Here is a 72,089-nt window from a genome sequence, read left to right as displayed (position 1 = left end):
ACATGAGTCATTTACTACAGAGAAGAAATCAAAACAGAAATAAACAAGAGCTTTTAAAATCTACTTAAAATAAGTGAATTGTAGTGATCTGTTACCCTCTCAAGAACTCTTACGCTTATTGATAGGGTACAGTAATTAAAATTCAAACAAAATGCTGCTTACCCAAGAGTATATTTTATTCATATTTACCTTGAAAAAAATCTCATGTGTGTGTTATATAACTTAATCTGGCACAGAATACTGCTGGATTAAGCAGATTCATTAAGAAGTCCCACTGCCAGTCTGCTGAACTCTTCCTACTATCTTTCTTCCCACCCAGTTTAATCTTACATTTGTTTTCTTGTCTCCTTTCTTCTCTCAGAGGGAGAGGGAGAGAAAGAAGACAAAGGAAAGCGAGAGAGGGAGGGCTAGGGCTAACTCTACATCTTTAAAGTGATATAATAAATAATTTCACATGTTCTTTAATATATTACAAAATATAACTAAAAGCTAAGTAAGGCCATGGATATTCTCACAGGAAAACAAAGATGAATAAACCTGATAGATTCAGATCAAATCTTTCCTTTACATCGTGTCTTTGCAATAAACCAACCAGACAATGAAAGCAGCATATGGAAAACAAAATGCCATCTCTTTTAAAATATACTTAAAATGACTGGTGCGTGGGAAGAATATCCAAACTTTTGTTCTTCCAGAAGGACAAAACATTGCAAAAATACAGAAATAAAAAATACAATATCTTCTTCTTTGAAATCCTTTTTAAAATCATACATTTAAAACGTAAAATAATTAAGCCAAAGATTCTGGTATTTTTTTCCTCAGTATTTCAAAATTCGATTTCAAGGTATGGTCATCTTCAACCATTGATTTTTATAGACGTTATAATAGATGTGTATTTAAACTGACATTTCAATTCAGCATTTTCTTAAGTATTTATTTATTTCCTTAAGTATTTCCCTAAGCATCTAGTTATTTAAGCATTTGCATATTTAATATTATTTATATTTATACTCTACATTATATCAGAAAGAATTTTAGGCAGTTTAATAAAAGCAGCTATAATATTATAGTAAAATATAAACAAAAATAAAGATCAAGAAAGATATGTATTACAATTAAAAGTCGAGAAAATGTTTAAAAAGAGACACGTATATATGGGATGTACAATTGTTACAGGTCAAATTGTAGTTTTTTAGCCCCTTTTCAGAGTGAATGCTTCCACACTGGGGAAGCAGAACAATTCAGAGTGCCACAGAGCAAGGCCCCACCCTCCACAAGGATAGCTCCTTTGTTGGGGACCTCAGCCTATGTTATCTCTTCATCTTTTTGCTGATTTGCATCCTTCAATATCATTTTATAATAAATGAGTAATCTATGGAGTAAATGGGTTTTTCTAGGTTCTGTGAGTCCTTCTTTCAAGTTAATCAAATTTGAAGTGTAGCCATGGGAACCTCTGAGTTTATAGTTTATGGTTTTACAGGTTATAGTTGTAACTTTGACTTGCAATTGTCTCCAATTGGAAGGAGTTCTCGGAATTCCCAGTTAGTAGCAGGTTGGTCAGAAGCACAGGTTAACTGCTAGGCTTCCAGCTGGTGTCTGCAATGATCGATGGCCTTTTGGGACTGAGCCCTTTACGTGTGGAATCTGAATCTACCTCCCTTCAGACAGACAGTGTCCAAATTGAGTTGAATTCTCTGATACCTGCTAGTGTCCAGAAATTGCTTGGTGATGTGGGGAAGCCTACACACACACACACACACACACACACACGTTCGGTGGAACTGGGTCCAGGAACCCTGTTTAGTATGTAAGACGGTTGCTTTATTAGAGAATATTGACAGAGACAGCTTTAACTTCCCCTCCGCTTGACTGCATTTTACACAGGTTTCTACCTGATTATAGGATCTTGAATTCCCTTTTCTTAGAGCATCTACACTAGAAAACTTGTCATCGTAAATTCTTCTTTGAGATGTAAATTTTCCCCTGGTCTCTTGCCAATGTTATTACCTAAGATTGCCTTTCTCAATGCCCAGGTGGCCATCCCCTTGAAATGTAATAGTCTAGAAAGATAGAGCCCCTATTTCCTGGTCTCTGTGGGAAGATAGGCACCTGCCTTCATAAGAGCCAATGAGCAAACACAGATGGGCCAATCACAATGACCATCCTCCCCCCAACAGTTCCAGGACTCTTTCAATAGCTCACTCACTCCAGTGTTTAAAATTCCCCTGCTTTTTATTTCTGGAGAGTTGAGTTTAATCTCTATTCCCTTTTGCAATAGTCTTAAATAAATCCTTCCTTGCCTGTTTAATTAGTCTAGTGCAATTTTTCTTGGACAAGATACATGCAACACATATGCACATAATTAACTCATTTAAATACATATATTTTCATATATCCTAAGGGAAAAGGACTAAGTTAAAAGAAAACCAGAAATTCATGATTCCAGAGCACATTTCCTGACTATAAAATTTATAAACAAATTGAGAGAAATATGAAAATATAACAATTTAATTTTCATAGCAGGTCAGGAGAGCAGTGGGAAGTATCTCTTACTCTGCTCTGAGAGGCCATGATGGTATTGCCATAGGAGGTCTTGCCTGAATGGAAAATTTAAAAATGGATGTAACTTGTACAGATGGTCAAACTAAAGAAAAGCATTTTCAGCTTTTCTGTCAAGAAATGCATTGGAGGTGATCTTATAAACCGAGACAAAGAAGGTGTAGGAGAATGACTAAGAAAAAAGAAGGAAGAGTATGAATAGAACAGAATACATAAAGGTCAGTTTTAGTGGGGCAATCTCTTCTTAAATGTATAGAGAACACAAGTCAAGATTATCTTCTTTGGATCTAATTTGGACCATAGTTAAGTGCATAATTATTGACAATAATAAATGTTAATTGTTTTTTTTAAATTACAAAAAAAAATCAATAAAATAACAAGTAAGAAGCTTACATTACATAGATTAGCTGACTGTGCTCAAATTAAATAATTATTCTCAATCTTTTTTTAGGAAACAGAATTAATAGTAACTCCTAAGTGTGAATTATTTTTATTATTCAATGTGTAAAGTAAATATTTTTGTCCAAATCATGTCCTAAAAAAATAATGATGCCTTCAGTTTATATTGGTCGACAGAGCTTATTTCCTCTCACTCCTCAGGCTTAATTATAACAGCCATAAAGGGAAAAGTTGATTTAAAAAAACATAATAATGAGGAGAATGAAGAGGAAGCAGGAGAGGCAGGGATTTCAACACATTCATTGAAGAGATGGAATGATTCGGGAAGTCAGGACCTAGAGAATATGCAAAGGGTTACAGCAGAGGAAGTTTCTGCAAAACAGAAAGGTTCCTAGACACAGAAAGACAAATACTGCATGATTCTATGTGGAAACTGAAAAAGTCAAAATTCCAGAACCCAAGAGTAGAAGGATGTCTATCAGAAGTTGGAAGCTGGGGTAAATGGGGAGATGTTGGTCAAAGGATATAAACTTTCAGTGACAAGATGATTAAGTTCATCAGATCAAATATACAGCATGGTGATCATAGTTAAAAACTTTGTACTGTATACTTGAGATTTTCTAAGAGAGTAGTAGATCCTTCAGTGTTATCAACACACACACACCAAAAAAGGTACTACATGAGGTGAGGTCGTGGAAGTGCTAATTAATTTGATGTAGTAACCATTTCCAGTGTATGAGTGTATTAAATAGTTATGTTGCACACTGTAAAACCTAAAGGTGTACTCTTTTACTGGTCAGTCATACATCAATAAAGCTGGAAAACAGACAAAACAGAAAAGTTCTTGAATCAGAGGTAACAGTTATAAGGAAAGGTGGAAGGAAATGGTCCTTCTAAGAAAGGCATTAATTGAAAGTGAATGACTGGAACCTCCTCTCTTCTCACCTCAAATATCCAGGAGCCTAACTCTGACTTCAAAGGAATAAAAAGATGGTTAGGTGGTTGAGAAGAGATGGGACGGGGGCGTCACAAAATATATTAAAAGAAATGCTTGTCAAGACAAAAGGTAGCTACTGTGTGTTAAGCATTTTCTGGCATTTGGAAAGACTCCCAAGGATATGAAGAATTTCTGATCCAACAACACAATGAAGTTGGCAGGAGACAATTCTCACCAGCTAAGGGTTAGTGTTTGTGTGGCTTGATGCTTAAATGTGAAGAGACAACAAAAAATGAATAGAGACTTGAGAAAATCTGCAATATGAAATAAAAACACAAAAACAAAGATTAAAAAATCTAATACCCAAAAGATAAAAACTAAGGAAACTGAAGAGAAATTTAAAATCTCTTATTTTAAATTACTTAGAAAAATCGTTAAAACAGATCATGTAATTAAGATGTCAACGTCTTGAAAAGAAGAAAGGAATGGAAAGCATGGGGATGCTTATTTTGTTATTTCAGAAAATGGTGACTGGAAACCTTTTTTTTTTTTTTCCATGAGAGAAGGAAGGGAGAGGTGTAACTTAGTTAAACCTTCCTCCCTATCATAGGAAATTAATGGGCAACATGGAAAGTGATAGAAATATTCTTTAAGGAAATGGTATTTACTAACAAAAAGACAAAAGAGAAGTCACTCCTTGCTTGCTTGTTTGTCTCTGACAGCTTAAGTGCTGCCTTTAACCCCCTTCTTTCTTTTCCTCTGCTTCTTACCACTCCCTTCTCACACCCTTGAAAGTCCTAAAGTTCTGAGTACTAGGAAACTGGCTATAGATTTGTTGTTCAAATAAAAATAAATAGGTTATTCTTCTAGGCCTGATAGTGAAACTGGCAGATAAGTAACTTTATCCCATAAAACAACTCAAAGGTCATAGGAACCACCGGCTAGCCTGTATAAGGACTCCAATAAAATGGTAATGGAATAACAAAAGAGAACACAACAGCAGAGTAAAACTGTTGATTCCACTGTATTTTATTCCAAGAATATATATCAGAAAAAGGCCAAACTACATATATTTTCAATTCAAAATTATATAAACCATTTTGGAATAGTGCTGCAAATCCTTTTATTTTAGTCAAAAAAAAAATAAACTAAGAAACAAACACCCATAAAGAGAGGCATTTGGTGATGCCGGGTTTTATCTGTGTTTAATTGTTTGTAATATTCAACATGGATACATTTCCATGTTTTCCTCTCAGTACTTCTGCACATTTTAACAGTATGGAAGTTGAGACAGCTGTGCCTGCAATCACAAGGAAACATGTAAGACAAGCTAGACCAATATTTGCCCCTGGTATCTTGTTACTTGATTTGGCAATGGTGTTGTCAAATGTAATTGACCTTCAGTTACATAACATCTCTAGGTTATGAGTTAAAACAGCTTTCGTATGTTTATATATTGTATCATATATGACTCAATTCATACGTTTTTAAGCCTCAAACAAACATTTGTTTTGGTTTTCTTTTTTTTCTGAAGTAATGCCCTTTAGTCTTGCATTAAATATATCCTATGAGATGTAACTCAGAAAGCTGTACTTTTTGTGATAATTTACATGGCTGAATATGTCTTTAAATGGGCAAAGTTATCTTTAAGATTACCTCAGTCTTCTCTATTTATATAGACTTAATTGGAATATGTTTTCTTCCCAACCACCATGTGATTAATGAAATGTTGAAACAAAAACAGTAACAGCAAAAATGATATTGCAAATTTAAAATTATCTGAGAGGAACAGAAAAAACAATCAATTCCTCCAAAAATAAAGAGATTGACAAAAGGATGTGTTATGCTGCAAAGGCCAAGTTTTGTGTTATTTTCCTTCTAAAGATTTTACATTAGAGTGTTTTCAGAAACTGTTGATTTCTATGTCTTGTATAACATTCTGGATTTTCTAAGAGTCAGAAAATTGCTTTCTTTAGTCTTAAACAGTGAAGTGAATTGCATGCTTCCTGGAGCAGAATGCTGTTTTGTGAATAACTCATAGTCTTCTACCTGGTACCCAGATGGGGAGGCTACTTCCTATTCTGCTGAGGTAAGAGACATAAAAGATGGTAACACTATATTTTTACTGTTTGTCACATCTCAAGTCATTCCTCTGCATTTAAAAATGAAGAAAACATCAAATTGAGAAAAAGTTGTTTACTTACAATTTTTAGGCAGTTTTGGTTAAAAAACAAAGGTTTTGAACAATGCCATTTGTCAATATTTTTATAACCTTCTGAACTTCAAAGTGACTTCAGTCAAAGCTGTCATATTTGGAGACATTCAATGTTCACATAGAATGGAAATGTATTATAATTGGGTTAAGTTGCATAATAGTTATAGGTATCTTAAAAAACAACCATTCTGGCAAGAAAACGTGTTCTCCTTACACACACAGGCACAATTCCTATTATTCAAATATCCCATTTCCCCTTCATCACGTAAGTGGGGAATATTCTAACCTAATAAGCAATTGCAGTTATAATTTAATTTGAATTAAATTATACATATTTATGTATATGTATATTATGTATATTTAAAACGAATTCTGATTAAAGACAAAGCTATATCTCTAAAAAGACAATTAATCTGTGATTTTTTTTAACTTCAGGGAGTTGGAAATATTTCTTTATCCTATTTGTTATCCTGGTGGGGATATCACATTATAAGTGAGGGTTTCAAGAATATGAAGGCTATCTAATACATACAGGCAAAAATTCACTTTCAACTTTGAGTTAAGTGAGTTATATAGAAAGAGAAGAGTGGCAATTTTTGCCAAAGGGAACCAAAGTCAAGAGGGAGCTAAATAGAATCTACAACGCAGAATCTCTAAATTACATAGAGAGTGCAGACTTTCAAGTTGGCCGTCTAACAAGTATTGCGTTAGAATCACATCTGTGTGAGTTTTCTACAATAAGAACTGGCCCTGATTCACTTTAATCCCATTATATACTATCATGAATGATACATATTAAATATATATTAAATAGAAACACCTTTGGATAAATGAAAACATGAATAGATTAATCTTCCTATTACAGAGAAATAAGGAAAAACAGTGTTCTAAAATTCAAATCATAAGATAGACTACACAGTGTAAAAAAGACATTCTTATCATTGCAACCTAAATGTACATAAGAGATAACAATGCAAAAACTAAATTTTTAGGAATAAAAAAATAAAGCTCCATTTATTGACGTGAATGTGACAAAATAGAAAACAAAATGAAATTGACATGGCCAGTCTCTCCTAATAACCAATGAAATAAATACACAGATTTTCAAAAGGGGGAACCTGTATCAGCAAAGAAGGTGAAAGGCTGACAACCTTCTGGCAGCTGGAAACTGGGAGGGATTGACATTTCTTTTTTCATGAAAGTAACAGGCAGAGAAAAACAAATCAGAATATAGAGATCAAAGGGAACCATTCCTACTTTCTCAACAGAGGAAGATAAGCCAGTTATGCAGCCCTTCTTTGATGAATGAACAGTCAAAGAACACCAGAAAAATGCCAAGATATACAAATCAAAAACTTGATCCTAGAGGAAAAAGAGATAACAGAGGAAACAGAAGATGAGTATTTCTTTAATCCATCGTGTTAAAAGATATTTGAGAAGAAATCTCATAAATGGAATAATGGCCTCTTGGATGTTAAAATGCAAGTTTTTAAAACAATAAAAGGAAAAACTAAAGTCAAAGACTCCTCCTAGATGGCACTGCCAAAGAACAGAGGTGTCTGGGGGACGGGTTTGTGAGAGTGGGCTGCTAGAGAAGGAAGTGCATCCCTTCACTTCCCTGCATCTAAAACTGAACTATTCAAAACCCGAAGAAGCAAAGTTCTGTGACCATGTGCATTGTTTTTCACTGTTTAAAGTACATTTTTGGTCAAAGTAAAATTAGAATTTTAGGGTTGCTACCTGGATTCTAAAAGTTATTCCCATTGACATTATAAAAATAAAAGTATAATTGGCAAAAATTTAAAGGAAAAAAAATGGGGATAAGGTCAAGGAGTTAATGCCCTTAACTTAACAAATCTAAAGGCTTTTAAAAATCATCAAAAGTTCACTAAACAACAAAAATATATTCACACACACACATTTTTATAGTTATAAAGATTACCAATAGGACTGATATAAATACCAAAACTGGGTTGAATAAATCAAGAGATAGGTAGAAGAAATTAAATCTTTATTTTTTTCATATATAAGGTTAACTGATATTGTTGGATAGTCATTAAAAAGGAAATATAGGTATGTACATATATTCAAAAGTTACAAAAGTAATCACTAGTGGATGTTTAAAAATTGTGAAAATGAGAATGAACTCTTTATATATTTATTGTATTGTTTATTAACTCATTTACTTTAATGATGAATTGTAAGACTTAATATAAGAAATATAAGAAAAATACTTCAAGAGTTAGCTCCAAAATGTAAATGATAAGCTTTCACTTGTTGCCCAAACCATACAATTTTTCTTTGCTTTGGAAAAGAAAATGAAGAAAGAAATTTCAGATAAAAAGTGGCCTTGTTCTGTGCAAAACCCTCTTCTAGGGAGTTGCACATGCTTTATCACTCAAAGTGTGACTGATACCCTGTAAGGATTTGCATATGCTGTGTCACTCAAGACGTGACATTTCCCTGATTCATTACATCAGAATTGACAATAGCCAGGGCACAGCCAGGCTAGAAGAAGGTTGTGATCTACAGAGGTTGGTGTGGTCTTGCACTTTTCTGTACACTGCTTCAATATCTTTGGTGACCAGAAACTAACATTCTTTGTTAATTTAGATGCATTCTAACTTACATTTCATTTTTCAAGATACAAAAACAACAACAATCATCTATGAAGAATCAAGTATGAATGGAGCTTAAAAAATTCAAAATGCACCAGAAAAGGGTGAGGTCTTGGATCTGGGTTACCACAGATGACTGTTTTGAAAATTCTGTTATTTTAATACAAGTCATTAGCCTCTATGGCTTCATTTTTCCTATTTCTAAACTGAGTGAGTTGGATTAATGTTTGAAGTATGTTCCAGCTCCCAAAGAGGAAAACAGAGGAATGACAGCATGTAAAAAGAAAACACAAAAGAATAGACTGTACGACCAGATCACCAGGTAAACCTATTAACGGAACACTCGAAGAATTTGTGCAAGTTGCTCTGTGTCTTTTAACGAGTTACTCTGTAACAAAAATGTGGCTGTGATTGTTATTAACAAAAAATGAGGCTTCCCAGGATCAATTTTTTTTCTCCCTTTTTGTCATCTATTAACCTGCAAAATGAACGGGTTAGTGTCCAGAATCCAAGTTTCGCTTAGTGCATGAGAGATTTGCACATGTCAAATTATTTAGGAAAAGTGACTCAGGAGTTTAGACCCAAGGCTACCAAAACAAAACAATATTAAAAAACACTTCTGAATAATATGTTTCTGTGACTTTCTACTCTGCATTGTTGTTGCTATTTTTTGTGTTTTAATAACACACTTGATAGAACAGTGTGTACAGAACATCTGACTATGTACTCTACTTTGTTAAGGCTGTTTTGTGAGTAAGAGAGGCTTCTGGACAGACTCCCTTTAACTCTGCCCATTTCCCCCTCAGCAATTTTCGGACACACAAATAAACCATGTCACGATAAATGAGGATGACAAAGGAACTAATTAAGGAGGCTGTAAAGGCACTAACCCACACCATAAATATGGTGTCTATGACCTAACTGTATTTTTAAAATATAATTTCTGATATTTTAATATACTTGCTATAATATTGAAGAATAATTATTTTCAAGTTAACTATAACAGCTATGTATCAAAATAATGACTCAAAGATGCCTCAGTTAGCATCATTTTCACAGGGTTTTGAGTTGGCCATGCCATCTGAGATTCACTTTACCATTTTCCAGAATATACACTAAAGAGGCACCGTTTTATGCAACTCACAATTAACCGGAAGGTCCAATTTGAAAATCCTAAAACTGGAAATACCCTCTTAGATTTTCAAAGCAATGTTGTTTGCTCTAAGGAAGGCAGATTGGTATGGTCACCTGTTTCTTATCAGGGCTCATTTCCCAATGTCAGGGGACAAGGGGACCCGTTACATTTAATCAGTAACTCTCAATTTTCTCGTATCTTTTCAGAACCACATATAGTTTAGGGCAATTTTTAAATGCATTCTCAAAAAAATTATCAAAGCCTGGAAAATTATTTGACCAAGTGATACTTTATGGAGAAACGAAATTTTTCTGCTACAATTCATTCTCCTTAGTTATAATAATCAAAGACAAACTAAACTGGAGTAAGACAAAGCTTTTTTTTATTTCTTTCACGCCTAGCTTCCCTCCCCTCTTTTATTTATTTTTCTTTAAGTGCAGAGACAGAATGTGACAAAGTTTGATTTGGTAAATATTGATTGAGCCCATCCTATTTGCCAAAATGTAGATTCAGTGTTAATTGGCGATTGTAAGTTGGTAAATGTTTTCAAATAGATACAGGTGTAGCACCAGCATACGGTATGTAATTTTAAGCACGATTCTTGATTCTCTTCCTGTCATCAAATCCACTATGTACCTGTGCTAACCTTACATTAACAATAATTCCCCTATTCCTCAGCACAGATAAACTATCACTGCTTAACCTCTTCAATGTCTACAACAAATTGTTTTGCAAGACACTTTATTTCTATCTAGTTTTATAGATAATGTTATGATAACATTTCAATGTATAAGGCTTTAATGTACCAATAAGGCATTGGGAAAAAAAAAATAAGTGGCTTGTACTGTAGTTTCTAGTTGTACTTGGAAACCTACATAAATCCTTTTAGAACTTAAGACACCTACACACTCATGCTGATGAGTGTTTATTGTCATAGTGTCAACATAAGATTGAAAAATTACAATAAAAATGCTTTTCATTTTAATTTTCCTTTTATGAACTGTTCACTTTCTTTGAACTTATTAAGTTTGAGACCCAAGCTAAGTGCTTGTAAGAGTTATAAAATTGATACAACATTGTAAACTGATTATAATTCAATTAAAAAAATTATACGATTCTTAAAATACTTGGATCTCTAATAATTTCAAGATGACTCATCTCTCAGAGGAACTAATTCAGGGAAATTATGTATGGTATCTGATCATGCCCTGCAATTCTAACTTACTGAACAAATCAAGCTGCTGAAAGATACTGGTACATATGATAAAATAAAATATCTTTTTCTTCCTTAACATTTAATGCTAAAACAACTTTGATGGGACAATACTTCTTCCTTGAAAATTTATTTGACAGAGACATACTAGTATTAAGCAATTAAATCAAAGGGACTGTCCCTCCTAATACTTAAATACAAGAAAACCCCGTACTTATTTTATTCCTCTCACAAAAGCATTTGGTGGAACGTAATTTTGCATGCAGGGTTCCTTCTTTCTTTAATTCCTTTTCCCCAGGGATTAATTTTTTTTCCTTCAGATGTAACAAGGTTTTCCAGTCCTTACTCTAAACTCATTTTAAAATGGCATAAAAAGCAAGGCTTGTTATATTGGATTTGTAGAAGTCTCAGGTTAACATTAATTCCATTTATATATTAATATAGAAAGAGAAAGATACACTTTTTTAAATTGAATATGAGGCTTAAAACTCAGAATTTCCTTCTTCTCATCTGATTTCTAAGTAAATTCTTCACCTCACTTGTTCTGGAAGAATAAAGTAAATTTAAGAAATAGTATTACATTTTTATTGGGTGCTCTATTAAAAGGACCTTTACACAAATCCAGAAACAGATCTAAATGTTATCCTCATTCATCTCTTTGAGAAACAGCAGGTGAAACAACTGTTTTACATCCTCAGCACTGTCAGCCAGCATCAATCTCTTCTATTCCACCCTCAAGTGGTTCCATGGAGTTTTGAGAACTGAAATCTTTGTATTTTAAAAATTGAGTAATGAAAATAGAGAATACAAAATTGTGATGTTCATTCTGCTCAATGCAAAACGTCCCTCCCCAAGATTCATGAAATGTCTTATTTTGCTGATATAAGAAATTCTTTAAATTCACGGTACTGGTAGAACTTGTGCTAACAAGAGGTAGACAGTCCTAAAGGAGCCACTAAAAATTGTTTTATTGCTCCTCTAATACAAAACCTGGAGTTGGTATCAGAATATTATTTGAGAAATTTTTGTAATATTCTCCTTTCATTAATTAGAGCATTTATGTAGCTAAAGATGGATATGTATATATCTTTATATTTTACATGAATTTTATGTATTTCTAATTTTTTTAAAAAGAGTTTCCAGGTCGCAAAGACTTCCTGGGAATTTTAAGGTAAAAGTTCAGTTTTCAAGGAGATTTCTTCCAAATGAACACATTAATTACATTAAAGTTTATCGGATGACATTTAGACATAGATCACTGCTTGAGTGAAAAAAAATGGTGCAATAAACATTTAAAATAGAAAGAAAGAAAGAAAGGAAAAAAAAAAAACAGAGAATAACAACCAGAATAATTTTTGACTGGTATGTACGAATGTAATAGGAAAAACAAATCTGACTTCATTTTGGCTGTTTCTTTTACTTTAACCTTTGTATTCTATTGCTTTTGCTACAAATAAATAACTAAAAGAATGTTGCCTATAGTCTGAAATGCACATGATGCCCCATTCTCGAGGATCTGACCTTTAAAGGTATAACACTCTTCCATTCGTATAGAGAGAAGTTCCAGAACAGAGAATAACCTTTGTCTTGTTGGAGGTTTTTAGGAATACTGTGATCAGACCTCCGTGGACAGGTGCAAAAACAAAGGATTCCAGCACCAAGAAGTTTGCAACAACTAACCACACTTCCTCTCCTTTGACTATAAAAGAAGCCTGAAGTTAGAACTCAAGCAAGATGGTTCTTTGGGATGCTGGTTTACCATCTTCTCAGTCTGCAGGCTTTCCGAATATAGCCGTTATGCCTTGCTCCAACAACTGGTCTCTCCATTCATTGGTCTGTCCTGCTGTGAGCCGTATGAGTTTGGACTAAGTGATGTCAGATCTAACTGACTTTCTGCAAAGAAGACATCGCTTTCAAACATTAAAATGTTGGTGTCAATCATCCAGGTCCATTTCAGTGGTAAATAGTTTGATCGTATTTGAATAGACTATTTAGCACTCTATGCTCTATACATTATGGTATCTATTTTTTCTTCAAATGTCCATATTTACTCCTTCAGATCTGTGATGAACAAAATGTCAGATAAGTTCTTTGAATCTGGGGATTATGTCTCACCTCCCAGAAACCCACAGTATAAACTTGCTATACTGGGCTGTGGATCAATTCATTCTGTAAGATATACAGTATGCTCCCTCTAAGCTGCTGAAATCAAATTTCCATTCTGAAGAAACCAGCGCCCAGTGAAGTGGCACTCTGAATTCTACTCAGCACCACTGACTCCCCTTGAAATGCATACGACTTTTTCACTGGGGTCTCTTTCATAATGTTTGATAAAAGACTTAGAGGCTCTACCTTTAATTTTCCCTCTGGTTACCTACCTCCTTACACCAAAATTGGAAGTAGGGAGAAGCTTGAAGACTGAGTGTGCCCCTAACAGTCCCCCCTCACAGAGGCAAGACAAAGTGAAGAAGAGATAACACTAATTATGATCATTGGTATTAGCTCTTTCTGTATGGGCTACTATAAAATATAGCACATATGGTGGGTTAAGGATATTTGGAGGATTTTTGCTTTCTTAAATATTTTTGAGGGGGACATTTACTATGCATTTATTTTTGAGTGGACTACATGGAAATTTAAACAACATTTGAAACATTACTTCTTCAATATGATCCATCTTTTGCCATTTTATGAACTGAACTGCATTTAACTTGAGGACTTACTGATATGTTACTCAGTATAAACCTGTTTATAATTTTCCATGGTAGGAAACCGCAAATCATTTCTTGTCTGTCTCTACAGAGATGATCACAGATACAAGTTTTTGGATATTTGGATGATTTATGTCAAATACACTTGGACACACACATGGTTTGCTTATAATACAAAATTGCAACGTGCTAGGCTTAGGATAAAACCGAGCTAAACACATTACAATGGCCTCCAGATGCCATGTGATGGGATTCCTTTTTTGAATTCATGTTTTCATTTCTCCCCTTGCTGGCTCTCTTCCCTAAGAACACTGGTCCTCTCCAAGGACACTCCCAGCCTACCTCGTCCACATGGGGTCTGCACTTGCTGTCTTAGTGTACTTGCTCTATTGATTGCGGTCTCTGAGATTAATGTTCCAACACCCAAGGATTCCACAACCGCCCCAGTATGTATGTGTGTTTGCAACCACAGAGATGAGTACTCAGCACAGGCTTTATTTTATACATGTTGCTTCCTTATAAAATCACACATTAATTTCTGTGTTTATAAAATTCTGAACAAGTACATATGTCCATTCATAGTGAAATACTGTCCATCTCTATTGGGGCAGAGAGTAGAAAGGAAATTGGATTTGATGCCATTGACAACAAGCCAGATTTCACATTAATGCAGGGATGCAGCAACAGACAGCTCTCCAGCCCTGCTGGTGGTTCGCTAGTGCAAGCGTGGACCTCGAGCTTGGATATATCATGCAGCCTTTTTTTCCTTTATTTCTTGAAATGTGGTAAAATATTTCCCTAGATCCCTCCCTTTCATCCTCCCTCATTCTCTTCCTTTCTTCTATCCTTCCAGACATGTGAGCAGATTGCCTTTTGTGCCCACTGAATTGAGGACATAAGCAGAGCTGATGCTCATCTGGCAGGCATCTGTGTCGCTTGGAATATGATTTCCTTCATTTTAGTAAATGATCACTGCTCAGAGACTCCCCAAAGCTCCCATCCCACTGTCTGTTCTCCTGGGACTTTCCCACATCCCCATAATATGTAAATTTAAAATGTAATGCCTGTTACAGCAAGGGTGTCTAGGACCCTGTGTCAGTGCTGAAGTCAGGAGAATTTCTGATTGCATGACAGCCATGTCCAGTCACTCATTAAAATTTCCCACCAGCTGCCTTCAGGGCGTCATCACTGCTCTTTCCCTGTACTTCAGAGCCAAGCCATGCACACTCCCAAACCTCACCCTGTCCTGCGAGGCTTAGAACCATGAAGGGAAGAGAAAGCAACCTTCATGCTGGTGTCCGTTTCCCGAATGCCTGTCCTAAACAGATGGTAGACATTTCAAATAACACATTAGGAAGCAGGAGGAATAGGAGATAATCTAATGCCCTTACGTGAGCAGAGAGACACACATGTTAAAATGCAGTTGCTGCACTGTTCTGTTCAATAGGGTTTTGCATAGTAGGCAGAATCCTTAACCCAGCCTTGGCAGTTAAAGAAGCAATTATCAGAGGAAATGCCTGTTAAGGAAAGTCCTGAAGGAGGCGAGCCAAGGTTGGGTGTGGGTGGAGCGGATAGAGAGGGCATCCTGCGTGGAGGCTCAGGGGACCTGGTCCTGCATTTGAGGGGAGCAAAACAGTTCAACGTGGCGAGTACTGAAATTAGACAGAGAGGATGGGGTGGAAGTGAGAATCAGGGGTATAGAAATTGTAAAGATCACGTGTGCAAGGGAAAGGTGTTTCTCAATCTTTATCTCCACACCCCAGCAGAGCTGGTTTTCTGAAGCTGGAATCTGACCAAGTCCCCTAACTTCTTACAAATTGTTTCAGTCACTCCTCATTTCCCAAAGGAAAAATATCCAAGCCTTCATTTGTAGTTCATTAGAATTATATTTACAAAATGGTACTGATATATACATTTATTAATATATGTATGTATATATATAAATATGTATGTGCACATATACATATATATACACACACATATATTTTAATGTGGAAGGATTATTCTTCTTTCTACATATCGTAACATTTAAAAGGCCATGTATAGAACACTGACCCTGGAGCCAGGCCGACTGGGGAGGAGTGGGGGCTGTGGCCCTGATTAGTTCTATGACATAAAAGTTGTTATTCAACCACTCAGCCCTCATCTGCAAATCATGATAATCACAGGACAGGCAAAATGTGTAGGAGACTGGCTGACCCAGAGCAAGCACTCTGCATGTCAGTCTGATTTTCCTTAAATTATAGAACTGATTCAATGGAAATAGTCACAAACACAAGAGAAAGCCGTAACATTTTTTTTCCCTGAATAACTATGTGATCACAAAATAACATCTTGTTTCAGGTATTACAAAGTGTGGACAGCCCAGAAGGCAGGAAGTTATAAGGGCTTAATGTAAAGTCATCTCGGCCAAGTAAATTAACATATTTTAATAACTTCCTACATCATAGTAAGAAGCTCGAAGCAGTTCTGGGAAGTGTAGGCTGACGTGGAGAGGCAGCCCAGAAGGAAACTAGATAAAGGGTAAACAATTCCAAAGAGTATAGGCAGTTAACGCAATAGTAAGAATAAGATTGTATCTTCAATTTAAGAGGACACCACAGCTAATTTAAGCAAATTAGTTAGCAACTATGTCCGGGTAATAGATAACATTGAAATATGTATATTATTCAGGGTTTTTTTCTTTCTTTCACAATCAACTATACAATAATCTTAAGGGTAAGTAGCTAGCTGCAGTATAATTTGTGACAATAACTAAAATTTCTTTTACTGCAGAGAAAATCTGATTGCCTTATGGCTTAAAAGGAACCACCAACCTAAATTACAGCTGGAAAACTGCTTCCCTATGTAGTCCCAAATTAACCTCTGTAAACACTTTAGTGTGCTCCAGAATCACAAGGGACGTCACTGTAAACTCATTTAAATGTATTAGCATTTATAACAACCCAGCTAGTGGATGGAAGTGTGTATTGTTTGGCCTGGTAGTTAAAGCTGAAAAGTATATCACGTTTTCTCATCGTTCTTATTTTTCAGTTTCTTTACATGTTTCTCTTTAAATAGATGCTTTCTGTCCGTTTCTTTTTTACCTCTAATAAAGGAAAACCATGCAAAAAATTTAAGTATTAATAAGGAAAAGTTTCCATAGCCATAGTACCAATGCTTTCCCTCAAGATTATTTTTCATGCATTTTTATCTTAAAATTGCTCACGTTCCAGAAGGGTTATGCAAATTGCACATTTCACATCTGTATTACCTTTTTCTAAAGTCCTGCTATGACCTGTTAATGTTTTTTCTTTAATGAAACTGGGTGGGTGGGATGTTCTCAGGATATTAGTACAAGCTAGTAATGGAGCCAGTGGTCTGCTTTTATGTTGTGCAATTTAGAATGTGTGTGAGTGCTCATAAAACAAGTCTCACTCTTTTATAGAATATGCTTTCAGACTATAAATATGCCCAAAGGCTCAGCAAACGGTACCTGACTATAAATTTAGGAGAAATAAATAAACAAACCAGTTTCCACTGCTTTTCCAGAAAATTTAAATGTCTCTCTCTTTTTTTCTTTTTTGTATGTCCCTGGACTCATGTGCATTCAGAAGCAGACTAGACCACATTAGCTGTTACTTGTTCTTCCTCGACTCCTTTTTTTTTTTCCTCTTTTTTTTTTTTGTAGAAATCATGCTTGAATACATATTTCTCCAGAAAAGAAATTAAACTGCTCCTTACTTTGATTTGATCATTTCTGTCTGGAATTGTTCCTTCCCTTGCGTTGTTGCATTTTAGGTTCAGAATTCAATTAGCGAAATGATAGCGTTGCTCTCCTGTGGTGAGTGCCTTTTAAATAAGACGATTTAACCAAGAAACTGCTTTGTGAGTAATCGCATTTCTCTCAGCATGCATTCTGTTTCTCTCCAGTTTGGACAGTTAGAGACATAACAAAGGCCTAGGACTTCTATCCTTACTACAAACTATTACTGCTTAACATCAGTATTAACTACCCCCGCCAAACCTAATCTCCATACAGAGTGTTCTAACTCTGTACACAATGTACAGCTATGATGCCGATCTAATTTTAAAGCAGGGAGAGATGGATACTCGTTCCCTTATGCTGGTGTATATGCCTCCTAGGGTGACATTGTCTCTAGCTCAATGATAAATGAAAAAAAAAATGAAAATAAATCTATTCATGCATGTTTGACATTATGAGGTTAAGAACTGATTTTTCTTGGAAAGGGGTTCTTTTCATTCTGATTTAAGGTCCTTTCTCCTTTACAGTCTTAAAAGATTATTTCTTTTATTAAATTATGGCGATAATACTGAGCAGCTATCTCACTGACATGTATTATATTGGATATAAAGTACATAACATTTGTTTATGTTTTTCTTATTATTTATTATTTACATGTGTACCAAATTCACGCCTTTTTTATGCATTTTGCTGTTCTAAGAAAACTCATGATCTGGGAAACATGGTCTAAAGATTAAATTTAAAATATTCTGATTACATTTTAAAGTTTTCTGTCCAACTCTTCATGAAAAAAAAAAAAGAGTATTGTCTGACACATTCATATTAGAAAATAAAGGAGGGGGAAGACTTTTAGCAAGTTTCTCCTGAACTCTCCTACATCTTGAAAATATTCTTTCTGAGAGCATTGGATCATGAGTAAATTTTATGAGAACAAGCCTGGCTGGTGTCTACCCAGAAATGACTAGGAATGGGAAAATAGCCTAAATATTTAAAGAAGAGAACAGGGTGTGTTTCACATATCACTTAAGCTTGACTTTTATTCTGGGTTAACATTACACAATGCGTTATAAGAGATGCATACCATTTATAAGGCAGTGATAACTACAGGGAGCTATTCTCATGCCTAAATAAATTTTATTTCCTTTAAAAATGTATAATCTATAGTTATATAGGTAATATGTTATATATAGCTTGAAGATTGGAAAAAAAATCATGTGTCTACCATCTGGCCCCCAACAGAACACTCCAAGACCCTGGAAGCCCCCAGTGTACTCTTCTTCCATTGCTTCTGCTTACACCTGCCCCCTCCACCATTAGCTCAATTTTAAAGTTACATGTATGTATGTATTTCTAAATTTATTAACCAAAGTTATGTTTTCTCCTTAATATAAATGGCACCATATTTTATCTATTCTAGTATAACTTTCTTCTCACAAACAGCATATTCCATTATGGCAAGGCATCCACAGTGATACATGCAGCAAGGAGTTCATCCATGAACATGACAGAAAACATGCATCTATTCTTATGTTAATGGTCATTTGGGTAGTTTCTACCTTCTTTCCCCACTAAAAGTAATGCTTTGAACTTTATGTACATGTCTCCTGATGAATGTATGAGCACTTTACACGTCTATACACACAAGGCTGGAGGTGCTGAATAGCATAGAACCTACATTTTCAACTTTACCAGAAAATCCCAAATTGTTCCTATAGAAGTGTATGAGAATTTCCATTCCCCACATCATTAGTAACATTTGTTATAAAGAAACTTCTAAAATACATCCTATCTGTTAGTGGGAGATGATACTGCTAAACCACATTGTGGTTGTAATTTGCATTTCCTTAGTTATCAGTATCATTTCTTGATAAATTACTAGTATATAATGTGTTGGCCGAAAGAAATTGAGTAGATTTGTGCATCCTGCGTTCAAAAAAAGCCTCTGCAATTCTCTTCTGTTATCTTGAAAGACAGGATGGACAAAATATCATCTGAATTTTTCAGACTGCAGACATGAAAGCTGGGTTTTGTATTTTTAAATCCAGTTATTGCCTGCGGGCTGCGTGATGGAAGGCGAAGTGTATACACTCCCAGGTGTTTCCAACTCTCTCTTCCATCAGTGAGCAGCTCTCCCCCGTAGAAGGTAACAACTGGACCATCAGACGGAAACACATGTTGAAGTGAGTAGAAAGGTACACAGAGAAATAGTAACAGGAATTCCAGGACACTTGAGCAGAGCACCAAGAATATCCTCTGCCGCAGATTCAGGGCAAGTTGGTGAACAGAAAAGGGTTTCAAGTCAAAGTTCTCGACTGAGAATAGTTTCTCCGAAGCTCCCTCTGTGGACCATTCTTTGCCCAGCTGCACTCAACATTTTGCTCAATCACATCAGTGAAGACACTGAAACCATACGTATCAAATATGAAGATAACTTGAAACTGGGAAAAATAGCATAATTAAACTTGGTCAAATTGAGTCACCAAATGCTCTCAGCAGCCACATTTGACAGAAACCAAGGAAACAAATTTAAATTTTAATTGATATTTTAAAATCACAGAAAGGAGAACTGGTGTAGGAGAAATTGATGTGTTTTAAATGACCACCTGCCTAGGTGAGTCAAAACTATGGCAAATTGCTAAAACAAAATAATGAAATAATAACAGATTCCTTTAATGGAAGAAACTGTCTAAGTCAATTTAGTTCTATTGTTCTTTTATATCACATTTAGGAGGTATTTCCCTTGAGGGTGCCACAGCTTTTGAGAAATAATGTAAAACAAAAGTCACCCAGAACAAAGGGTGGCATCAGAATAGTTATGAGATATGGAAAGAGATTAGACAAAGAAAAAGAGGCACCTTGACTTTGAAGTACCTCAAAATTTGGTTCTCAGTTCTTTCCTTCTACCCATATATTCTCAATGTCTCTTTTCTATGTAACTAACATCTTAGATTATTTTTTTCTTGTCCGACGTTACCTATCATCTTTTTGATAATGACTACATAATTTAGATATTTAACTCACACCTCTCTTTTTGGTTCTAACTCCAACTATTAGCCAACTTCAGCTGGGATTTTAATAGGCATCTCAAACTGATCACGTCATTCACTAATTAAGGCACACGAACCATACTCATGTAAGATAATAATTTATGGGACACTGAAGTTGATGTATGTGAAAACCCTCTGTACTGTCTTTACAGGTTCCTGTAACTCTTATACTATTATAAGATAAAAAGGTTATTTAAGAAAATGAGATTCCTCTTTGTTGAGACATTTAAAAGTTATTTGATTTAATACGGGCAGTCAATGCAGTTACATTAGTTCTAAGGCAGCAGAGCAAACCATCTCCCTGAATATGTACCCGTTTTCTCTTTTAAATGACTAAATCTGAAGATCATGAATGTCAAAAAATAAAAGCCAAAAAAAAAGGAAGAAAATGAAAAACCTTCATACATCTGACACATCTAAGTAGGTATGCATCAGACAACGGTGCATGAAGTTACAAAGTTGAAACTGCTAAGCATTGCTTTACATAGAATATTTCCCTCAGCAAATATTTTTAGTGACTTTTTAACAAATTCAAAATAAGCAAAGGTAAAGACTAATTTTCAAAACGTATTCAGAATAGTGAAACTCCCAAAGACCTAACATATTTTCTTTATATAACAAGAATGCTTATTAAATTATGGAATTTAAAATTTGCACCTCTTTGGGGAGTGATGGAAATGTTAACTACCTTGATTGTGGTGGTGGAAGTTTCACTGATATATGCATCTATCAAAATTTGTCAAGTTGTACATCTGAAATATGTGTAGTTTATTGTACAGGAATGATACCATAATAAAGGTGTTTAAAAAGAAAAAGACTAAATGAGGGATAAACTGGGAGTTTGGGATTTGTAGATACTATCTACTCTACATAAAATAGATAAACAAGGTCCTATTGTATAGCACAGGGAATTAAACTCAGTACCTTGTAATAGCCTATAATAAAAGAATATGAAAAAGAATGTGTGTGTGTGTGTGTGCATATATATATGCACACACACACACACACACATATATATATATATATATGTATATATATATATATATATATATATATATATATATATATATAACTGAATCACTATGCTGTACACCAGAACTTAACACAACGTTGTAAACTGACTATACTTCGATAAAAGAAAAAAGAGTAAATGGGCATATGGGATCTAATTGGTGAGATGAAAATGTTCTAAAACAGGTTTACTAGAAATCATTAAATTGTACACTTGAAATGGGAGTATTAATATACTATGGAAAGTATTCCTTGATAAAGTTTTTCTTTAGGAGCAAAAAGAAAAATTATTGTCATTTAATTTTAGAAACAGTATTTTTAGATTTTTAATAGCAAGCAAACATGATTTTAATTTAATCCAGCGCCCCCATGTTTCCAATGAATTCCACTCCAGTGAGGGCCTGCTTGCAGCTCTGTTCTGTTGCATTGTCTGTATGTTTCCTCTTTTCTTTCTTCCAGTTTCAAAGAAGGCTCCCTTTGGCCTCATGCATTTCTCTTGACACTAAAACTATTTTATTCTATGGCGGCTTGTCCTGAGGATAATTGTAAAATCTGTCTTTTTCCAATTATGAGAGGTATTCTATAAATTCTTTGGGGTATATTCGTTTTGAGATGTGCACCCATAACTCCCATTAATGTTGCCCATTTAAGCTTGATCTATTGCTTTTTTCTGTCTCTAAGCAGCTCCAGCCTAGCGCTAACGCAGTGGGTTTGTAATCACTGAGCTTCTCCTTACCTACATCCAGTCTCTCCCAAATGCTTTGTATGTAAGTCGTTTATTAAATTCTATGCCACCAAGTAATATAAGACCAACCACTCTTTTTGAAAGATGAAATATGATTACTTCTTTTTTAGGTGACATTCTGCCACTGTATAAAATACAATATTAAAGCATAGTCAACTGAGGAAAAGTAATCTTGAACTAAAATAAGCTTAGCTGTAAAAATAACTTGCTTAGATTTATCAATGAAACAAAGGCCTGTAGGAATTAATATCACAGAAGTTACGTCCTAGACGATATTAAAAAATGGCATGCTTCTCATTTTACAGATGAGACTATAAACTCGCCTGTAATTCTATTTATTACCATGAAGCTGCAGTAAAACTCTTTTTTATACGTATCCTCTTGAATGCAGCCAGTCTATGAAAAGCTCCTGTTTTTGATTTCACACAATTTTCTTCAACTTTTATTTTCCAACTTCCATAATGCCTCAAAATATCCATGTTTTTAACTTACTCTATGCCCCAGTTTTCAGAACACAACTCCCTGCCATGACGATGAATTTTAGCTCTATTCCTCTTGAGTTTTCTATAGCATGCATCTCATTATAGATATTGTATAGTATTATTTATCTATAGGTACATCTTGGGCTTTATGATCAGCTAGAGTATACCGTTTTTAAGAACTGGACATCATATTACGATGACTTCATATCCCTATGATTATCCTTCTGGTTCACCCCATCCTTTGATGAAGTTGTTTTCCCAATGTATCGCCCCCTTGAGATTTCATTTCACAAGATATTTAGCTTTTTTTCTTGTGCCCAGTATATCTACCACTCCACCCCACCTGTCACCATCAGCCTTAATTTATTAGACTTTGCAGTTCACTTTCTACAATAGTCATGTGGCCAAAATAAGCCTTCAGCATCCCCAATTATTTCATTTCTCAGGTCCTACATCAGGTAGCTCAGCATTATTGAGAGGAATACTCCCAGAAAGGTTTCATTACAAATAGATGATTTCTAGCTTTTTCTGGAAACTCAGTTACTGTCACAGATTTTTTACAGAAATTTATCTGTGATCAACTCATCTAGGCCTTTTCTGTTTTCCACCATTATTGTTTTGAACCTCAAGGCTCCAGTCCCACTGGTCTTGGTCTCAGCACATCACCTAGCTGCCTCTTCACCAAAGTAAAATCAGTTATGTTTTCTTCTTTCCTCTCTTCTATCTCAAAACTGATTTCATCTTCACTTTGTCTTTCCTCCAAGCTCAGGTGAAACTGTCTCTTACTCCTTCCAAGGTTGTAATCTTCTGTCGCCTCCAGAATCATATATAAGTCACTTTACTTCTCTCCTGTGGCTTTAATCTTTTATTATCTCTCCTCCTCCACATCCTCCTCCTACTACTCCTATAAACTCTTAAAACATTTTTAAGGTTTTTTTTAATATTTCTTAAACCTTTTTCTGACATACCTTCCTGTAGGTATCACCATATATCTTGCCTTCCTTCCATTGCCAGATTTATTTTAAAAATATGCTGTGCCTTTACTGGCTTCAGTTTTTAACATCTTTTTTTTTTTCAAAATTCACTGCAATTTGATGATAGCTCTCACTATTTTACTATTCTGGAAAATAATAGTAATGACATTTTACATGCAAGATCTAGCAATCTTTTACTGACCCTCACTTTGCTTCAACCCTATTTTGGATTTTACAGAGATCTCAACCCCTTTGTATAGGGCACCCACCTCCCTTGATATCTGAGGCACTTGTATATTTGTTATCTCCAAGCATTATCTTTCTCAACTATGTCAACAAATCCTAAATCTGCATATTTGTGCCTAGAAGTTCTCCAAAGTATCAGATCTGCTTTTCTAATACTTTCTGAAATCCAACATTCATTTCAAATGGTAACCAAACTTTAAAGTTATCAAAATAAAATCACCTGTTAGCTACCCAGGAGTCTTCCCATCTTTCTTTTGATTTCCTTGCTTTAGTTAATGCCTTTAGAATAATAATTACTATTCTCTCTCTCTTACCATCACATTTAACCACCATACCCTCCCAAATTTATATCCACACTCCCTTCTTTTATTTATTCTCCATTCTTTAAGTCCTCCCATATCATATCTAGTTTAAAAAAAATTGCACTACTCTATTTTAAGTATCTCTCTTTGTAAGACGATTTTAATTAGTTACATTTATTTGAGTTGAAATTGGCAAAATCTAACTCCAATTGTTTCAAACAAACAAGAAAAGGAATTTATTGACCCAAGTGACTAAATTCAGAAGAAATTTCAGCTTCAGGTGTGACCACATCCAAGTACACAGATAACATTACCAGTCATTTGTCTGTTTCCATGCCTCAGTTTCACTTACGTCTTCATTGACTTACTCTTTCTATTTGTTCGCACAGCGACCATCTTAGATACATTCAATCAATTTAGTAATGTGGTCAATATAAAATGTTTATTATCTTATAGTTCCAAATAATTGGTGATCCATAGTCAACACATATTATCAATACTTGACTGTTTTATTACGTCTTATTAGAAAAACCAGAGGAAAGTGTGCTTGAACTGGCCAAATCTCAGACCCACGTCTGTCTTCTAAGGAGGAGTGTGTTAATATCTATTCAATCTAAAAGGGCTAGGAATAAAGAGGGTCTGACATCCAAAAAGGAAAATGCTGAGCAAGCTAAGAAGCAGATACCTATTACATTTTCAACCACACAAATCTGTTACTTGATAAGTACAGCCCAAAGCCATGAGTATGTCATTCAAAGCCCTCCATACACTGCCCAGCTGACCTTTCAACTCCCAGCACTTCCTAACTTCCAACAGCACAATCCCAGCCACACGGGGATGCTTGGATCCTTGAAATATGGACCATGAATTAATCACTTTTAAGTTTTCAGCACTGAAAATGATGCTGAGAAGAGTGCACCTGGAGGAATGCCTGGCATACACTATAAGCTTAGTAAATACTTGTTAACTGAAGTCTCAGTAAGCAGCTGAACCTACGCAGGAAGTAGCTGAAGAGAGCATTTTAATTTATTGATGCAAATGGGGAGAAAAAAGTAACCATGTTTTCATAGTAACCTAATCTTTGTAGGGACAAAAATGAATTGTTTATTGCATCTTCATATTTGAAATTCATTTCAGAGACACATTGTGAAAAAAATAAAAAATAAGAACTGGCTCTTCTCTGTTCTCTCCAAATGCTTTTGAAATTTAATGCAAAATGTACTTTTCCATCGTCCATCACTCCATTAATGAGCCATATATAGCTACCTTGAAGTTACTTCTCATTGTAATACATGGACACAGTTTTCAGCTATTCAAAACATACTAACTTCTCCCAAAACTAAATAATCCTCTACACCATATTTTGCACAGGTAGCTGTGTTACCCCCAATTTTAACTGAGACTTAAACAAACAAAAGAAGCCATTAAATTTTTAACAAAAGCCCATACAAAAGTGACCTTAAAAACTGTCACAAGATACAGTAATCTTCTTCATAAGTATAGTTAAGCACAATTATTCTTCTTTCACGAACCTATATTTTACATTGTGTTGTTTCTCTCTAATGTGGGAAATTCATTTTTCTGGTTTGATGAATGTAGGACATAGAATCAGGACTTCGCTTATGATCTCAGAAAGCACTAAGAGCATTTCTGATACATATCCACAGGTTATAGCTAAGTCAAATGCAGATACAAAGACATTTTGGCAAAAGATCTCAAGGAAAAATGTCTGGAATTGCAATAGATATTCTGTTGAAAAGTTGATATGCTAGGTCCTGATGAGCCTGAGAACAATTTAATCTTCACAGTCACTTTTAGATCATTCCTTCACTCATTCAAGAAACATCTAGATAAAGATGGGGGTGAAGCAGGAGCTGTACAAGCAAGCTTATTTCATACTCCCTGTAAATTTCTACTAGAAAATAAGCTCTTTAAGGGAAGGAACATTTCTCATCCACACATCCTGCACACTTGACCCAATGCCTAATATGTAAAAGAAGTTGATTGATTATATTTCAGGAGGAATCTCCATGGTGCACTTTCGCTGTGAATCCCCCATCCTACAAGCTGATTCATTTTTAGCAATAACAAGAAAAATATTTTACTAAAAAACCTCTGTCTCCATAGAGAACATGTTAAAATTGAAATTCATGATGTGGATGAGCAGAATGTGGTAGACACAGGAAAGAGACAATCCTATTTCATCAAATGACTCAGAAATGATTAATAATGTTAGCACTAATGGCTGATAATGAAAAGACCAAGGAAGTGTGATTCATTGCCTCAATGAAGATGAATTCTTCTTATTTGATATCATAACACATGATATTACCTATTGTGAACCTGGGGTTCAGGATTAGCAGCATGTGAAATTTACTAACTAACAGGTTAATGTTTTCAACAGTCACTCACATCTTAAAAATGCTTTTTCTTTAGTGTGTCTTCTCCTTCCTAAACTGGAGATCAGACGAGTAACCTGCAATTGATATCTTCTATAATAATTGTTACTACTCCTTCATCTGATGATAAAGCCATCTTTGGTTGTCAAATTTTCGTACAATTAAAATCACCTTAAAAATGAATAAAACAATCCAAGGACCCAAACTTGGTGTAGTGAAATAAAACCCAAGCCTACTTCTGCCAGTTTTTCTGAGTGATTCTGATCTACACCAAAGCTGGATCATGGTTGAATTAGTTATTCCATTAAATTTGAATTTAACAGAAAAAAAGAGTCCTCTATAAATTCCTTGTCCTAAAAACTTACATGATCCACAAATCAAACTCACTCTCTAGTGCTGAACAATCCTGTACAATATTTTCATATTTTCTCCCTTCTATATTGCATTTTATATTTCGTATTAACATAGTTCAAATAGCATGTATTAAAAAAAACCAAAAGCAAAAAACACCTTTTTTTTTAAGAAATCCAGTTTAAATTAGCTAAAATTTAAGCTTAATAAAACACATAATTTACAGGCAAAATAAGCTCTACTTTTCAAACTAACCAGGCTCTACAGATTGTGTGCGGAGGTAAGAAGAGTGAAATTAAGTATCTCATTTCTTTCTCCCAGGCAGTAGATGAACTGGCCTCCCAAGTCCACTGCATGCAGTAGCATCTGAATCTTTGCACCTCTGGTCCCTGTTCCTCCTCCACCAGAGCATTCCATGGCTGACTCATCCTTCTTGCCTTAGCTCAAGAGACCGACTACCTTCAGAACACTTATTACACTATGAAGTTTCCTCATGGATTTTTTCCAATTTATGTTTTACCAATCTCTTATCTCTAGAGTGTTTGTTCCCAAACACCTAAAATAGGGTCCTGTGTATAACAGAAAGTCAATACGTATTTGTCAAATAAATGAACAAATAAGGAAATAAATGACTGACAAAATAAGTAAATGAAAAATTCATCTATTAATTCATCTTTCAATAAATAATGTGGATTTCCATAATATCACAGAAATATTTTCACGTAGACTCTTTCTAGTAGGCATTTTCTGTCACACATAGGACATTATCTCTTTTATGCGAGTAAGTCTACAAAATAAAAGTATAATACAAAGGCTCCAAGAACTAGAAACTACTTGATGAGCTAATCGAACAAACTGATAAGGAATGGAGAAAGTTCTGAAGAGCTGGCTCTCCTGTCAATCAACTGACTGATTTCACACTGCGTAAATACGAGTGCTAAACTGCAGTTAGGAGACTTGAATTCTCATTGTATCAATACTCAAAATTAAATTTGTATTTTCTGTGTATTAAAAATGAAGGGGTTGGGTGATGTAATCCTGAAGTTCTACTTCAACTTTGACGTTCCATGAATGAAATGGAACTTAGGAAGAAAATAACTTTGGTGTTCCCCAGTGAACACAAAGATAAGCATGTATTCATGCCGGTGAGTTCATAAACTCCCAAGTATTTTTTGAAGCAAATAATGCTCGACAATAATCTATATTTCATGACAATTATGGTGATACCTCTTGTTTGTGTGACATTTTAGTTATAATTTACACTTTAGTTAATAATTTACAAGGTACTTTCACCTGCATTATCTTAATTGACCATCACAACCATACACATGTATACATAGCCCTGTGCATAATCAGAGAGGGTATCATCCTTCCATTTCCCCTCCCCACCTTAGCATCCCCCACAGGAAGATAACTGATGTTGAGAGAACTTAAGTGATGCATTAAAGTGTACACAGCTGGCAGTCATTGACCTTTTTTGACTAAGTCAATATTCTAACTGCTAATACCAATGCCATGTTCTTCCTTTGTGCTGAACCTGTCTGCAGCCTAGTTATGCCTTATCTGCTCTATTTGTTCTTAAAATTGGATGCAAAAACTCAGAGTCTGATGTTTCAGAATTCTTTTACAAGATTCACATCCATATATCCAAAAACGTACTGGATTGTCAGTTGGATATTTTACAGCTACCTATGGTTCAACATTTCTGAACATCTCATTCCTAAACCAATTCTTCAAGCATATCCCCTGACACAGAAAATGACATCATTCATTATTTAAGTTGCCTGAGCTGAAAACTTGATAGTTATCCTTTATACCATCTAATCAATCTAGGGTGGACAAAAGAATACTGTTAAGATTTGGTAATGTGCAAAGTTGTTAGTAGACACCAGCAAAGCACATTCTCCTAGAAGTGAGAAATGAAACAAAAGGAAGGAACTATCCCACTGTTCCTGATTTACAACTATTATCTTTGAGAAATTCTAGTCTGGGTGATTTTAGTATCACTAGGCATAAAATTAGGCATTTTTTGTAATACACCAGGAATTAGCTGTTTTATAAGAGTAACGTCACAAAATAAAAACATAGTATGGAGCATCAAAATACAAAAAATGATTTGATCAAATATTTAAGATTTGACTTCTAGCCTAGAAATGATGCTCTCTGGTTATTCCCCAGTGAATTTTCTTGGTGCATTTTAGTAAAGCACAGTAAAAATATACCTCCCTTTTTTGAAATTTGCTTACATATCTTATCGTTGGAATTTTCTGTCCTTGACTATAGAAGGCATTTTCATTTCTAACAGCTCTATAAAATAAAATTTCTTCTGGATTATTAAAATGTTATGAAAACATACCAGCTTAGAATCAAACACCATTGGGATTCTATGAAGTATTTGACAGAAGTACCTAAGAAGAAAGTTTAAAATTTGGTCAAGATGAACATTAGTTCACTGGAACATTAATAAATATACTTACATAAATATTAAATGAAATCTGTATATTATTATATTACCATCATGAGATTTATAGCGCACACTGTCTTTTGTCTTTTAACCAGTAAACAAAGAGATCTCAATAGATTTATATGTTATACGTTCTTTTCTCAACGAAGGACACTTCGAACAATGACCATTGCTATTTTAAAGATTTTGGTAGCTTCCCAAACATATTATGTTCTTGGTCCTGACTTACCCATTTTTTGAAAACTAATATAAAAATAAAAGTAACTTGAATACCATGTGGACTTCACAGTTTGTCTCAATAATGAAGAACACAATCTCTGGATCTGGAGAAAGTCCGGGTTAAATCTGGGCTCCATAAAAATAGCTGCATAACATTGGGCAGAATCTTTCACTTGCTTCATCTGCACAACGACAGATGCGACAGCGGCACCCGTTGTAGAAGGTGATTATGAGTGTTAAGTGAGTTACTCTTTGTGAAGCACTGGGAACGGTGTCTGGCACACAGTGCTATTAAACATCTGCTCTTAGCATTGACTTTGCTGTTGCATAACCTTATCTTCTAGTCTCCTGTCTCATCCACCTGCTTGCATTCCACCCGGAAGAGTGACTACTGTAATACACCTGTTTTTAATTCATCTTTATTTTTATAATTTTTGCAGATATGTGTGTATTTCTAGTTAAAACAGGTATGTATATACATTTTCTACTTTTTTAGTTCTTAAAAAATGGTGCATTATTCCATTTTTCTTGCCATTCAATAATATTGTTTCTAAGATTCTCTCTATTGTTGGTAGAAAGTGTAGTTTATTCATTTTTATATCTATGTTACACCATGTGTCACTATTATAAATTCATATTCCATTCTCTTATGAATATATGCTTGGTTTTATTGCTTCTTTTAAAATAATTGTCAACAATGCTAGCTTTCTTTTGGTAATTTTTAGAGAGGGGTAACTGATTTTTACCTTTGTATTACCTTTACATAACTGTATATTTTTGTGGACTAAGCTGGAGGTCCATTTCTGCTTGGTATATTTGGAAAACACAACCTATAATATGTAGAGTTTATATCTTCAAACATTTGGACTTTCAAATATTTCAATTCTAGTAGATTTCATAGAGATAATTATATATCTAACAGGTTCATAAAGTCTTCTCTTTACTAATATGAAACTTGTAGGACTGTTAACACATAGAACACAAAATAGTTATTTATATTTAAGATTTAAGAGTGACGCTATTCTCAGGGTAGATACAGTGACCAAAAATTTTTCACTGTGAACATACAAGAATTTTTCTGGGCAGATATTGTTAAGTTTTATGTTTCTATTGAAACATTGAACACATTCAGACCAACAATAAGAAAAAAATAAATAAAACATAAATTCAAGAGAAGGAAGACTTACTCTGTTTGGAGGTTCTGAAATGAGTGTGTAGACAGTTAATAAAAAATAGTAAACAAAGAAGGAATACAAAGTAAAAATTTAATAAAATATGAAATATTAGGTAGCTGGCATGGAAGTGATTGAACTCACCAAGCATCATGATGGCTTCACTAACTGAAAATTTTAACTCATTTTGGGGGAGCTTTTCTCTCATTTTAAAACAGAATTATTACTTTTTCTTAACCAACTATTCATAAGCCACACTGCTAGACAATTTCCTTATATGTGAGGTCTCATTTAATCTCCCAGAGACGGAGTTATTACATTCAATGGCTGTAAAAAGACAAATGAGGATAGAACCTGCAGTTTTACATTGTGAATAAGTGACTATTGAGGGACTGAGATGGGATTAAAACGCAGGTTGACTTCACTCCAAAACAGTGTTTTTACCTTTGAAAGGAGAAAACTGGATTTACTACCCTGAAGCACTGTGCCTTCTCTATTCTCTATTATTAGAAGTGTTCTCAAGAAATCAAATTACACAAAACATATATACCTAGATGGCAAATACATACACATATATGGCAACCATACAATGGACAATCAGTATGCAAGACCTCTAAGACATTCAAAGGGAAATTACAATTTATGCAAATCAACCATTAAGTAGGATTTCAAGGCATGTATTTTCTTCTTAATATTAGCATTTAAACAAGATGGGCATTTTAAAATAACTCCTAATTATTTCCAACTATTAAAGAATTCATAGGTTTACTGATTCATTTCAAAATAATTAGCTGCCAGAAAGGAAAAAAAAAATACCTTGTATTATTCTGTAAAAGAGTAAAACTTCCCTCACCTATGAACTGCTTTGATTATGTTGATACAATAAATGCCAGACAGTTCCATTCAACCAAGCATTTATGTCTCTTATAACGACCAGGATGATGGACTCAGTGTTCTGCTTAATCTTGCTATTCTTCTGAGATTAACCATGTGAAACAAAATAAGCCTGGCATGACAGAATAATTCAACAATTAAGGAAAAGTATCATTACCTTATAAATAACTAAAATGAAAACTGAACAGAAGGAAAGCAAAATGAATCCTGCCTCTTGTTTCATCACTTGCTTCAGATTCAAGGTCAACTTGTCACCTATTCATTGTCTTACCAGTGTAATAAGACATTTTGCATGGAATAAAACTATAAAATCATGCAGAAGATTCAAGAAAAGTACCAAGTGAAAGAATACTGTGAATTAAATGATCAAATAGGAGTTAACCAGAGTATTATATTTTTTCAAAATATATTGTTCCTTATGAGATGACAGGTAATACATTCTCATATCAATAACTGCACGTTACAACACATGCTAGCTAAAAGCACTTGTCACTCATGATCTACTACATTGTATCCGGCATTTTGAGATGCCAGTTTCTTTGGGATTACAAAAAAATAATACCCTCATTAATAGAGTGATAAGTATTTGAATGCTGTGCCAACATTTAACTCATGTCTGCCAATCGAAATGGGAAGATGTTCTTTATTGATTGTAGAAAGGATCTTGTTTGAAGTTAATCGACTTTGAGTCTTTCATTGACATAATACCACCTCCGGAAGAAACACATGCTCAACTTGGAAAACAAAGGTCAGACATAAGAGGATGATCACTTTCTTTTTACCCAAGCACAGCTCCTACTGACTTGAGTGAAAATTCTGTTTGCCTGTGAATCAAAGGATTATTAGATCATCTAGTCCACCTTAGAAGCACACAAAAAAAAAAAAAAAAAAAAAAAAGAAAAGAAGGAAAGAAAGAAGAAAATGTCTTCAAATAAGAAGCTTACCCAGAAGCTGGGCATAAGGAATACATCAAGCCAGTCATCCCTCATGGAAATATGGAGTGGGGATGGATGGCCAAGGGAAAAAAAAATAGCTATTTAAAAAAAGGCAAACTCAAACAACTAAGCATTTCATTACATTAAAACAATCGCTACAAAAAAGGTTGGTACAAAGAATATGTTCAGTCTTGGAAACATTAAGTTTGAGATGCCAATGAAACGTTCAATTAAAAGTGCCTAGTGGCAGAAGATAAAAGGATAAAAGATAAAAGAATCTGTTACTGGGTGTTGAGGTGGACAGTGGAAATAAACACACACACCACACACACAACCACAAAACGGAGGAAGCCTAAAGGTGGAGGGCATCGTAAGAATGAATGTCATGGAAATCAGATGTACCAGCAACAAACACTAACAAGTGAGGTCAAATGAAAATCCAGGTGACTGTGGTGACTCAGAAGCCGAGGGAAGAAATGCTCCAAGGAGAAGCGAGGAATGTACTATTTAAAATGCTGAAGGAAGTCAAGTAAAGTGATCACAGAACCAGCTTTACCGTTTCACAAAGCGATGTTAATAAAACCACATTTGGTGAATTGATAGGTATGAAGGTAGCATTTTCTAGAGCTCAAAAGAGAATGGAAGATGAACAATGATAGAAATTAGAGACAACCAACACTTCGAAGGAGCTTTCCTACAAAGGGAAACAAGAAATGAACTGGTTGGCTAAATGGGGAATGATGAGAAGAGGGGTTTCATGCTAATAGGAATGACCCACAGAGGGGTGACATTGAGGAGGCAGGAGAGAGTGAGGATGCTAAAGCCAGGTCCTCGAGCGAGACACAAGAGAAACTAGCCTCACTCGGGAACACAGGCAATTCATTACAGCCATGAGATGGAAGGAAGACTATGTGGGCCATGCTCTAGAATGTAGGCAATTCAGAGTATGTGGATTGGACACATAGATGCATCTAGCCAGGTTACTGCAAGGACCGCAGATAATCATTATAAAGTTACTGATAGCTGGTAAATGTTTGTAGGTGGTACAAATCAGCTATGTTTATGCACATACTGTTTAATGGGTGCCCCTGCACCCTGCACTCATGGCTATAAGGACCAGAACTTCCAGGGCTCTAGTTTCTAAATACTGTAATTCTTAACCATACACAGTTTTTAACCCACAACCCATACAGAGCAAACTGTCCCAAGCCACACATGAAGCTACGCACAAACCCAACCCATCAGACGTGACTGCCGCCACTTTTCCCAAATGAGCAATTGGCAATAGGAAACTTAAAAAGGGAAAGCCACGCTCCACAGTGAAAAAAATAACTTGAGAAAAAAAATCAGGAAAAGTAAAATCACCACCATTAAAAACCAAGTGCCCTATATGCTTAAAGTACAGAATAAAAATACTATATTAAACAAAAACAAAAACCTTTAAAATGGGTAAAACCATCGAGATGCTCTCATGCTGTGGGCCAAGAGTCTCTCAGCTTGGCCAGTAGTGCTTTGGGGGGCCTGTGTTAGAGGGGTCCCTGGCTGTGCCTACCCACGTTGCTGCACAGGACGTTCGCCCTGCTCCCGAGGGCTCTTGCTCACTCCAAGGGCACCGCTGTACCTGATGTGGCCACGGACCTGAGTTCACGTTCCTCCATCATCGTCTTTGGCTGGTAATACCCACCAGTGTGGCTGGAGATGAGGACACCCCTCTCTCTTCCGGTCTCCTGGAACACCTGGTCAGGGTGTGGTTTTCCTCACGGGCAGCTCAAGGACCTTCTGTCTCAATGTCCTGAGGTTATACTGGGAAGCCATGGCCTAGTGTCTACTACAATGTTCTTGAGGGCCACCCAACAACATTCCCTGTGTCCTCTCTCCTAAAAGCAAAGTGGAAATGTGCTCCCCTGAAATATAATTACTTCCCCTGTAATCTCCCACACTGGAGGGGAAGTGTAAAGGCCAAGGTGAAGGTCCAGCAGGAGGCACATTGGCCTCAGGTACACTCTTCCTCAAGCCGGAAGTCCTGGTGACCACCTCTACACTTGCCTCTTTGCTGTACAGCTCCAAGAGGACCTCAGTGGGTTCTTAATTCATCTTCAGTCTATGGCCAAGGGGCCAGCCCATGAGGTCCACATGCATCAGGCTGGGTCCCTGCATGAGCTTGGCAAGGCCACGCTTGTTCTGGTGCCGAGCACACTGACATCAGAGGTGGTCTGCAGCTCAGCTCCATCATGGCCATGCATTAGATCAGGCTGACCAGCGTAGCTATGATTCTGAGGGGGCAGCTGTTGACAGGTGCTGCTGCAGGCCATGAATGAAGGACACATCCTCTGAGAGGGGCCTAGGAGGGTGTGGTAGATCCAGCTGAGGATGCCCAGGATGCACAGCAGCTGGATGCCTTCCTCCACAGTGGTCCAGAGGCAGAAGAGCATCTGGGTGGTTTGAAAATCCAGAAAGGACTCAGCACTGGTTCTAGGCCACCAACAGCCAGGTGAGCAGCATCTTCCCCTGCCCCATAGGGTTCCTCAGCAGGTGTTGAAGATGGCCAGCCTTTGTCAGTCAATCAGGAACACCAGTTCCCCCAGGATCCAGGAACAAGACCTGGTCCTTCTGGTTGGACCCAGGTGATCATGAGCTTGTTGGGGCTTCCATTTGAAGTGCTGGGAGGTGCCAGGAGCTCAGTGTACATGTAGGACTGACACCCCTACCTCATCTGAGTGAGCTCTAGCTCTCTCCCAGCCACAGTACGCCTCCACAAAGTTGGGAACCCAGGGGATAAAGGAAAGGTGATGCCACAATGTCAAGATGGATACCTGGCCTGGCCAAATCCTAGAGAACCACCCAGATGGGGATGGAGGAAGCACGGCTCTCAGCTTTGATGACGCACCAGCCCTTACAGTCTGCAAAGCGTCACCATCCTCTCTTTTTAATGACAGTCTTTGGAGTCTTATGTCAGCCATGTGCCCCAAGGTAACACAGGCCCTCTCAACCACCTGCTCATATTTAAGTACATGAAGTATTCCAGTGCTTTACTCACATCACATCTTTTCTTCCTCTGGGCATCCCAGGGAATCACCACTAATATAAAGATTCTCTCTTTGTGTTCATATAGCGCTCATAACACACTTCTGTTGTAGCACTTACAACATGTACTGAAGTTTCTGGCCTGGGCGTTTGCTTTCTTTGCTAGACATTGAGAAGAGCTATTATATATCATACATCTTTATATGTCCAGTTGTTAGCTCACTGGTCAGAATATAAAAGTTCAAAAATGCCTGCAAAATTCTACATGTGCAAAAATATATGTACATGGGGTCACACAGATACAGTGGGGATGAATGCTAAAGTCTAGGCAACTGAAATCAGAATTCCTTTCAAGAAGAGAACTGCCTTTATTTAAGAAAATTCTTTGATAAGCAGTTTTTGAATGCAAAATGTGACACTGAGTATTGGAAGGAGAAAAGAAAAAAGGAAATAAAAAATACAGTTAATCAGTTCTCTTTAAGAAATGTGCAAGAAATTCCCAAAATCTTCAGTGAAGTGTGTAATTGACTTAAAGCTGGGTACTAGAGCTTTTGTTTGATTGTGGTTTGTTCTATTGTGTTTCTGCAGAAGTCAAATAAAGTAGCTAAATTCTATATGGGGTCAGAAGAGGAAAAGTATGTATCAGAGAATTACATGGCCTATAAACTAAACTAGAACATTGGTTAAAGAAACTTGGATACAAGGATGAGGAAAGCTGTGAACTTCTCCAATTCCACCTGTAGGAAACATAGCCTTGCTGTTCACCAATCTGATTTCCTCTTCTTTGTGGGCAGATGCTAAACTGCAAGTCTCCAAACACATCTTGTAAGTTTTTTCATGTGATTAAATACCGTCCAAAATTATGTGAACTTTTGGGCCTCATTTGTTCAATGTCAGCTCCTCATGGAGGCCCTATTTGCCACTTGCTTTTGCTGCTGGCTTGATGCAGACACGCACAACACTCTTAAAGAACATATGAGGAACACGATCACTGAAAGATGGAAAGAAACTGGGTTCTTGCATCATATCTGGGGGGACAGGCTCCCACTGTATGGAACACTCAGCTTAGATTTCAGTTAGCAAGAAATAAATTTTTATTTTATCTGGGTCATTACACATTAAGACTCTTTAGGGAGGTTAGCAGATATGCAAGATTTGGGTATTAATGCACATAAAGAATATAGTCAATTAAAAATGAAATTAACCTGTAAAAATGCATTAGGTCCTATGAATATAAGAGGATGCAGTTTTTAGAGGAATCTACACTCTAGTCATGTCAATAGTTCCCAAGTGATCACATTTTGCATTAGCTGGAACCTCAAGAAATTTGATTCATGTTCATTTATGTAAAGAGAATAAAGTCTCTTATTTACTATTGTCAGTGTAGAAATTAAAGTCTTCATCATCTTTAGAATAGCAATCAGCTCAGTGAAACATTAGATTTCTCCATCTTCAACTTTGATGTCTTATTTTATCCTTCATTGTAGGTTTCTAATTTATTTTGCTATGCTAATATATCGAATATGCACTCAATAAACTTTATTAACAATTAGACCCAATTCTCCTTTCCTGTAAAGAGAAGAAACATAATTTTTAATTACTATGATTCAGATACCATGCCAATTAATTCCATATAAATTATATCATATTATTAAGATTATTAAGATTCCACGTGTAACTCCTTTTGAGAGATGAGGTTATATAGGAACCGATGACTAATTTGTCCAACATGACACAAAATTCAAACATAACTCTCTAATCCCACACCCAAGCTCTTTATTTAAGCTCCAGTATCTATCAGTCTCTTCAGTATCTTCAGCTACTATATTTTTCTTACTGTTCTTGAAATTTGTTATTGTTCTCCTAACCATACATATGATTGTCTGATGACATGAAAACCCATATTTTATTTTAGACATCTCATGTCTTTCAAGATCCATATTTCTGTCTTCTAAATATTGATATATGGAAGCTCCCGTGGCATCGCAACCTTACCCCCAAAGTGAATTCATTTTATACACAAATTTTCCACTCCCTGTGCATTTCAGCTTGAATCAGTTGCAAAACCATTCACCTTGTCAATTAAGTGACAAACTTGAAAATCACCCTCAACCCATCTACCTATCTCAATAAATGGTAAGTCCTGGCTCTTAAAGTCTTCCTGGTGTCACCCGTTCATCTAGATCTCCATGTGAGTCAGGATGCCAGTGGGAAACAGGTGGCTCACTAAGTCTGCTTCATTTGGAATGCTGAGTAAAAGCACTGTTTGTCAGACAGGGGACAGGGTTTAGGGAAACCAGCAGAGATGATGTAGTACCCCTGGACTATTCATACTGGAGTTTCCCTTACAACTACTCAGCTTGAAAGGGGATGGAAAGAGTAGTTACCAAAAATCAGAGAAGCTTTTAATATGGAGAGGGTGGCTTGACAGGACATGAGGTCTTTGGGAAAAGAAATGACCCAGAAGGGACACAGCCAGATCAATAATGATATTCAGCTGGCTTGTGCCTATTGTCCAATCCCCTGCCTTTAGCTGAACCCAGAATCTAACTGAGCCTTAGAGGGCAACAGAGTGCAATCCACTTAGCTCAGCCTTCTATGGGAAAGAGCAGGACACAGTGGAGCTGGAGGGCAAATGGGAGATGTGCCTTTGAGTTCTCCCCTCTCTTTTCCTAACTTCTGCCCTAGTCCCTACTTTCACATTCTGGTTTAAACAAAAGTACTCTTTCAAAGTGGGGAATCTGATTTTTATTCTCCATGGCATTAAATTTTGTGGAATCCCTGCATCTTCAGAGATAACTAGAAAAATATTTAGTAATGTATAAAAAAGTCTCTAAAATCTGGCCCCTATTTATTTGTTATACCTGTCACTCTATGGTCTAAAACCATGCTATGTAAACAGCTATGCTATTATAAACCCTCTTCAACACTCTGCTGAAGTCAGTTTCTGGTGAGCTCCCTCTCTCCCTTCCTCTCTCCTTCCCTTCTTCCCCCCCTCCTTTTCTTCCTTCCTTCCATACTTGGCTCAAAATTCATTCCTCTGTGGAACTTCCTTTAGTTTTCAGCAAAAATCAATGCACATCACTCACATTTCTAAATCTTTACACAGGTTAGCACTTGTCTTACTGAAGTGTAGTGTAGGCACATCTGTGAAATCTATACTTTGCACTCCTTGAACTTGGGAATATTCCCTATTATTGTGATATACCTTCTATTCCATACCTATGTTTAGAAATATGATGGTTAGATGAACTAAGAAAAGAAAGACATTGTGGCAACTATTGATGATCCTCTATCTTTCTAAATATGTTTGTTTTCATTTACAAACATATCTGTCTATCTTTGCTATTTTCCTTTTCTTATGGAATCATCTTGTAACAGTGGTGGATGCAAACATAAATTTCAACTGGTTGTGCCTTCTCACTTTGTATTAAAAAGTTAAGGTGCTGTGAATTTAAATGACACGTTCAATGCGATGCACATTTTGATATTTGAATCAAGAGTATAACTGAGTATCTCTGCCTGTTTAATGTGTTCTCCTCTATACCATATTATCTAACTAGATTTCTGTCCTTCCTTGCCCTTCTCCCCTGTTTATGTGTAAGATTTTCCCAGAGCAACTCAGTAACATCCATAGACATTTCTGGAAGCAATCAAGGCAAAAAATTTACTCCTCAAACTTGACATAGTCCCTAAAGATTTTATTTAAAGTTTAGATGACCAAAATAAAACAGAGAAATAACTTGAAAGAAATGAACTTAGAAAAAGCTACAGATAATGAAGATTGAGGACAGCAGGATATGATGGTTTCCTTATTCACTTTATCTGTGGCCTCTTCTGTATCATTCATATTCTTGCAGATTTAGGTGAGGTAGAAAAGGGAAGCTAGTGATAAGCATCTTAATGTGATGGCATCCGTAAAATCTACATGTCACAAGTCATCCAAGAGCTAATTTTCCATTTGAATTATGAACCTCTGTAAATAGGAGACAGAACAAGAAAGCCTGAAATATCTATCACTCCTAACCCTGGCAGATTAAAATGTGCCAACTTCCAACAAAAATAAGTTTTGGTTATGTTCCAAAGTGAATCATTAGATAAAGGGATGATAATATTTTTAAATGCCGTGAATGTAAATATTGATATTGACTGTAATGCATCTTATTGAATTCTAGGATGTATATAGAAATATATGTAAATATTATGTCAAGATCATTGTAACCCTGGGCAACCACACAGTGGGCATCATCTGCCGGCTTTTCTTAGCTACGATGAAAGTCAAAATGCTCAAGGGCCCTGGCAAGGTTGTGATGATTTATGAGACACAGATCTCTTTCAGTACATAGTAAATAAACCAGTGCTTTAGCCTACGTATTTGAAAATATTCAGTATAGATCTGCAGTTGCCAAAACATCTTTATACACTGTTTCCAAAGTGTGATGTATGTATTTATGCATGTCTTGACTGGTTCCAGAAAGGATTAAATGTGATCAAAATACATACTCAACAAATAAAATATAACTTGGCAAGGATGAATGTGAATGCAATGCTGAGTGATACAGAGAGGCGACTGCTTTGATTAAAGGTAGAGGGATATTTTGGTTAAATATCTTCTTTTAATTCACTGGGAATCGGATGTGGAAATAGATTCCCAGAATGTTAGCGTCTAGCTGCGTAAGTGTTTAGTTCAACGTCTTTTATTAGATTTATTTAACATTTTAATTACAAAAAAGAATATATTTCTTGATTTTAACAAGTCTAAAGCAGACTTATAGGAATTGAGAGCCTGTCTTCTCTCCTGTCTCACTCTCCACATATTGTGCTGTGTACAGATGCCTCATCTTATAAAGTATAAAATGTAAGGCAAGAATCAATACAGATGCTATTAGTGGAGATGGAAGATCAGTTACACTGATGTATTCAACACACATTTATTACATGTCTATGGTACACCAGGCTCTCTTTTAGCCTTCTTGCAAAACAGTGGTGGAGAAAAATCAACACATGCTCTGCCTCTGAGAACTGGGAGAGGTAAATACACATTATTAAAATGTACTAACGACTACATAATTGCAGCTCTGAGTGGATGCCATGCAGGAGAATTGCAGGCTATTAATAAAGCTGAGAATCTGACCTTCCCTGAGGATCAGGAAAGATTTCCCTATTTGTAGTTATTTTGAGCTGAGCCTTCATGGGTGAGCAGATCAACTGGGTAAAGAAGACAGTGGGAAAAGGGATGGTGGAAACATCTGAAGGAGGGAAAACAGTATTGCAAAGGCTCTGAAGTTGGAAAGAGATCATTTATGGAAATCCAATTAGAAAAAGACTGCTTAACATAGGGGAATCTAAACCAAGTCAGCATGTTTTAAGTGCGCAGAGACTGTTAGGAAAAGGAGTTGTCAGAAATGTAGGGAAAGAGAAGGTCGTGCAGTAGGAGACAGGATTGTGGGTGTTTTGGTGTTTGCACCTCCTTTTCTGGCTAACCCATTACAGAATTTTATTTAGATAAGATGTGAAATCAAGGCTAATCACGTGCAATAAATAGCAAGACTTTCTTATAACTCCCTCAGAGCCTTCATCTGATTAGGCCCTATATTAAAGTCTTCGATGCGCCCCACATTCGCTAATTACAGTTTTGTTTTTGTTTTTATTTTCTTGTTTTTTTAATCATAAGTAATTACTTAAAACAATATTATTTTTTGCTCCACTGTTTGTTTGAGGCTCAGGGGTAATGCTTCTCTGCGGTGCTAAATGGTGTCTATGTCTACCTAAAGGAAACACCTATTCATTGAGTATAAAAATTATGAAAAATTTTCTCCTTTATATTTGAAAATACTAGAAAAAGAAAGTTTTCCAGTTCTTGGGAAATTTTAGGTACTAAGAGGAATTTCGTGAATGAATGCTCATACTACTTTTTGCCAAGCAAACCTTGTATTCTTTGAAGAATTCAGGAGAAAGAGTTAACCAACAAAACAAATGAAAGGAAAGCAAACAAAAAAAGATAACACAAACTAACAAAAGAGGGGAGAAAAGCTGAGATTAGAGATGACCATATTTATTTTCTTACTCTAAAAATGTGCACATGAAATGAAATAGTTATTTATCCTGCCTTTCTTATACAAACTACATTTCAAATTAATCAAATAGCTTCACTGATGAGGAAAAGGTCTTCTTTATATAGGAACAACAGATCATGAATGAATGATGAATGGTAGAATTGGAAGTTAATTTTTAGCCTCTGGAGAAGTGGGTCTCAACATGTAGTGAAACCCATGGATAAAGGATTAGTGGAGAACCAGATGGTTATAACACGCTATCTGTCTCTCAGCTCACAGGTTATGTGTTCTGGTAGGTAAACTTTACAGGGATCTGGTTGTCTCTGCCTTGAACAGATGATTAGCCCTGGCAACATTATTGGTGGGTTGATCAGCCATTTGGATGCCTTTTGATTTGAAATAATAGGCAGTACACAGCATCACCTGTGAAGTATGAGTGTCAAAGGTATTTGAACGTTATTGTGTCGAAATCTTCATGTCAACTGGACGGCTCTTTTCAACAAGTCAATGTTACAGAAAAATGGAGAATTAAGAGTCATGGCAACAAAATGTAATCTATAATTCTTTGTGTCTTGTTTTAAACAGAAGAATGTACAAAAGACACTTTAGAAAATTAAGCGGATATTCAAATATGGACTGTGAGTTAGACAGTGCTAGGAAATCGGTATTAAAATGTCACTGTGAAACGCATGAGGCCATCCTCAATTTTTAGAGATGTGTATACTGAAGTATTTGTGGATGAAATATCAAGATGTCTGTGACTGTATATAAAATTCTTTAGGAAAAACATCAATTAAGCATATCTAATAATAATAATATTATGAAATATTATTTTTAATGTTTTTTTCATATTTTCTCTTCTCTGTATGTTTGAGGTTTTTCAAAAAAATAAAAAATAAAGGAATTTTCAAGGAATATCTATAACAATTAACTACCTCATAGATATGATGAAAAGTAGGAAAGGAAGAAAGAGAAGATCATGTGTTTAAGGAAAACTTCTCATTGTTTTATAATATGTAAATTTTTTCATAATTCTATCATCCAGAGTTTTAATTAAGCATTTTGAGGTCTGCCCATTGCCACATTTCTGCTTTGTGCTTATGGTCTGATTCTGCCTAACCCTGTTGCATCTTTTCAGCATCAGATGTTATTTTCAGAACTTTCAGTTTCAATTTCTTAACCTAATATTGACCAATGCCCAGATTCTTCATGAATGCCCAGGAAATGGACTCCACCCCTGTTTGCTTCTGTCTGAATATAGAAACTAATTCATTTCATACACGGAAAACAACAGAGAGAAGTAGCTTATGCCAACCCAATTACAGGAAAACTTGCAGACTCTGCTGTAATCTGTGTTCCTGAAGTACAGGCTTCCCTAATACTATGGTTTTACACCCACAGGAAATTGCTCTCACTGTTCCCCATAAATTGCCAAAAGTAGAATCTACGGGTAATTACATTAGCCAAAACCATTCATAAATATTCAATTTTTTACTGATGATAAGCTGAATGTATGAGATTAATTATGCCCACTTCACAGATGCAGAAACGGAGAATCAGAAGTCAACCAACATGCCCAAGGTCAATTTACTAAAAGATATCTGAGCTTGGTTTTTCATTTCAGCTCTTTCTGCCTCCAAAACTAATGCACTTCTTTTTTTTACATATCAGATTCTTGTTAAGAAAATATTTTATTTGCATAATCAAGTATAAGATATCATTCACCATTAGATTACTGATTGCAATATGATTTCCAATACATAGATGAGTCCATTATATTATGTAGCATTTTACCTTTTTCCTGTTACAGCTACATGTTAAGAATAGTTACAGTCTCAGGCTATTGCAGACCTTTATCAGAATGTTTCTAGAACAAGCCTAAAAAATTTAAAAGGGTACAATACTAGTTAAAAAGTATTAAAGAAAGGTTATAACATAGAAAGTCAGCCAGCCAATAAAGCTCAGAAAAGAGAAATATTTATCTGAACAAATCAATAAAATAGTCCTCTGGAAAGACCAGTCACAAAATAGAAAATTTTAAAAAAGGGATGCACTGCAATTGCTGCAGCTTATGCCAAAGAACAATGTTACTACACTAAACTTGAAAATTTAGAAGCAATATGTGTATTACTCAAAAATGTAGCTTATTAAAATTAATTCAAGATCATTATGAAATATTAGTTGCCCTATAGACAGTAAATAAACAATAAACAAACAATAGTAAAGCCCCTCCCCAAGTCCCACACACACACACACACAAAAACACCCAGATGCTGATTCAGTCATTTCAATTGACCTTTATCAAAGAATTAAGAGTTAAATAATTTCAGTCTATACAGCACTTCTATAGAAAAGAAATAGAGCCATTTATCTTCCAGTTATTGGCTGTTAGCTTCAAGAAAACGTAGCCCCATAATTTTAAGTAAACAAACCTAAACACACAATTCTCCAGAGAAGACATACAAATGGCCAATAGGCACATGAAAAAATGCTCAATATCGCTGATTATCGAAGAAATGCAAATCAAAACTACAATCACCTCACATCAGTCAGAATGGCCATCATTCAAAAGTCCACAAACGATAAATGCTAGAGAGGGTGTGGAGAAAAAGGAACCCTCCTACATTGTTGGTGGGAATGGAGTTTGGTGCAGCCATTATGGAAAACAGTATGGAGATTTCTCAAAAGATTAAAAATAGGCTTACCATATGATCCAGCAATCCCACTCCTGGACATATACCTAGGTAAAATTATAACTTAAAAAGACACATGCACTCCAATGTTTACAATAGCCGAGACATGGAAACAACCTAAATGTCCAACAGATGACTGGATAAAGAGGTTGTGGTATATTTATACAATGGAACACTACTCAGCCATTAAAAAAAAGAATAAAATAATGGCATTTGCAGCAACATGGATGGACCTGGAGATTGTCATTCTAAGTGAAGTGAGAAAGAAAAACATCATATGATATCACTTATATGTGGAATCTAAAATAGTGACAAAAATGAATTTATTTACAAAACAGAAACAGACTCACAGATGTAGAAAACAAACTTACGGTTACAGGAGGGAAGGGAGTGGGAAGGGATAAATTGAGAGTTCGAGACTTGCAGATACTAATTATTATACATAAAATAGATAAAAAAAAAGTTTACGCTGTGTAGCCCAGGGAACTATATTCAGTATCTTGCAGTAACCTACAATGAAAAAGAATATGAAAGCAAATATATGTATGTATATATATGACTGAACTATCATGCTATATAACAGAAATTGACACAACATTGTAAACTGTAAACATGGAAAGGAAGAAAGAAAAATTGCAGGCCAATCTCACTCAGGAATATATTTGTTAAAATTTTTGTATCTAGTTTCAAACCAAACCTAGGAATACTAAAAATAAGACATCATGGCCAAGTGAAGTTTAACTCCAGGACCAAACGTATGCAAGACTATATATTTATATATAGAGGTTGGAAGGATAACTAAAATTCAGTGAGAAAATTGTTAAAGTTGGAAAAATGTCAAGAAAACATTTAACAATGGTTGGGAAATGATGAAATGTTGGGTTTGTTAGACAAATATTTTAAATTAGCTACTATAAATATATTCAAGAGCTAAAGAAGATACTAAAGTTTAGACATATTGAAGATTAGAGAAGGGATAAATAAAATGGAATATTTTTAGAAAAGAGACAAATCAATAAAACCAAAAGTATGTTCTTTGAAAAGATCAATAAAGTTGACAAACTGAGCTAGACTGTCAAAGGAAAATAAAATGTAAGACTCAAATTCCAAAATCAAAAAGAATATATGGGACATTGCTACTGATCTCACTGAAATAAAAAGGATTATAAAAGAATACTATGAACCACTGCATAGCAACAAATTAGATAACCTAGATAAATGTAAAAATTTCTAGATCTTCAGAAACTACCAAGACTAACAATATGAAAAAGAAAATAGGAATTTATCTACAACAAGTAAAAACATTGAATTAGTAATTTTAATAGTTTCAACAAGTCCAATTTTAGATCATTTCATTATTAAATTCTAACAAACATTTAAAGAAATAATATTACTGAAATGTCCAACGTTAAAAGGAAAGTATATTTCCTAACTCTTTCTATAAGTCTAATACTAACATCAAAACCAGAACAAGCCAGCATAAGAAAATAATATTACAGAAAATACAGTTGTTTTATGCATCTGAATATAGATGCAGACATTATCAATGAAATACACAATAAATCTAGCAACATATAAAAAGATTATATAACATGACTATATGGCTTTTATCCAAGGAATATAATTTTGATTTAACATCTGAAAATTAGTCAACATAATACACATTATTAATTATAATAAAGAGACAAAAAGCAAATCATGACTCTCTCACAGATGCAGAGAAACATTTGACAAAATCCAACACCCTTTCATTGTAAAAACACTCAACAAATTAGGAAGAGAAAAGAACTCTCTCAATCTGATAAAGGACATCTATGAAAAATGCACAGTTAGCATTATGTTTATATAGTAAAAGCCTAAATGCTTTCCCGTAAAATCAGGAATAAGGTGAAGATGCTCACTTTTATGAAATACTGTACTGGAGGTTCCAGCTAAGACAATTAGACCAGAAAGATAAATATAAGACATTCAGATTAGAAAGAAGATTTAAAGCTATCTTTATTCACAAATGGCATAAATCTTTACATAGAAAATCCTAAGGAACGCACATAAGCACACACACACAAATCTATTGGAACTAATAAACAAGTTTGGCAGGCTTATAGGATACAAGATCAGTATACAAAAATCAACTGTATTTCTACATACCAAGAATGAAAACTCTGAAAAGATAATTATGAAAATTTCATTTATAACAACAGAAAACAATTAATTCCACTAGAATAACTTTATCAAAAGAAATACAAAATTTTACTCTAAAACTATAAAATATTACTGAACAGAATACTTTACTACATAAGACCTAAGTAGATTGAAAGACATCTCTTTGTCATAGATAAGAAGATTTAATATTGTCAAACTTAAAATATTTTCTAAATTGATCTACATATGTAACAAAATCCCCACCAAAATCACAGGTGGCTTTATCTTTTTTTTGCAGAAATTTTTGAGATGAACACACAACCCAAGGATTCTGAATAGACAAAACAGTCTTGAGAAAAGGGACGAAAATTGGAGGACTCACACTTCCCAACTTCACAAGTTACTACTCAGCGCAGTAAGCAAAACTGTGTGGTACTGTCATAAGAATAAATGTATAGACCAATGGAATAAAATTGAGAATCTAGAAATAAATTCTTACATTTATGTTTAACTGATTTTGACAAAGATGCTCAGACAATTCAATGGGGACAGAAGATTTTTCAACAAATGATATTGGGACAACTGGATATCCACATTCAAAGGAATGAGGTTAGACTCTTTAAAACCATATTCAAAAATTTACTCAAAATTGTACCATAGACATAAGTGAAGAACTAAAATTATAAGCCTAATAGAAGAAAATGCAGGAGCTAATCTTTGTGAATTCTGTTTGGCAATGATTTTGTAAATAGGATACCAAAACACAAGCAACACAAATAATAACAAAAATAGATAATTGGATTACACCAACATTAAAACCTTTGTGCTTAAATGACATTGTAAAGAAAGTGAAAATTCAACTCACAGAATGAGAGAAAATGTTTGCAAATTATCTATCTGATAAGGGATTTTATTTTAAATAAATATAAAATAATTTTCCATCTCAATAATAAAAGCAAAATAACCTAATCAAAGAAATAAGTAACTAAGGATTTGAAAAGACATTTTTCCAAAGAAAATATATAAATGGTCAATAAGCATACAAAACATGTATTTAGATAACACAAATCAAAACTACTTCACATTCATTGTCTATGATCAAAAAGACAGGTTGTGAAAAGTGTTGGTAAGGATATGAAGAAACTGATACCCCTGTACATTTCTAATTGGAATGTAAAATGGGGCTGCTTTAGAACACATTTTGGAAGCTCCTTAAAATGTTCGGCATAAAGTTATCATATGACCTAGCAGTTCCGCTCCTCAATAAGCATATGAGAGAAATGCAAACATGTCCACATAAAAAACTTAAATATGAGTGCTTATATTAATTATATTCATAATAGCTCAGATACAGAAACTACCCAAATGTCCCCAAATCTACTGAATGCGTAAACAGTGTTTTCTAATCATACAAGGTAACCTTATTCAACAATATAAATGAAGTGATAATACATGCCACATGTGCAGATGAACCTTAAAAACACTCTGCTATGTGGAAGTCATAAAAAGTCATACATTGTAAGGAAACATTTAAATGACACGTCCACAATAGGCAAATCTATAAGGACAGAAATAAAATTAGTGAATGCTAAGGACAAGAGAGAGGCTTGGATGGGGAATGACTGCTAATTGGTGGTGCCTCTTTTTGTGTGAGGATGAAATTTAAATAGTTGTATGTTAAATAGTGGTGATAGCTGTACAACTGAGTGAATATGCAGATACCTTTAAATTGTACAATTTAAGTGGTTGAATTTTATAGTATGTGAATCGTATCTCAACAAAAATGTTTTTAAAATAAATAAGTAAATCCACTGGCATTTTGTGGAGCCCTGGAAGAGGACAAATTGAATACAGGGGAGTAGCTGGATGAATATTTAGGTAAATTGACATCGGTTTTCTTACAATGATGATACTAAACAAAGGCTAAGTATAAAAGCTAAAATACTCAGTTGATTAATTGGCTATGGGGATGAAGGTTACTATTCTGACTGGCAGCAGTCATATACTTATTAATAAAAAATATTAGTTAACCCTTTAATTATTACATTTATATATATATAATTCCAGCTGATGAGCACAAAATAAGATGTGTAGCAATATTTATAATTGCACACTGTTTCTATTTTCCTTATGAAATATCAACATAGAGTGTTTCTTTGAGTCAAAAAAGTAATATTTGTTCTATCAGAAGATACATACTGAACATATACAATAAAATAGTATTCATCCCTAAAAGAAGGAAATCTTCCCACTTGCAACAACATGGATGGATCTTAAGGGCATTATGCTGAGTAAAATAAGACAGAGAAAGACAAATACCATATGATCTTATTTATATGTGGAAACTTAAAAAAAACTGAACTCATAAATACAGAGAAGAGAGGCAAGGGGTTGGGAGTGGTCAAAATTAACGAAGGTAGAAGGTTGTCAAAGGTACAAACCCGTACAAACTTAGTTATAAAATAAGTAAGTTCTGGGGATGTAATGTACAGCATGGTGAGTATAGTTAATAATTCTATATTGTATATCTGAAAATTACTAAGAGCGTAGGTCTTCAAATTTCTTGTAAAAATATTGTAACTATGTGTGGTGATGGATGTTAACTCAACTTATTGTGATAAGCATTTTAAAATATATACAAATATCAAATCATAATGTTGTACACATGAAACCAATAATGTTATATGGCAATTATACCCCAATTTAAAAAAAAAAAGCTACTGAGAAATATACTACCATTACTGACAGTAACACAATGTAAGGCTACAATTATTTCAAAAGAACGTTTACAAATATTGATATTACTGATAGTAAGTCAAATTTTTTGCTAAGTGACTTTATGCCAAACATGCTTGGAAAAATCTTTGTGCTGATCTCATCTCCAGGCACTACCAATGTTCCACACCCTTGAGGTGGATGTTAACTACGTGTTACCAGCTACACATTACCTCTGAAAAATCCTTCATTACAATTGGGATACCTTCAAAGAAAGGAGAATGGGAATCTAAAACATCTACCATGACAAGCACCAAATGCTACAGAATGCAGCATAAGCACAGGACAAAAGGATTCAATTTCACAGGCAGGGACAAAGCACCGGGAATTGCCACCAGAACATCAAGATGGCGCAGACTGTGCCTCCTTCTCAGGATCCACAGATGATTCAGGAGCACTGTCTCATTAAAGCCTCTTGTAAAAGAATCAACTGGTATGTTTAACTTCTTTTTAGTTGATACGAGCTGCTTATCTTCTTAATTGTAATTGGTTAAAAGTCTTAATCATCCAAGTATATTAATGAAAATTTCTTCTTCTCAGGTCAATTACTACAGTATTCAGGGAGAAGAAATCCAAGAGTTGGCAGCATCAATTTTATAAACCACATGGAGATTATATTTAGCACCATTTTTTCAACTTCAAGTTGTTGTTGCTATTATTATTATGCTATTGTTGTTGTCATTATTATCTTTCCTGAAAATACCTCTGGCAGACTATTATCTATTTTAAGAAATAAGACCTGATGGAAGAACCAAAGGACACACACACACAGACACAGACATACACGCACAAATTACAATAAAAAATAAATCATCGCTCAGTTTCTGTGTATCAGGAACTGTATTAAGTTCTGGATTAAAAATGGCCAGTACCACAGTCATCAAACAACTGAGAGCCTAGCAAGAGAGTTTAATACATAAACAAATATCATATCTTGATGCTGGAGGTGAGCTCGGAAAGTTGCACGAGAAGTGCTGGGCACCTCCCTGTCAGGGGTGATGGTTGTCAGGTAAGGATGCCTAGGGAAGGCAACATCCCAGTCAAACAGCCCATGAATGAGGGGTAGTTAGCTTTAAAGGAGGTGAAGATTAGTGGAAAGGGCATTTCATTAAGTGAAAATAGCATGAACCAAAGTGGAAGGCTGAGCAGTCGAGTGATGTGTGTAGAGAGAAATTTCAAGCAACCCAGCCTTGCAACCTGAAGCAGAGAACAGGGCAGGCAGTACAAGTTGTGTCAATTCATATTCTGAGATTTGTACAGTGGCATCATCTGAATCTTGGTCCCCAAATTCCTAATAATTACTAATGCTGCTGGGCAAATTTTTTAATCATTCTGAGACGACATCTAACTTTGCCTTCAAGTTCCCATTGACTGAACTGCAAATCATGGTCCAAAAGCAGACATTTTGCCATTTCCCACAACAATCTTAGCCAACCCGCAGATGCCATCTACTGAATTACGACCAACAGTGACCCAGACTCTCATCACACTACCAAGTGTTCTGCACGTCCTAGTTTATAACATTGAGAAGTAACTTTTTTTTGCTTTCCAGGTTCTGAGGGCTAAAGTCCTTGCAAATGAACAGATCATCTCATTTTTACTTGGAAAAATTCAGCTTTCTATTTCTGTCTTCACTTATTAGCTCCACTGTGGTTAGCTCTCTGGTGCTCAGGATCACCTCCCTCAACTAATAGAACATGAACCGTTTAAATCTGATTTGCCATAATACAAGAGTTCCAAGGGTTAGCCCCCTCATAAATATTGTTTTAGGGTCTCCAGTGTTTCATATTTGGTAAACCCATTAATCTGGAAGACTTAGTGGAGGGCAATCTTTCACTTAATTTCTGCAAATAAAATCATATTTCCCTTCTTTTTTTCCTTCCAGAAAAAGACATTAATCAATTTAACAAACATATCGAGTACCAACCACACGTCTGGTAATGTTCTTGGTACATGGAATACATCTTTGATGTACAAAATCCCTCACCGTCTTTAGTTTATATTCTAGTGAAAAGGGGAAGCAGGGGCAGAAAACAAACAATAAATGGAGTGTAAGAAAGTATTCCTGAATATTATGCTGTTTTGTGATCAGAGAGTAAAAACATCTCAGTTTGATCTTTTTAATATGAATCTTCTCCATGACATTTGCCCTGAAATTCTTCATTGTTTTGTCAGCCTCCAAGGCAGTTCCTCTTTCTGTGGTGTCCTGTGGGACAGAAGATACCACTTCCTTTTTTCCTTTTTCCTCTAGCTCCACCGTATTGTCCAATGTATGTGTATACATAAGAAGCCTTTGAGAACTACATACAATTACAGAAAGCCCAGCATTATTTGGCAGTGTGTTATTTTAATAATCTTAGAGCATGTATTTTCTATATCTTCACTCCCTGTATCTTATGCCCAAACTACTTAGCACCATCATAGTCTGGATCTGACTATATTGTTTGCCTCATTTCTCTACACCTTTGTTCTAATCACATCGGAATACCCAGTTATCTGAGCAGGACATCATCCTTGGCCCACTCCTGTATCTATAACTTAACAGCCCATTTTTTGCTGCTATTGAATTTTTAGTAGTCCATTTGTCATTTTCTCTGGGAAATGTGTTTTCATTTTCCTCACACTGCACTAAGTGATCATTCCTTATTATGCCAACATTGTAAAAAAATAGCATTTTAAAAAATTTTGCTTTGCCTCACACACCTATATCTTATCAATGAGTAAAACATACAAAACCCATTGACTTTTTATCGTTACCATTATCCAAGCCCTGTCGTGTCTTGCTTGGACAACTATAATAGTCTCCCTGCTTCTTCGATCATTCATACATCCTCTACCAGCTGTCAAATCATCTCTGTAGAAGATAAACCAGTCATTTCACTCCCAGTTTTAAAGGTCTTTACTAGCCTCCATTTGAAACTGGGCTAAAATCTTTCATTCTAAAGCATGTCTGATGTGCCCCTTCCCTACCTCATTTTATTTCACCATCATCTATCCTGCCTCAGTGACACTAGACTTATATACCTCCTTGAAGACATTGGGTTCATTCTTGCCATTGGCCCTTTGTACAAACTAAGGCTTCTGTTAACTTCTTCTGTCATTCAGGTGTCAGCCAAAGCGTCGTGTCCACAAAGAAGTCTTCCAAAACCACAAGATCTAGATTCTGCAATTTTAAATTTTGTTTTTATTGGTTTACCTGTGTCCTCGTGCTAAAATATAAATCCAGGAGATAGGGCTGTTCTCAGCATTGTTCATTGTTGCATCTGTAGTGCCTTGAGTAATTCCTGATGTGGAATGAACTCAATATGTTTTTGGTGAAAGGATGGGTCTTACTTATTTACTTATACAGCAATTTCTCCAGCAAGGAGAGGAAACAAATGTAGCCTCCATTTCTGTAGCCCAGATCTATGCACAGAAATCTGGGATGCAGTAAGACCTCAAACATTTGTCAGATATATATCCCCGTAAACTTACTGTTTACAAGAGAAAAGGACAGTGTGCCCTTTACCAGTATTACATTTGTCACAGAGCAAAATAATGCAAATAACTTCAAATACGGTTCTACAGAAATGAAAGTTTGTAGTTCATCCTTACCCCATTCATAAAAGAACGGTTATGTGAAAAAATAAGTTATTTAACAACCACGGCTTACTCTTGAGCTACATGATATATAAATATTTCATGTCCTTAGGCAACTAAAATAACACAATTTGTTAATTGGTATGAGGACAGAGAATTTGGGGTAGCTTTTTTAGGAAGAATGCTCTCTAAGTCTTTCTGCTTCATCTGCTCTGATTTTCTGTGATTCATACGTTTTCTCCTCCCCATGACCTTGGGATAACATTTCTTTAAAAAGAAAGTCAGATGAATTTAATATGAGGTCCATGATCTTCGTATTAAAGAAAGGTAGATGGTTTGTAAGAGAATAAAGTTCATGATATTTATGGTACCAGGTTAATTTTGTTTATGAGCATGATGGCTATGAAAATGTGAATGCCAGAAATGTAAGTTGTAGCAACAAAGGAATTAGTCAAAAGACCTGGTTGAAAATAATCATTTTTTATATTTTATTAACAATAATTTTTGTAATGAATGTCACTTGCTAAGATTTACATTATCAAAAGATTGCTCTTTAGGGAAAACATCTAGTTACTAAACTTTTTAAAGTTAAAGTGAAACAAGTATGTAAAAATAAATATAGACAAAAATTTTACATTGAAAGGGATAATTTAGTGGTCATACACAATCTAATTTCATCCTTACCTTACTCTTCAAGATTTTGTCTCTCAAATTTTTTCTTATTGTTACTGTGTAAGTGGATGGGGCTCTCACTGGAATTTATGTCCAAGATGCCCCATAATTCCCAGAGGTAATAATGGAAAAATAAATCACTTTACTTCCCAATGTGCCTATGAAGCTTTTGTATTGATGTTTAAATCAAATTAAAGTAAGGTCACAGAGATACCCAACTCTCCTAGCATTAAGAAAAAAGTGCAAGGGAGATTGAAAGGGACTGCAAATATTTAATAATATTAAGACAATGAACTAGATGTAGCATTTAATGGCAACTCCCAATCGTTTTCTCAGCCCATAAGTCTATATTGTAATAATGTCGATTGTTCGTTCTGGGAAGTCATCTGACTTCACATTAATATCTACTTACTACCATGATTTACTTTTTTAAGGTCCCAAATGAGCACCTGAATCTTGTGCAATCTGCCAATCACTGATTCAAAAGAGTTTCTTTTTGCTGCAAACATTGTATTTCAATGAATCAGTAAAATAATTCATATGAAGGGAAAAGAGAATTGCTCTAAATCTCTTCTAGCCTTTTTCAAAAACATATTTTTTTTTTGGATTCTCCTATGTCATTATACAAGAAATCTAGATTCTGTTTGGCAAAGAATTTGGGACAATATCATGTCAAAACTTTATTAGCACAGTCTTGATGACACTGTAGACAAACAAGTTAATCCTCAGTCCTTGCAAGAAAGAGTTAAAGTTGAGCACATCATGCATTCTAAGAACTGAAATAGCTTCTGCAAGCTTATAACAGAGAACAGATCAGACAACAAGATAAATCAAAAAAGCTTCTGGGTTTAAAGGAAGCAATAGGCTGCCCTACCCAAAGAAGTGTATTTTATAGTAAACAAAGTCAAGGAAATGAGACACATATGCCTTTATGCACCCACTGATTATAACAAAAGATGGGGAATTACAAAAGCAGAAAAAAATCCATATAAAATAAGACTATGCTTTCTTGTCTTTTCTCTCAGGTGGGTGAATGCAGTAAGTAGGAAGACAGCTACTGAAAACTCAAACAACCAATCAACTAATCAATCAATCATTCTATTAGTTCTTACATATGTCCTAAGAATTAAGTGGTAGGTTAGTACTCAGACATAAAATGGTTTCTATTCCTAAAGAAGAACCACAGGGGTAATAAAAAGTTCTGAGTTATAGCCATGTAATTTATATACATATATATTTATATAGCCATGTAATTTAGTTACATAGCTCGGTGACGAGCTATGTAACTAAATTAACCCTTTACTCAGCCAGCTGGAGATCATCTTCCTCATTCCCAAGGAGAGGATTAACTGTTTGATTTAAAAAGTATCTTCCAGCAACAGAATGCTCAATGTATGGGATAATTGCTCCTCTCTTGGATTCTTAACGCACTAGCTATAGTCAAAGCAAATGTTAGTGCAACATTATAGGTTTTTTAAAAACCTGAAATATTTAAAGCTCAGGTCACAAGACTAGTTAGATGAATGCAGGACGCGTCTCGTAATTTCTGGTTACATAGCTTGGCACCACACTGCAATTCAAGAAATGGCATTTCTTTGCCAGATGCGTTTCGAGTACACTGCTTATGAATTACCATAATATCCCTGCCCTAGGATAGTTTATATTCTTAACAAAAAAAATAACACTCTAAAAACTAGCCGTCACACATTCCATTTAGTATTACAAATAATTGATCATTTAAAAGGAGTAGTGAAACCTATTTCTTGAAACACATAACTCATAAACTGCTCTGAAGATTTCTTCTTTTCAATTAACCCAAGAGACGATTCTTAAAACCATTATTTCACGTAACGGAAGCATTACCAGGATATAACTTCATCATGTGAATAATGTGAAGATCATTATTCACTTATAAGCATAGAGAATATGGATTCCTGGGCCAAACCGCCCATCTTAGAACCTCAGCTCTCCCATAGTCCAGTGTGATTGTGGGCAATTTAATTATCTTCTCTGTACCCCCGGTTCCCTATCAGTAAAATGGGGGAAATAATAATGTTACCCTATGTAGCCATAGTGACTAGTGCATGATTAAAATTAAATAATGGTATATATTATGAATATCTAAATCCCATAACATTTTCTAGTATGAAAACCTTTTTATTTTATTCTTTATAATAATTCAGTTCTGTTTTAGTCTGCTTGGGTTACCATAGCAAGTATCATAGACTAGGTGGCTTAAATAATAGAAATTTACTTCTCAAAACTATGGGGGCTGGAAAATCTAAGATCTAGGTATTGGTACAGTGTTCAATGGAAAGTGCTCTTTCTGACTTACAGCTTCTGCCTTCTCCCCACGCCTTTACGTGGTAGGGGAAGAGATCTAGTGACCTGGGGTTTACTCCTCTTATAAGGACACCAGTTCTGTTGGATGAGAGTCCACCCTTATGACCTCATTTAACCTGAATCACTTCCCATCTTTAAAGACTCACATTGAGGGTTAGGGTTCCAACATATGAATTTGGGAGAGGCATAATTCAGCTCATATCAAATTCCTACTACACTTTCCATTGTTGATATTATTTTCTATTATGGTTATAATATTTATTTTTCAACTCCTTTTGAACTAATATACTATCAAAAATCTGTACTAGGCAATCGCTGAACTCAACTTTCTATCGAAGGTCTCATTTACTATTGCCTTTTACATGCCTCCTTTCTTCTAAATTGAAAGTGAGCCAATTGTTTTTTTAAATATACTTTGGTTTAAGTACATCACAATCTCTGATTAACCAACATTTTTGAAGGCTCATTTCTAACTCTGAATTCTTAACTAAACATGTGTGAATTGCCAGTAATTCATTTTATTATAATTTTTAGTGGTTCTTAAGAAGCTAATTTTACCTGCCACTGTAACGTGGAAACAGAGGATACATTTCGACAAGTGCTGATACAAGTTGATAATTTTGGTTTCAGTGTAACTGTTCACCTAAAATCTGGAATTACATGATAGAAATAGTGATGTAACAGCTAACTTTTAGTTCAATCCAGATTTTTCTAGATTTCATTATATATATAAATTTCCATTTTTAAATGGAATTTAAATTTAAATTTTTAAATGGAAATTTAATTAGCTCATTGCTTCCACTTGCTGCTCGGAACTTCTGCTCTCCCTAGAAGCACACCCTCCCCCAAGTATCCGTGGGCTTTAGCAAGTCAGACACATCTAACTTAAATATCACAATTTCTCATCCAGTGACCTCTTCAACTGCTTTTTCATCACCATTCTCTGTCTTACTGTTTCATGAAGTAGAGCTTTGACATTCTCAAGAACACATAACGATATCTACTACAGTGATTTACAGATTGAGTGGGAAAATTCTTATGTTTCTTGGCAAGCTCTGTTACATTACAACCTAAAACAAGCATCAAAGGGGCCAGGCACCAGACACAGTGTACTACCAGCAACTTCACTCTGCCCCAGAGACTAAGGTTTGATGCCCTTTTGGGCTCATTGTTTTGAGATTAGGAAAATTTAGCCGGATTATCTTCTAGGAGATCCCTTGGGTCCCTACCAGTGCTTGGGTAAAACTGAAACCTGGCAAGTCGATTTAATTTCATATAGACATGGGTGTAGGGTATATAATTTGGACCAAACACAAGGGTTGAGGTGTTCAGAGGTCAAGGTTATAACTAGGAGTTTTTCTTAAGGGGCTTATTTTAGCCACCATTTCAATGTAGTGCCTACTATTTATACAACAATAAAGGGTAAATCCTGACAATTTTCTTTCATCCTTCACAAAATTAAGTAGCATATCCATGATATTTTTCTCATTTTAAACTGAGACATTTTTTTCCTGTCAATTACTTATCTTAACAAAAAAATCTGAGTCAGAGAAAGACAAAAGTGAAAATATCAAGATTTAGACACCACAAGTATATTTCAAAGGAATGCCAATTCTGCAACTATGACCTTTTAATCTCTAAAGTGAAAAATGCACCTAATAACAGAGCTATCTGTAAAGGAATAAAATAATACAAGACAATGAAGGACAAGGAGACAAGAGATTATCAAAAAAGCTTAAGAGGTGAAATGAGGATGAGGGTCTTGGATATAAAGGGCCCATAATAAAAATATTAACTACCTTTTATTAACTTCCTGAAATGTACCAGGCATTCTGCCAGGCTGTGAATCCAATATTTCCTGTGTTTACAACAGCCATTATTGTGAAGAGGCTGTGTTACTTTCCCTTTACAGATGAACTGTCCAAGCGAGTGAAAGGTTAGGTGATGGCCCAAGGCGAGGCAGCGCTCTCACTCAGATGGATGTTTCCCATTGCCAGTGCCCATTCTCCTTCCATGCATTCTGGTGCTACACATATGAGAGTAGACAGATTCATATTTCTTCCCATAATAACCCAAATGGTACAGCAGGGAAGAAGGGACAGGGAACAGCTGGAAAACAGAACTGAGCTTTATCCTGACAGACATCATTTAGCATCATGAAAAATGACGATCTCAAATATAAAGAAATCCCATATGGCATTTAGGTAGCTTGACACTTGACTGCATAATGTGTTATTATCTTCATGAAACAAACAATTTTTTAAAAACCTAGGTTTATTTGAAAGCAGTACAACAATGCCAAAGTATAAAGAGTATATGTCTCATAAATAGATGATGGTACAAGTTTTCTACAAGCATTTAGGAAACATTTTTTTGGCATGACCTAGTGAAACTGAAGAGGAATCATAGGATAAAATCCAGACAGCTACCCCTAGACAACCTCAGTTCTCACCAGGGACATGCACAAGACTATTTACAGCAGTGCTGTATCAATGTATAAATAAATGTATAAGTAAGTGCATACATTTGTATTTATATACAACCCACATAAGTCATGTTATACAGTCATTTAGTTAATTTTAGTGCATATATATGTATATGTGTGTATCTGTATTGCATAGATGAATGTCAAGAAAACATATATGAAATTAAGTAGTACAAGAATACTTTTAGTATGACTTCAGTTATATTAAGGTCAAAACTAGAAAAACAAAAAGTAAACAGTATATTGCTTATTGATACTCCCAGCTATCTGATACAATTATAAAGACTTGCTAAAAATAATTAATAGAATATTCAGGATTAGTGGTTACCACTGGGAGGGGACAAGAAAGCAGTTTTTGTGAGGTATGCACACAGCAATCTTCAAAGGAAGGATTTGTTTTATTTCCTAAGCTTGATACTGGGTATGTGCCTGTTCCTTTTATTTTTTTTAAGCTGCATGTAACATTTCCAGTCTTTGAATGCATCTTTTGCGATAGCCTTATAAAAGCAAACAATAAAGCGATGCTTGGAAATATTAGAGACAGTTAGGCTAAATACTTAGAGAGTAGTCCCAGTCCCCTTTATAGGGGCATCTGCTCCCCAATCCCTTACTCTTTTAGAAGTGTTCCTTGCCCACAAGATCATATGTGTACATTTGCAAGAGAACTATTAGAAATATAACATAATTGCCACAGACATTTAGATGCTGGAGGAAAAGGAATAGTCTACTCATTAAGCGCTGCACTATGTTTACCAGGGAGGTTTATGCCTGTTAACCTCTTTCATTTTGTGCCCTCCATTTATGAGAGAGAGATAACAAGTGCGGGGTAATGAAGCATCACTCGGCATGCCACCCATCACAGAGCTACTTTACGACATGGATATCGGAGGCTACTGAGAAAGGAAATGCCACTTTCTTATCAGCCGCTACAAGTGGGTTATGAGCAGAACTAGTGTTGTAATGTTAACCTATTTGAATGGCAGTCTTTCCACTGGGTGGTGAATTTCATGGAAACAGATTAGGATAGATAACTGCAAATATTCATGTTATATGTTTTTATTATTATTACTGCCAGTAATATTTGTGTTTAATGGGTTTCCATATTTAATATTAGAAAAGTCCTTCTAGAGAAGAAAATTCCAATTATAAGACAACATCCTCAAAGTGCAGGGAGAGAGGACTAGCTTGTTTATATCATCAAATGCTTCCATACCCTAAATATTTTCAAAAGATGATAAAGAATTGCTTTGAAAGTCCATCTTGCTCTAAGTCAAAGACTAGCTCACCTCTTTCAGGTCTTAAGTGTTATCTTTCTCAGCCTTCCCTGACAACTCTATAATTGCCAGCTGCCTCTCCCCACATGAACCCCTCAGTTTTATATCCCTTTTCTGTTTTTAAATTTTTCCATTTAAAATATCAGATGGCTATGTGGTACAAGGTTCCTTTTTGGGCTAAAGGAACTGTTCTAAAATTGACTGTGGCTATGGATGCACAATTTTGTGAATATACTAGAGTCCACTGAATTATATGCTTTTAAATGATACTTGGACACGTTTAAATGTACACTTTTAAGTAAACTATATGGTATGTCCATTATATCTTAATAAAACTATTTCAGAAAAGATTATGAAGGAGAAAATCTCTCCAAGATCTAAGTTCCAAGTTCTGAGGATCACGGGAGTTCTCTAACACTGAAGCATTATCACCTTAGTTTGGGATGCTATAGCAAAAACAGAACAAAACAAAACAAAACAAAAAACAGACTGGGTGGCTTAAACAACAAACAATTATTTCTCATATTCTGGAGCCTGGGAAGTCCAAGATCAAAACACCAGCAGATCCAGTGACTGGTGGAGGACATCCCTCCTGGTTTTACCTTGGATGCTCACAAGGAGGAAAGAATGGTAGCAAGCCCTTCAGTGTCTTTTCTTAATAAGGGCATTGATCCCCTCATGAGGTCTCCAGACTCATGATTTAATTACCTCCCACAGGCTCCATCTCTCCAAATGCTGCCACAATAGGGATTTGGGCTTCACACACTGAATTTTGGGGAAGGGGGCACAAAAATTCAGTCCATTGTAATCAGAGTCTAAAAACTAATAAATAAGTAGAGATACAAGAGTGAAGATAAAATACAGTTCAAATATTGTAGATGATTAAAATCTAGGCTCCAAATGACTGTTGGATACTTCTAGGATGAAATTCAAGTACATAAAAATCATGAAATGAAGAGAGATTAAAATGTGAAGTATGGGCAGGATAATGAAGACAGGATGTAACAGATATTCAGAGTTAAGATGGTAATAATGTAACAATATACTGAGGATTTAGAGTGAGTACATGGATAAATTAATTATGTTAATGATCTCCTGCATGACACTTAAGAGATGATAATAATAATAACTTACAACAATATGGCCCAATAGTAATCAACGCTAGTGTTTTCCAGAGTTAAAATCATACATGATATATCAAAAAATGAGCTTTCTTCTTGATATTCTTTAGCTCACTGTTATCAAAGAGTAAGTGAAGCGCATTACAAGAACCACCGGTCAAACTGGATAATATACTTTAGAACCAGTTCTTGGATCATGGGACAGTATTTTGAGTAGCTACAATTCAGATCAAAATAAACAACTTCAAATGATTCCATATAACCTGCCTTGCCTTTTCCACTTCTTCTTCCCTCACCATTATCTATAATTTCATCTTGTAGTAATTCTTAAAATTCGTTAAGCAATGCACTAAACATTACATTTCATTGGATTCAAGTTTTAAGTTTTCTATGTCAAACTACACAGCTGATATCAAATACAGGATTTCAAAAGTTCAACTCAGAACAAAAATCAGGTTTATCTTTAGTCAAAATATTTGCTTGAATATATGCAAAACATTCCTCCAAAAGGTCTACTTTTGCAAGGAATGATAAAGATGAATTGCTTCGGGAGGGAAAGAGATTCCAAGAGGTTCAGATAGTAAAAGACGATCATCTGCAAAATAACAAGTAAGAAATTTAAATCTTCCTGAAAACTACCTACACATTTCTGTTTGTGAGACCCCTGAGACTGATTATTTCATGACAGAGGAGGCCAGGGGGAGGGGCTGAATGGCCAAATGTCCAAAAGAAAATAATAGTAGAACCAAAGAGAAGATGGAAATTTTATAGAGAACACTAAACTCGTTGCAATGTACTCACTTCCTGTAAACCCACAAATACTCAGAAAATAGGCACTATTTGTGGATATTATAAAAAGTGATGTATTTTAGTCAGATTGGTAGAATTTTTCCATATCCTATAAATAATAAATACCCTGGGCATAATCATCATTCTCTTCACAAGAACTATGCATGCCTCTTCTCATCTCTAAGCGTATTACCCAGGTCACCTTGTCCAAACCCATGGCTTTAAATAACTTCCAAATGTAGCCTCTAATTAATATCACCAGCCTTGAGCTCTTCATTCAGTTCCAGATTTGAATTTATTCACCAGCTTTTTAACATCTTTATTTTGGTAGAAAAAAATAGGAATTTAACAATTAAATTCTTACTTATACCATCTTCCAAACAACCCAGATTTTCTTAAAGCCCCCAAATGCAAGCATCATTTATGTCCTAACTCTGAATGAAAAGGAAAAGCCCCAGAATTTGCTGTTGATTTCTATTTTTCTCACAAGTGCCAGAACAGGTCTATCAGCAAGTCCTATTAGCTTGACCTTTATAATATATTCTGAATTGCATATCATTTCCACCCCTAACCTCTTTGTCATCCACGGTCATCCCTCATGTAGGAAAGAGCAATACTTTCCTAACATCCCTTAATGCAGCCCACTGCCACCAATGCTCCCCAAAGCAGCCAATGCCAAAATAACTGTTTAAAGTGCAAATCAGACTCGGTCAGAATCCTGCTCCTAATCCTTCAGTAGCTTTCCATAGTATCTTCTCAATAAAATTCAAAATCCATACCACAGTCCACAGGTAACTACATGATGAGGTAACCACAGTCCACAGATAATTATGTGATGAGGTAGCCTCTTACCTATTCAAGGTTTTGGCTTACTTTCCTCCCTGTACTACATTCTGATCTTGCTTTTTCTTCAACATGCTGGATTCTTTTCACCACACACATAATGCATAAAATACATCCATACATACCTGCATATATGTATATATATATATATATATATATATATATATATATATATATATACATGCATAAAATCTCTCTTGGATACTTTCATTCATTCTCATGATTTGAAATACCACCAATGTATTATTTCTAGACTTTTATTTCCATCTGATGCCTCTCTTTTGAGCTCCAGATTATACTATTCAATTTCTTAATAAATATGAAATTATTGTTGCATTTTGGCTGAGGAATTATAGTGAAAGTTCATACCATGAATTATGTGATCTATGTGATCTGTCATTTGCCTTTACTTATGCTCAGTGTCATCTCTCATCCCACGGTTTCCTTCCTTCAGCCACACAGAAACCCTTGATGATGCTCTGCATATGGAAACCAGAATCTTAACTAAGTCTAACATAGGTGTGTCTCTTGTGAATAGCTTAATTCCACTTAATTAAGAATATATCATAGTGACGATGAATATATGAATCACCAAGACACAGAACACAGCTTTGGAAATTTCTCAAGTGTCTCTGCGGTGGAAGACAAGTCAAGCAAATGCTGATCTGTACCACCATCAGATTTCAACCAAAGCAAGTCAACTTTATTTTTGTTGTACACATTGGAGCTTAGTGTTAAACCTGCTGCTGATATAAATATGTATGTGTACGTATATATGTGATTTTTTTCTCATAAACCATGGCTCATTTGAAGTAAATGCCTTTTTGTATAAAGCATTTGTATTTAAAGAGTTTTTTTATTATACTAATACAATTGCTACATTCTATATATTCACTGTGTAATTTTGAACTAAAAATTGGATCTTTCTATAACCTTTTGATAACTGGAGGAAAAAAAGCTGAATTCAAATTGGATATTTCATTTTAAACGTGCCTCCAAGATACCTGCTTGAAAATGTGCAAAAGATATGAATGGGCAATTCACAAAAGAAAATTTCCAAATGGCCAATAAGCATATCAAAATATATCTAATTTCATTGAATCATCCATTAGAAAAAAGTAAATTAAACACACAAAGAGATATCATCATATAACTACAAGAGTAGCTGATAATAAAATTTAAAAAAAAGATTGTCAATACCAAATGTTAGGAAATACATGAGCAACTGGAACCCACACACATTGCTAACAGGAATGTAAAGTGATAGAAGAAATTACTTAAAAAAAAAAAGCTAACCATAAGCCTATCCTATTACCTAGCAATTCTATTCCTAGTAGAAACCTAGGTGAATTCAGTGCAGATGTGCCCAAACAGGGCATATATAAAAATGATCATAGAATTTTTTCTTACAATTGACAAAACTAAAAATAACCAAAAATGTCCATTAACAGTAGACTTAATATATACAGTTTTATATTCTTTTTTTTTTATTGAGTTATAGTCAGTTTACAATGTTGTGTCAATTTCTGGTGTGCAGCACAATTTTTCAATCATACATGAATATACATACATTCATTTTCATATTCTTTTTCACCATGAGTTACTGCAAGATCTTGTATATATTTCCCTGTGCTATACAGTGTAAACTTGTTTATCTATTCTATATATACCTGTCAGTATCTACAAATCTCGAGCTCCCAGTCTGTCTCTTCCCACCCCCCTCACCCTTGGCAACCACAAGTTTGTATTCTATGTCTGTGAGTCTGTTTCTGTTTTAAATTTAAGTTCATTTGTCTTTTTTTTTTTTAAGATTCCATAGAATAATGGTTATATCGGGTGAGGGGTGTGTGCGACTGGAAATGTCCACGTAGGGTGCTTCAAAGTTGTTGTAGCTCTATTACAAATTCTGGAGACTGATTATATGAGTTTATACCTATGTAGCAATCACTAAAAGTTTACTTAGGATTTGTAATGCTTTATTGTATGTAAGGGACAACTTGATAATAGTAAACACACAAAAAACAACCTCTTTTATGCCACAGAAATCATTGGCATCATTGGTTCTTCTTGCATCACACACATTACTTACTACTAAAGCCCTCTGGGGCTTTCAGTTAGCTACCATAGTCACATGAATTTCTATTACTCTACTTAATTCAAAGTATTATGATTTAGCTAGCCCACATTTTTAAACTAATTTGATATGGAAACATTTCTATGGTGACAATTATCACCAACAAATGAATTATATTTCTAAACATATTTCATTACACTTTACAACAGAATTTCCAAAAGAATAAGCACAAATTCATTCAAAATAAAGGAAATTAAAAATGAGGAAGAAATAAAATAATAAATTGAGCCTAGACAGTAATGATACTTGATAAAAAAGCAAGAAACATTATGCCCAATTTTTCCTCTTAACTTTTCCCGCAAGTATAATGATTTTGGAATTGAAAAGAAAGGATATTGATTAAACATAATTCTGAAGATCACTTATCACTTACAAATTAGGAAAATAAACAGTGAAAGCTCATGAAGCCTCAGGAATTGAAAGAACACAGCTTCTTTAAATAAATTCAAATCTCCTGGTCGGAAAACAACGAACATTGACTGTTAATCTATCCTGATAGATTTAATTTCTATAATAAAATTGTCAAGAAGGTAATTGGCTGAAAATGAAAATGGGAAGAAAGAATTGGAGATTTCAGAAGAATAAAGATGTGAAGCATTTGTCTGGAGAGGAGAAGACTACATGGAAATACTTGATTATTGCTGGGCAGAGTTACATGCACAGCTGAAATTTTTAAAATTGCATAAGACAGAAAGACACATGGTTTATGTATCTCTATGCATTTATACATACTGGATATTTTAGTATATAGTAGGACTAATACATGCTTAGAATTTGATGTGGCTGCCAAAAGAGCTAAATTTACCTTCAGCTGCCATAATCAGAATTACAATTATCCAGCAGACAAGCAACAACATACTCCATTCAATGTGGTTCCATACTTTAAAAGAATGAGGGCTTCAGAAGGAGGTAAAGAAACAGCAACATGCACCTGGGTTAATACAACAATAGGTTGGAATACGGATGGAAGCAGTGGAGAAACCATTTTAGATTCAAAAGCAATAGAATTAGTACATGCTGTATTCCCTTAAGTCCAATGTTAATAAAACTTCAAAGAATAAAACATTCTGAGTTGAGAAGCACAATAGAGATCACTTAGTGAAAATTTCCACTCAGAACAGGGAGCTGTGATTCTGGGAAAAAGAGAATACTAGATGAGGAGGGATAATCTCAACTCCAGTCCCTGGTCTGCAATTTATGCCTTAAGGAAAGGAATCACCGCTTAATCTTCCTTGTTATCTGTCCCAGCACAGGCTGCCTGTTGTGTTTTCAAATAAACAAATAAATAAAAAACCCTGAATCACTGAAAATATATCCCTGAACCTGAGTGTTTTGTTGTTGTTTTTTCCTCATTTGAAAAATAGAACAATACAAATTGCTTTACCTACATTGTAGATCTGTGAGAACATCGTTGATGGTAATGAAAGGGAGCAGGACCCTATGCCCTAACCTCCCCCTCCCCCGCCAGCTTCTGCCTATTGTTTATGGAAAAGCTCAGGCCTCCAGGCCTCCCTGAGTCATAGAAAAGCAGGCTTAAGCAGTTGATTAGGACAAGTCTGCAAGCACTGGGGGATGGTGACGACTCTAACCACCTATCTCCACGATTAACTGAGATTATTCCTTCATTTCCCTTCAAAACTTTCATGGCTAAACAAAATCTTTGGAGATGATTTTTTGGAGGGATGTTGAATCCACCAGACTGCAGCCATTCAGTTTAAAAGCAACTTTCCTTCTTGTTACCAAGGCTGTTGCCCCCAGGATCATACCCCTGCCCCTCCCTCCACTAGAAACAAGTTATTTTTATCTGAGCCTCAGGAGGCAGCTGCAGAGAAGAAACAAGAACTGGTTAGAACTCACAGAGTCCAGGATGGCTTAGGATTTGACATCTAGCGGAACTTGAGCCTTGTTATGCGCTCATTGTAATGTATTAGCATGCTAAGTGACACACCCACCAGTGCCACGACAGTTGATGGTTGCCATGACGACGACTGGAAAAGCCTATAGGAGGACTGATTGGCTCCATCACACGAGAACATCAGACATGACAGCAGAAGCCTCCCATATAAGTCCACGTGGCTGACCAGGGCGGGAGCTCTCTACCAGCCAGCTTGCATGACAGCTCGGCTGACAGCTCCCCACTCCAGCATTTTTCTTTCCTTCTCCCTGGTCAAGCACTTTTCTTCCTTTTCCTCTTTTGAGAAGTAAAAGCAGTTTTTGCTCTGTCCCTCTGCCTCAGCTGTGAATTCTTTCCAGCCGGCAGGCAAGGGCCCAAGCTTTGGTGGGCCTCCTAATCTAGGATTCTCACTGCTGGCTAACAGTAAAGCATTTGTATAAATGTTGTTTCTAAAGGTAATATCAAAATTTTATAGTCTGCACTGTTGTACTTCATGAGTAAAAGATTCAGGCTTTATCTCTTAAGATCTTAATCACATTTGGAGGTCATGTGAGTGAAAATCTTTTGTATTAGAGCTTAGCAGATACAGTTTTACAACAATCAATAGGAATTTGAAACACTCTGGAAGTTTCCAGAGCTTCCTGTTTAGATGAGAAAATCTTTACCAGTTTGCTTTCCAAGAATGTTTTTTCCTATACTAAATATAATTTTCTTTTTCTTCTAAAAAAAATAATAAAACAACAAAACTATATTCTTTGCCTCCATAATGAATTTTGAGGTCTGATAACTCAAGTCTCCTTACTACTCTCCAGGCCTAAATTCAGTTTAAAAAATATTAAATATAGACACATAAACAACATAACAGCAATAAGTGATATTCTAGAATTTCTTTAGTGTAGGAGACCCTCTAAGGGAGCATGGTCCTAGTTCATAATTGCCTGCTTTTCTGTGGGTTAATGAAGAGTAAGGTAGCCCCTTCTGAAAAAAAAATATATATATTATACATATATATATAATATATATTAGTGACACTGCCCTTTGATTTATGCCCCGAATCAGGTGTTCTGAATCACTGAGACGAGTAAACATATCTTATCTATATACTCATTTTGCATATGTAATTTTCGCCTACGATTTTAGTATAAAATTTTGCATACTCTCTTCATGTGCATAGGAAGTTGATGTATTACAGATATCTACTTAAATTCAGTGGAATTTACAATTCTTACTAAAAGTGAACATGGTAAGAAATGAGCTATAATAAAACAAGTATTCTTATTCTGGAAGAAATAAAGCAATCCTCACCGAACTTTCATTTTAGTTTATGCCTGTCTTGAAGGTAATGCAAAGGCAGCAAATAGGATGATCCCAGCTGCTCAGAGCCTCTAAGAAAGAAGGCTTCCTCCAACATAAGAAAAAAAATCATCATGTCTCAAGAGTTCTATTGAATCTTTATTGCCCAGCCCCTTAATAAAACTCCTTCGTTGCTCTGTCAGGATCTGCTGAATGAGTCAGAGTCACAGATAAACCAAAAGAATCTTGCAATGTAGCAAAAGTGAGAACTGCTTTTTTCCATAAATTAGGCACATTTCGCTGGAGGAAACTGTCTCCATGATACTATTACTTCCTCTGAAGCAAAGGCTTGTGAGGGGTGATCATTTCATATTTTTCATTTGAAATTCAACAGTTCAGCTATCTCTCTTAATAGAATCATCAGTTGGGGTAATAGGTCAATTTATCTAGGATTCTTTAGTACCCACAGGGGCAATTTTCACCTTAGGTCCTGGAATTAAAACATCCGTGAGGATAAAAATGGGATGATGGATTTAAAGAAAGATATAAACATGTGTAATTTTCTATGTTCATTATGTAATAGATTTTTTCCATATGTTGAATGGAACACACCTGTGACATTTTAATTGTATCGAAATGTCCATTTGTTAGCATAAAGAAATTACATACATCTCAAAGTTTGGATTATTACATGTGTCTAGGGGATATAGTACTTGACTCACAGTGTTGTACAAAAAACACAGCAAACTAGAGAATATTTTGACAATGTGGATTTTATTTGTTGTTAATGGAAAGAAATTTTACACTTGGCTAAAAGATCCAATTGGATTTGCTATTTTTATGGAAACATGGTCTGAATAATTAAGCCAGAATTTTAAAAATTATACTTACATATTTATGCATGTGTGTGTAATTTTTTTCATAATTTCAAAACTAAACAAAAACATTGCTTGAATGGAATAAATAATGCCTGTGTATACTTTATCACTGTGTGTTTTCACCAGTTGTAAATTTTTGCAGTAGTCCCTCTCCCCTCTCTCTTTCTCTCTCTCTCTCTATATATATAACATATAGATACTGTACATGTATACATACATATTGTTTTTTAAGAGCTACTAAAATTTAAGTTGCAGACATCATTCACACTTGTTCCTAAATGCTTCACTGATTTCCTAAAGATCAAAATATTACCTTATATAACCACAATTTTATAATGGTAAAAATTAGGAAATTTAACATGATATCACACTATTATCTAAGTCACAGTTAATCTTGCCATTTTATCAAGTGTTCCAATAATGGTCCTTAAAACAATTTATTGGTGAGCAGAATCTAAACCAGTGTAAATGCGGGAAAAAGAAAACCAGAGATAAATGGGTTCATATTTTTTTCCATGCTTTCAAGGAAAAGATAATTGATTATATTAGATATATATCATAAAAGCATAGAAAAATGGGGATCTTTGGAACACAATTTACAATCTCTGACATCAAAACTGGATCAACAAAGCAAGCACATATTTATGTGCAAAGACACATACACTACAAACAAAAAAACATGCAAAGTGTATTCAGGAAAGTTGCTGTATTCCAGGGTTCCTCTAACTGCAAAGCTTGGTTTTGGCCAACCATTTATTGCTATGAATTGGCAGTTAAGTGACAGAGCTGAATGCACAACAGGACAAGAATTCGCGCTCCTCACTACATAAAAACTTCAGCCTGGATTCTTATTTGGAGGTTGCTAACTGTTAGGCAGTTAGGTAAGTGGAGACACTCTGCAGATAAGGTAGAGGAGAGGGAGGATGGTCCAGAAGATGCAGCATAACGGGCTTTACTTCCTCCAAATGACTGCCAGCAAGAAACTGACAGAACCCAACAGCCAGGACTGCGTGGTTGTGACAACGACCTAACCAGACATGACCCACTGTAATATAATTAGCATGATCATTTAGCTCTCCCACCCCTCATGGGTTTTTCTGTGTGCATCATGAATAAGGACATGAGCAAAATGGGATGAGCATGACTAAGCATTCCAGGGGCAAGAACTGTCTCAATCAAGAGACCGCCTCTAAGCAAGGGTGTAAGAAAAAGGTCAAAGACCACTGCTGTCCTCCCTGGGAACAAGAACCGAGGCTTTTTCTCTTCCCCTTTTGGGACAACATGACTAGCAGTAATTATCATTTTTAATTCTCTAACATCTAACTTTAATTCTCTAATATATGTTAGAAATTAGACATATTAGCTAAAACAGGTATTGACTGATATTTTTTTCCCTAGCACCATGTACCAAGACACAAGATGTTCTAAGATAATATTTGCATTAGGAAAATAATACTACAAACCAGAAAAAAAAATCCAACGAAAATATAGCCAATTTGTTTGATAACTTAAAAAAGTACTGAGAGGGAATTTTTCTTCTTTGGGCTCCAATATTACTTTTGACATTAATTTGCTATTTCATTCATTGCCTTAATTTTTTAAAGATATTTTGTACCTCATCTACTCATGGGTTTAAATGCAATGTTTCCATTTAAATATTTTTAAAGCAAGGGGTTTTAGATAATACCCCTGGTTTGCAGTAGCCCTTTAAAATTAAATATGATTTTTGATGCAGTAATAAACTTTTAAAATGTATTGGTTTAATTGTTTTTCCAAAAGGAAAAACAAACATATAAACAAAAAACAATAAGCTCCAAGCTTTCATTACTTTACATTAAGAAACTGAGCAGTCTGAACAGGGCAATTTTCTAAATTCTTTGCAATTACATCTCTGCAGTCCTTATATTAGACTTTGGATTTCTGCTTCCCAGTAGAGCCTAGTACTCCTAATGCACAATTAAGAGAAGCGAAGAAACCTTGTTTATAAAAACAGAAAGCTAATGAGATGGTACAATCAGCGTGAACAGGAACCATTTCAGTGCTACAGCTCCACCATTTAATCTAATTCCCAGCAAAGAATTAGCCAAAGCCCAGTGAGTATTCGGCACAGAGTCAGCACCTCTCCTGTTTGTCTTTTTATGATCTGGGTTGCATGTTAGGACTTCATTATCAGAGCCCATCCCTCATTAAAAAGCACCTACTTTTCCCTAAAGTTTTCACCAGGGATTATTCTGTTTAGCCTCCCCAGTGTAGAATTATTATAAAATTCCCTAAGGAGCATGCTTTCTAAGTGCACCTTATATGCTTGTGTAGGAAATACTGCAGTTCATCGCCAACTATGCAATAGTAAATTATTTACCTTGAATATTAGTTAAGACAGATTTGCTTTTGAATATGCCCTAGCCATAGATTAAAAATCTTAAAATAATTTTAGAAATCATGCAAGGCTATTCCTCAATTTATAGATAAAGGAACCAAAACATAAAATTGGGCCACTCTACCATTAGTATAAGAATAGTGGCCGGAAGTTTAAATCCCTGGAGTCCCAGGAAAGACATTTCCAAAACAGTGTGTTGACTATCCCCAACGTTTTCCCTAAATGTAAATTACTAGTATTAGTAAATTGCTTCAATTTATATAAGAAATGAATATTTAAGAGAAAATTATAATTAACAAGAAGTATTAATTCACATTAAAGAGAGAATAAACCATAATACTATTTCTTTTTCTTTTCACATATTTCTTTGGCCTGATCCTGAGTATGGATTTTCACAAAAAAAAGCTAAAAAGCAACAAGCAATCAATTGTCCATATTACTCACTCCTTTGGTTTAAGAGATGAGAAATTATCTGTAAAAGTTTAAAATAGATGTTTAAGGGGTACTAAACCATGTCTTACCATCATCATCTAGAAGGGAATTTCATTTGGGCTCAGGGAAGACCAGAGCCTTGGGAAATTAAGGAATTTGATACTGAGGTTTAATTTATGGAATGATAAATTCAGGGAGAGGAGGTGGTATGGGGACAATTTCACGTGAGAGAAACACAGATAGAGGGGAACTGGGGAATAGAATGCGTTTTTGCAGGAATGGAAGACATACCAAGGAGACAGATGAAATAAAATGAAAGGCAGAGATTAGCACTTCTGCATGAGTCCTATCGAAGAAACAAGGACATATTTTGGCCAATACGTTGTTAAAAAATAAATCCAGCTGTCAGGGGAGATAAGTAACATCAGTCATCTACACTAACACTTCACTTGTATAGCAATGGCGTAAAGCCAGAATATAAATAGGTTATTTTAATGTTGCCAATTAGTAGA

The 72,089-nt window shown here is 35.2% G+C and overlaps 1 long non-coding RNA gene across 1 annotated transcript; it reads right to left on the bottom strand.

Moving 5' to 3' along the window:
- Nucleotides 1–36,867: 36,867 nt before the first annotated feature.
- LOC140689972 (uncharacterized) lies at nucleotides 36,868–66,649 on the bottom strand. Its single transcript, XR_012065120.1, has 3 exons — nucleotides 66,561–66,649; nucleotides 65,509–65,634; nucleotides 36,868–37,366 (listed from the first exon to the last, which is right to left on the bottom strand). It is a non-coding gene; the product is annotated as an uncharacterized lncRNA (long non-coding RNA).
- Nucleotides 66,650–72,089: the final 5,440 nt, after the last annotated feature.

The sequence above is a fragment of the Vicugna pacos genome, chromosome 3, assembly GCF_048564905.1.
Source record: "Vicugna pacos chromosome 3, VicPac4, whole genome shotgun sequence".
In the NCBI taxonomy this organism is placed as follows: Eukaryota; Metazoa; Chordata; class Mammalia; order Artiodactyla; family Camelidae; genus Vicugna; species Vicugna pacos.
Note: the sequence above shows the minus strand (reverse complement) of the source record. Positions and strands in the feature narration are given on the sequence as shown.